This window comes from Cupressus sempervirens, chromosome 3 (genome assembly GCF_028749045.1).
Source record: "Cupressus sempervirens isolate cs-2001-9-10 chromosome 3, ASM2874904v1, whole genome shotgun sequence".
NCBI classification, from domain to species: Eukaryota; Viridiplantae; Streptophyta; class Pinopsida; order Cupressales; family Cupressaceae; genus Cupressus; species Cupressus sempervirens.
Window position 1 is genome coordinate 475,301,886 of NC_143120.1, and position 72,089 is coordinate 475,373,974.

General features: G+C 34.4%; 1 pseudogene; it reads right to left on the reverse strand.

The window, feature by feature from the left end:
- Positions 1-2,190: 2,190 nt before the first annotated feature.
- On the reverse strand, positions 2,191-57,871 carry LOC149567219 (uncharacterized protein At1g76660-like; annotated as a pseudogene).
- Between the last annotated feature and the right edge of the window lie 14,218 nt (positions 57,872-72,089).

A 72,089-nucleotide genomic window follows, 5' to 3' on the forward strand; every position in this document is an offset into this window, starting at 1 on the left:
TGGAATGGAAAATCTTGAACATTCAATAGAGTGGATATTTTTACAAACAATTGGTTCATCTAAATGTAGAGATGAATTTTGGTTATCAACAAAATAATATCATTTCTTATAAACACATTTAATATCATAATGTAAGTAACTCATAGCTTCATTATTCTTATTCAAGAATATAGTAGGGTTTTGAGAAATAGAGATAATACATTTTGAAGCTACTCAGGAAATTTTGCAACAAGGTAAAAATGAGTAGAATATGTGTAAATCACCATAATATCAAGATAATTGTTAATATTAGACACACTGTTATAATGAGATTATAACCATTTAAACAATATTCATTGTTGTAAATTGAGGAAAATGTTTGAAGTATAAGAGGAATTGTTGAAAAGTCTTGTGAATTATAGTAATTAGAGAAAAGAAAGATGCACAGTTATTTTTCTTAGTATGATATATATATATATGGGATGAGTTTTCTATAATCAACATAAAGATTAAAAGATCTACTTCTAATTCTTGAAGTATTCATGTATGTAAATAGATTGTCACATAGGCACTACGATAAACTTAACGATAGAAGTCTAGTGGAAATTATAGCTTTAGTATCTAGTGACCAATGCTATAATTGTGGTTTACTTCACTACCATTCATGTAGTTCTAGAAAGATCATGAAGGTTGCACTGGCACTAAATCCAAATAAACCACACTATTTATGTGATTCTTGTTTTGCCAAATTGAAAAAGCATCAGAATTGGCAATGTTATCTTATAATAACAACCAAAACATGCTTCCTACGCATTTGAATGATATATGAGATAGACCAGAAAAATAAAAAATAAAAGGTTCAAAGACACAATCTACAACTCTGGAAGTAAAGACTCAAGGCGACGTGTGGTATAGAGCTGGAATCTTCATCCCAAGTACCTCCTTTGCTACAACTGAAGGATATTACTATCTCAAACTTACTTGATTCACAAGAAACACTAACAAAAGCAATTATTTCAATTCCATAGTCAACAAACAACTTACAATCAATATCACCACTCTCAAGGAGATCTAGTCCAACACTTTGTTCTGCAACACCAACTACACCAACTCCAACAATGGGAGCCCTTTTTTCTAACAGAGGTCTGGTTGAAAACCTTAAGAAGAAAAATCAAGTCTTGAGTGAAGAAGTCCTCAAGTTGCAAAGGCAGGTACTTCAATTATTCAATAACATTTTCATTATATAAAAAATGTAACTCTATTCCATAACACTTTGTAATTCAATATGGGGCCTGGAGCACTGGCCTCATTTCGTTATCAGTGCCTAGTAAAGCCATGTAGCTTCAAGATCTTAAAAATTAGCATGCAAAGAAGGCACAAGAAGCCCTATCTTTTGCTGCGGCAGAATCTTGTAAATGCAAAGCTGCAAAAGAAGCAATCAAATCCTTGAGTGAACAAGTAGATTCATCTAGAATTCAAGCATATTATGTAAACTTGGTTTTCACACTGATTTTCTTTAAGAAAATGGTTGGGCACTACTGTTATTTGTCACTTAAACTTGTTATACCCCTTTCTTACAAGAACCACTGCAGAGGAAAGAATGTATCTGATAGCATGCTTTTTATTACAATATTTTCTAGATGTTGGACTTGGGATGTTAAAGGCAAGCCCAACTAATTGCAATATGAATATTCTTCATTATAAAAACTACGAGTTTTATGGAAAATTATCTTTTTTGCACTCTGGCCATTCTATTTATAGCAGTTGGCATAGATATTGCTTTTTGTTCCAATTAAGTCTTAATAGTTGAAATATTTCAAGATTTGAATTTTTTGTGCATTCGAAGGGGAAGACTGATTGACAATTATTCCATTGTATGATTCAACACTACAGATTTAAGTTTCCTTGTGTTGATTGAAACGACAATTTAACAATGCAACTCAATGCTTCTTACGAGACCATGACTGGCATCTATAGATCATATATTCATCAGGTCATTGCACAAATGCTCATATATATGCTTGTAGTCTCTGCATATAATATATCTGACCCTGTTCTATGCTAGGATCAAAATGTGATTTTTTTGGTCCCTAAGATTGTTTCCTCAACTAATGTGAGAATTGGTTATGCTTCTTACGACTTTTATGAACAAGTACTATTCTACTCACTACTCATGAAACATGGGTTAATGAGTTTTAATCTTTAGGTGCATTAGAAGTCTAGTGGAAAACTTCTAGGGGATGGTATGTGGTAAAACTTGGATGGTTTATACTTGTATAAGGTGTCTTGACCAGCTAGGGATGCATTCCAATGTCCAGGATACTCAAGCTCAGGAAATGGTGAACCAGAACCAGAAACTCCTGGCTTTGGTGATACTAGTTGACTAGCAGGACTCCCTGGATATAGTTGGTATGCAGCTTGAAGATCACTTGTAGCAACATAACCTGATGTTGTATAAGGAGAGCATGAGAAAGTCACACCATTCTCCTTATTGATAGTTTTTACATCTAATGAAGATGCAAGTAATTGAGCAAAAGGCACATCTGGGGATGATGGAGTTGTGAGATGAGCTAATTCGGGTGGGGGAGTTAATGGAGTAGTTGAAGGTTCAGTAGTAAATGTTGAGAAAATAGGAGGTGATACCAATTGAGTCTCATCTGCATATGGTCCTGTAGCAAACATGGTTGATGTTGGTCCACCAGGTGAACAAACATTGGCAGACAAAGACAAGAAAACATTTGGTGACTGAACGGTATAAGGATTGCCTGAATTTGTAAATGAAGCCCGGGAAGAGGGAGGTGCCAGTAAGGATGGATTTAAACCTGTGGGTTGATTAGCAACACCAACTAGTTGAGATCCATTTCCTCGATTAGCTGATGTATTTCCTTCTAGAATACGTGATGCTGGCACAATTCGACATGCTCATTTCTGTGATCCAAAACATGATAATCCTTTCCAACAACCTATCTTCCATCTTCTATGCTATTACATGCATGCATAACAGGATTCAGAATGACAAACTTGAAAACATGTGACAATGTAATTTGTGGATCAATTAACCATGGAACTTATCAAACAACTATAAATAGAAACTAAGAACCTAAAAGCCTATCCCTGGTAAGGCAAAGAACAACAGTATTGGGATGACCAAGACCTAGTGACCACAAAACTAACATTCTGGGAAGTTCTACTGGAGAAAAAGAGAGAATGTCTCAAAGAATCCATGAAGTTATAAGTACATTTTCAAAAAATGATTTATAAAACGCCCACATACAACCAACAATACATGAGTTTTTCAAAAAACTAAATACAAAAATAGTGTATTAAAGATACCATATTTTTAGAATTCATGATATATTGTTGTTTATGTTTATGATAAGCTAATGTGTGATTTTTAATCATCTATGTTTAGGATAGCTTTCAATGGTCCATGGTCTATTATCACAGTGGAAGTTCAAGAATATAAAAGTATCTATGCACATACATCGTAGAGAAACATAAAAGACCAAATGAAAATATTTTTTTTAAATGATGTTTCAGTTTACTTTTGGATTCAAAAGTTAGAATGTTTTTTCCATGTGGATCTTAAACATTAATTCAAAAAGTAGCACAATTTTATTTTCATAAATGCATATATAAAAAAGTCTTAAATAGTAGGTTGAGTAGAAATATATGCAAAATGATTTTTATTTAATCTTTTAATAAATCTTTAAATAGAGTAGAAATTTCTCAAATAGTGATCAAATGAGATATTTTTAACAATAAGATTTTGCAATAGTTTATAAGGATTTTATGAGTAGTTAGTTCACAAGAATTCATCTCTCATGAATGGAACATATAGCAATCATTGCATCTAAGCAGGGTATACAATATCCGGTGACAAAATCTTGCCCACTTAGTACAATAAATGTATGTATGTATGCGTGGTGTGTGTATGCATGTGTTTGTGTGTATGCAGGCTTCTGTAGACATCATTTAAGCACTGATATGCTACTTCGTTGTTCATCAACTTGTACAAATACATTACAAAATATAGCCAAACAAGGTTTTACCAGTTCTAGTGGGCATAGATGAGGATGTTTGGATGGCCCTTGTTGCCGACAATGCACTAAGCAATAGTGGACCGCCAACCAAAGGAGGAGTTCGCACTTCATCATGAGTTGAAGAATACAATATTGTTAGCAAAGACATTTGCAGTGGGTAAAGATCAAATGGGATACTAGCTAGAAATGTCCACAAAAAAAAATAAGTGTTATAATGTTGATGAAAACAAACAAAGTGCTACTTACATGAAGGTTATGCGCAACGACCATCACCATGTTCACCATGTGATGTCACAAATGGCAAAAATGTCTATACAAGTACACATAAAATTAGAGATCAAGATCCATAAGATAGTATAAAATATTCATATCTATTGAACTTTTATTATTGCTTTAGTCGAATTACTGCTTACCTACAAAGATTGGATTCTACAGGCCAATTCTGTTCTCAGTGCCTCTTTCTCCTCACTTTTGTCACCCTCGATGATAATGTTAACAAGTTCATTAGTGTATCTTTGCTTGATTTGTTGGGTGATGAACACAGGGTCAGTACTAAGGGCGATGTTATGTAGATATGAAGCCCGTATTTCAGATCGCATTTGATCAACGATCATTCTAGCTTTTTCCTATCATTTGTGACATTAAATATCAGTAAAATTTCATCAAAACAACTCCAAAGCCATAAAAAAAAAAAGAACATAATAATACGACATTTGTTTCTATATTAACATTAAAATTTACAATATTTAATGTTTACCTCTATTGAAGGTGTCTGAGATGGTGCATCCATATCGCCCTGTGAAAAAAATTAGTAAGTCTTAGAAATCAGTAGCAAAATTAAAGTAATAGACTTATCAAAAAAAAAAATTAATAATAAAGTAGATTGTATATGTAAATCATTTGTCTTAAGTTAAAAATTTGGTGTGACTAATGTGTATATCTAAAAAAATATTTGGCATGTTCTACTTAATGTTTATATGTGCACATATGGTTTAGAAAGAAAAGTTTGGTCATACAAGAACCCATCATAGTCGACATTGATCCTAGCTGGACATTTCATTGATCATCATGATCTTCATCCATGTCATCATCATCATCATCATCACCATCACCATCATCATACTTGTCACTTTGATGTTCATCGTCACCACCACCATCTTCTTCGCCATCATCACCATCTTCATCGCCATCATCATCATCTTCATCACCATCATCATCATGACCATCATCGCCATGATCATGATCGTCATCAACATCATCATTATCATTATCACCATTATCGTCAGCATGACCAAAATCATCACCATCTTCTTCATCTTCATCACTAGGAAATTGTTGTTCCTGATAATCATTTCCTTCCTCTTCTGCTTCTTCAATTTCTTCTTCTTTGATCACATTATACTTTACCGACCTTCCTCTTGGGTCATGTCTAACAACAAATGACCAACCTGGTTTCTGTGGAACACTAAAATAAAACACTTGCTCGCACTGGCTTGGAAGAACATAGGGCTCATCTTCGACTGGCTCAAATGACCTTGTATTAATCATAGTAAATCCACTATCATATTCAATAACAGTCCTATCAGGATCATTTTGATTCAGTCGTAACCTGAACCATTTGACAACAAATAAAACTATTTTGAATGAATTAAAGTCGCACTCAAGTATATCATCCAAAATGCCATAGTATCGATTTTCAGATCGTTGAGGATATATGTCAGTTCTAGATGAAATATTGGTGACCGCGAAGACAACACTTATCTCGGAATCACACGTTTTCTTCGTTTCATCTAACTTTTTTGTCCGATATTTATAGCCATGGTAGTACATAGCTTTGTGGTGTTTGAATTGCAATTATTCAAACATGTCAAGATTATTTGCATCGATCTGTGAGTTGATATTAAACTTATGTGTAATGATTAGTAATCTTATGTGTACCTTTGTATCTCTTAAGCCATATATTAGATCAAGTACCATTTGTGTAACATTGGGATCTCCATTACGATGAGCTTCTTTAACCAACAATACAACACCATCCCATGTTAATGAGTGACCATTTTTTTGAGACTGTTCAATCCATACCATCATCCAATCAAGATTGTTTGCAATATACAAGTGTAGTGCATCCCACTCACGACCAACTATAAAGAAGACAATTACACTAGTTAGAAACAACTTTTATATATTGATGATGAATAATAATTATTAAACTACAAAAAAAAAAACTTCTAATTACCTCTCACCCTCCTCAATCTACCTTTCGCCGTCAGGTACTCCCCTTCAAATTTGTCATTAGAGTTGGGATCCCAAATGCGATCTACATGGATATTTGTTGCAAACTTTGGAAGATATTCAGTAATGTACACCATGGTCTGGTATATCATATATCCCTTTATCATAGAACCCTCAGGACGTGCTCTTTGTCGAACCAAACCCTTCATAAATTTCAAGTGCCTCTCAACCATCCACATTGATCTAGCTTGTACAGGTCCACACAATTCAATCTCCTCAACTTGATGTATGAGGTAGTGTTCTTGAGCATTGAAAAAGGTTGGAGGTAAACACTTTTGCATTTCACACATAAGCTGTGGAATTTTTCTCTTCCAATATTTTATATCTTTTTTGTCAATTTCTTTAGACGATAACCACCTAAAAGAGATTCAACACACAAAACCACATAAACGAGATTTCAAATAAAATTATACAATAGATTTAAGAGAAAAATCTACAAATCTAAAAAAAACACTTCTAACTTCATGTATTTTCCAAGATCATATATAACTTGTTTAATACTGTTGTCAAACTGTGCTGGAAAGGATAGAGGTAGGACGAACTGCAATCATTAAAAATGATCATTTCAATATATTATTAAATAATGTAATAGGTAGTACATTCAATCTTACAAATATACTGTAAATAGAGAACATGACTTACCTTGATGAAGGTATGCCAATCATGTAATTTCAACCCAGGCCCAAAATCACCTTTCTTTGATAGAAGAGTGCTTATATTTGCAAGAAATCCTATTGAAAATTTTCTTTTTTTATGACTTCTTTTAATACATCACTCTGTTGCTCCGTTAATAACCAAGAAAGGGCACTTGTATTTATGCAGTCTCCATTGCTATTTGATTCAATGGAAGCTTTTAGTGCATGATTGGATTCATGTATGTCGGTACAGATTTTGGCAATTTGTTCTCTATCACGCCTTCCATCCAACATTTTTCATAGTGTCTCTGTTACATTCTTTCCAATATGCATAGCATCAAACAAATGCGCAATTGGGAGATCTTTGTAGTACGGTAACCTACTAAATTGAGTAGGATAACTTTTAATTCCTTTAGAAAGTTGGTCATTGATGCCTTGACGACCTTCACAAGCATCAATTACAACGTTAGTAAATATAAAACAATATCAAAATACAAATTTTAAACTTCGAACAACAAATTGGATATTACCTCGACAATTTAGTCAATCAAATTCCAACTTCCATATATGAGGTGTCATTCTTCGTGGCCCTAATGATGTCTCTTCTTTCCCATTGAAAAGATGTTTTTCGGCAATTCGATACTTATGATTATTGTGGAGAAAGTGTCTAAACTCATCAAACACCTGCTTTCTTAAAGTTCTCATATGACGACATTTCATCTTCGGACCACAAACTGGACATGCAAATTTTCCTTTTGTCTGAAGACCTACAAGATCATGTAGAAGTGGATCATGTACAATTATCATGCCCAACTTAAACATTTGATAGTAATGTGTAAGCACTATAATAGACCAAAAATATGTGATATTAACAATATAACATACCGCAAAAATGAGTTAGCCCAGGGGCATCATGTATTTTCCATACAAGTAGTGCATGGAATTGAAATTGTCGATGTCCTATCGGTCTAGAGATGTCATACATAGTGATGTCATTCCATAACTTCAACAACTCGTCAATTAGGAGCTCAATATACACATTCATATCTTTAACTTGGTATTTACCTAGCAATTGAATGAACATAAACATTACATTATTATTATGACCATTTTCATGCACTATTTATAAATTAATTTAGATAACTATAAAATGAAAAAAAAAAACCTGGCACAATCATTGACAACATTATGTGCTCCCTCTTTATGGACATCCAAGGAGGAATATTATTGTTAATAACAAAAATAGGCCACACTGAGTAAACAGATCTCATATCTCCATATGGATTGACATCGTCCGCTGCCAATGAAAGCTTTAGATTACGAGGTTCTTCTTTAAAGTGTGACCATATTTTTTCTCTCTTTAAATGCAAAACCATCGGCAAGCATTCACATAATGTCATCTTGACTTATATTGCGTGCATGGTAATTTATAAATTGTGCCAAGGTAGCGCACCTGAATAACCGTTGAAGACGTGGAATAATGGGAATGTACCGAAGAACTTTGTGAGACACTTTTTTTGTTATTTGATCTGACCGATATCTACTACTATGACAATTAGGGCATTCTGCTGCAAATTCATATTGTTTATGATATAGAATGTGATCATTGGGACATGCATGTATTGTTTGATACTTCATTCCAATCTGATCCATAATGTTAGATAATTCTCGGTACGAACGAGGCGAAATGTTTGATGGTGGTAGCAAAAACTCACTAATCAACCTACAACAACAAATATGCATTGTTAATATAATGAATAGTAATTGTATGCTAACATTGAAGATGACAAAAATGACAAACCTTAGCATACGTGACATTGCTACATTAGATATACCATTCATAACCTTTAAGTTCACCAACAACACTATAGCCGAGAGTGGAGTTGTTTGGGAACCTTCGTATAAGGGCTCGTGTGCCTTCTCAAGTAAAGGTATATCAAGACCATCTTCATCATCATTATCAGCTTCGCTAGTACCATCATTGTGAGCCTCTTCATCACCTGCACCAATACCATCTTCTTCAATCATGTCCTCTGGCACATTATCATCTTCTTCTATGAGAGTGTTATCCTCAGCTTGGATATTCACACCTCCAAGTTCCTCCAGTAGGAAATCCACATTTAGCAATGGACGAAAATCATGGCCCCCTTCAACATGACCATGTTGCCTACAATGACTCTGGGCTGTTGTGATTAGAATTCTTCGAGTCTTTCAATCTTTACACTTCTTGCAAGGACAATAACATTTATTAGGTTTTCTTCGAAACTGAGCCCATAATGCAGCCATTGTCTCATTTTATTTAGCGTTCATATTGTCAAGCGTGGTCTTTCTTCATAGGAAAATATATCTGCAAATAAATTGGGCATGTTGTGATTAATGCTTATATCTGCACATATGGTTTTTCTTGATTAATGTTTTCAAATGTAACTAAAATGATCCTATGATTTCTAGAAGGCGTAGATGTTTGCAAAATGTGCAGTACCACCCTTCTACCAAAAAAACACACCTAGTATACAATAATGGATAAGATCAAGACAACAATAATACTGGTCCTTCTGTTGATACGCCTTTTGAAGGTTGAATAAGGTCCTAATTTTTCTAACCCACTATGTTTTATCTGCTATACTTTTTGCTTTCAACACAATTGCACTATGTGCTGGAATAGAAAGCCATTAAACAAAGATCAGCAACCATTTGAGCATAGAAGGTGCCAATATAATATACAAATATGTGCACTTGCAGTTTGAAACTTGAACCCCAAAAAGACACACACCTTTTAGTACTATTTTGTATGAAACCTTGTTGTTGATTTTGAATGTAAGACTTATAGCTACAGCATCAGGACCATTTGCCTTTTTTGAGTTTTTAGAACTTGATTTAGCTAGAGCTGGAGAATCAGAAGTACCATCATTAATTCATTAAAAAGTTTTTTGGTGCTTGCTAGATAATCAAGAAAACCAAATACTCCATATAAAATTACACAATGGATAAACAGACATAAACAGTCAATCTCATTTTAGAAGTTTAAAGGTTCTAATCACAAAACAATTTTTGTATCCTTCGGGGAACTTTTGAAAAAGACCAAAAGCCTTTACAATCACAAGAGATCAACTTATAGTATACTTAAATGTTAGTAAAGATCTGCATTGTAAAGTTTCCTGGAAGTGACTGGCGCACATTACAATTACTATGCCACTTAGGCACCACAATATTGCCACATAGGCACTACGATAAACTTAACCATTTCTATTGGTTGGAGAGGCTATGGTGAATTGAAGTATATTGTTGTGAAGGAAGAAGGTATGCTCATCAAAACCTTATTAGAGTAGCTAGAAATATATTAGTAAAGTTCACAATAAATCTTCATGTGAGAATCTTTTCCATGAAGAGTTGGGCTGCTAATAACTTCATAGTCCACATGTTCAGTTGATGGTATAAATAGCTATGTAGTTCATACTTCTAACCATCTTAAGCTAGGCATTACTTTATTATGTCAATCATATTGCCTGAATTGGGCATAGCAAGTCAACAAGAACAAGGCACATCAAAATCCTTTAAGAGCACTCAAAAGTCTTGGCACTAATTGGTGGATACTCGCTGTAACAACTTGGTCATCCATTGCTATCTGGGATCTTGGTCATCCATTACTATTTTAAGAAAGATATTGGCAAATATTGTAGTTTGATGTGCACCAATATGAGGAATTAGAAGATAAGGAATCATATTAAGAACTCAAATGATATGAAGGTATCATGTCGATATTAATGATAAATAAATTCAATCAAATAAAACATATTCATATGGAATTATTGAGTAAGACCACTCTTAAAGAGGAGAGATCCACTTTTAGAGTAGGCCTCCGGTGTTCATCATTTACCTTGACATCCTAGTAGGTGCTTCCAGGTCTACCAAGACACAAACAAATATGTTGCCATGCATCCTCTTTTAAATAGGGCAGCCAAAACCATATGTCTATAAAGGGATTTCACAAGCCCACATCTTTGATATATGGGATATTTAGGACTTCCATTTGGCCTGTAAGTTGGGCATGCTTAATACATAAAGAAGAATGCCTAATCACTTGAAGAAGAACAGATACATATATACTTGAAGGTGCTTTCCCATGATTAGCTTCTCTGAGAATGCTCCCACATGCATGGCTAGCAAATCTCCCCAAAGTGTTGGAAGCATTTAGTTGAACAGAAGCATGTTGTGTATTAACTAATTCAAAGGTCTTTCTTTTCTTTTGATTTTCTCCATAAGTTGATATTACTTGCAAGGATGGAATTGACTGCACAATATCTGAAAGGCAATGCTTTTGACTACTTATTTTTGGAGTTATGTCAGATGTGTTACCATGAAAAGTTAAAGAATCTAATGTTTGACCTATAAGATGTATACCTCATGCATTAGCTAGATGATATTCAGTTAAAAATAGAAGGCATACAACAGACACAATTGACATGCCCAACCCAACATGCTACCATTTTCCATCTCAAAAGTATAGTGAATTAGAAATAGAAACTTGCATGCTGGGGGGATCATGTGAAAGCTAGTTGCAAAGCGTTTGAATACAGTTGATGTTTGACCACCAATTGAAGTCTTAACAAGAGAAGACCTTAACTGTTGAATGGAATTCCTATGCACTAATGATATTCTTGATGTATATGACGAACTAGTTTTCCAATGAGTAGAATGTGATGGGAGCCCCTCCTTTGGAGAATCCATTACTTTTCTTAGATGATTATCCTCCATTGATGGATAACCTAAAGTGTCTCCCAGATGCAATGGAGACTTTGAAGAAGTGAGAACATGGTTAAAATAATACTTTGTAGCTGATGACAGTTTATTAAAAGATTGGATCCTTGCAGGGTTGAGTGTGGATGTATTGACTCCATAATTGTGTCCACCAGCTGGGGGGCTTGAGCCAGTCCGCCATACATTCTTATGATTTGGTTCAAACATCAACCTAGTGTTAAAAGGTGAGCTTCCAATAGAAGTTTTTCCAGTATTATTAATTATGGACAACTGAGAGTTCCTATCCCATGTAGTTGATGGACCATACTTTCCTCCTTGCTGAATACCCTACACAACACTTAGATGATTTGATGGTGAAGATTCAACAAGAAAATTATGTTTTGGTAAATATCAAGATAATTTCATTCCCTTGTCAAACTTAAATACATCATCTACTAGAGATGAAAATCTTGACTGCAAGCACCCTTGGCCCTGAAGATCAGAATCTGTAAATGCATCAAGATTAGACACAAATTCTGACATTAAATTTGAAATTTTTGTTATCTCTTTCTCTAGAGATGATTGCCCATTGTCTAAAAGGCTCAAGTTCACCTCATGATCCACCATTTGCATTCTTCTAATATCAATCTTGTTGAAATGAAACATGTGGATGGAACTGGAAAGAAGACCAGATCTACTTGTTGAGTCTTGCTTGGACTCCAAAAAGGTAAAAAGAGGCTTGAAATCCATATCCAATTGTATTAGGAGGTAATAAGAATTTCCATAGTTTAGAAAACCCATGAGCAGTAAGTTTGAGCCTTTAATTATTGATTTAGGAAGGTTAACTGTAGCCACACCTTTTTCATACACCTGTAATAGGAAATATCAATAAACCAAAGCCATTAAAAATCATATCAAAAGATTTTAGTATGATTCTATTTCAAAAAAACATCTATACACTTTTCATACAGAAATAATGGCAAAAACTGGATAAGAAATAAGTTCATAAATGCTCTGTCTTGCTAAAAAATATTGGCAGGCATACAAAAAATAAAAAGTAAGGTTTCTTAGATAAACTATTAGAAGTACATTTAATGGACTAAATGGAACATTATGTTTCAATAAAAGAATTTTTCACAGGTATTCAACAAGTCTCAGAAACCCAATGCACATCTCTATACCCAATTTGGATCTTGCATCCCTATAGAGCCCATATCCACTCCTCAATATGAACATACATGTATACCATGTTCCTTGAAATCAACCTCGAAGAACATTCTATCTTTAATATGAACATACATGTATACCATGTTCCTTGAAATCAACCTCGAAGAACATTCTATCTTTAAATGGAAGTGTATTATAAGGGTTATTGGTCAACGTATGATCTTTCCAATGAATGAGAACCATGTACTTGTCTATTATCTAGATACTAGAAACAGAAGGACATTACCTTGCTCCCCACAAAGATGGCTTGCTTCAAAGTTACTCTAGACTTCTAGAATTGCATTGTGAGACTAAAGCATCCCTAGGTTAATAATATTTTGCATTGCCCTTGCATCTCTGCCTAGTGCAAGTTCCTTTGAACTGAAGTTACACTAATGAATGAATCACACAATACACTCACTCTTCACAAGATTAGTTAATGTCAATGCTAAGTAGTGGTCATTCTATTCGAGTCAAACACTAAATAGCTTTTCTGATAGCATGCTAAGCTTGAAAGGAAAAAAGAATGTCAGTTCAAATTTGTTGAGGAATTGTTGGATTGTTCTTTGTTAAATTGCACCTCGCTGGCTCAACTAAATAGGGGGGAAAGACTTCTTTTGAAGGCATGGAAGACTGGATAATCATAAGATAACCATAGTAAATTCTGGCCTAAGATATAAGACAGTTCTGATATGCATAAAGGGAGCATAGGGATTAAGGAAAGATTGATGGAAGAAGGGAAGGGAAGATAGTAAGGAAGTACCTTCATTTGGTCAACAATGATGAAGAGTTTGACCTTATTTGAAGGGTGGTAATTGTGAAAGGCTGTGACCAATGCAAGGGGCACATGTGGTGAAGAGAAGTGACTCTTACATTGTAAGATATAAAGAAGAGGTTTCATTTGAGGAGGGCATCCAAAGGAGATAAAGTTGGGGAATAACATATTAATCTAAAGTGGTGATTCAATTTTTACGACAGGTGTTGAACCTTCCACGAATAATATATAAAAGAAGAAATTTTTTTATGATCATTTACCATTCATCACTTCCAAATACATTCAATCAACACACAATCATCACTCCTCAATTTATGAATTACAACATTCATTTAGTCATCATTCACTATCTATCAAATTGTCAAATCAAAGGAAATCATTCTACCATTCATCAAACATCAGTTGGGAATCAAACAAACTTGCAATCAATTCTTCAATTAATTCAATCAGTCTATATTAATCATTCAATTGTCCTGAGTGAATAAAGAAATATAAAAGACAAGAAGACCATATGATTTAGATTATTGGGTATTCTTATTTGGTCTTTAGCTATAAACTCATGTTTCGTTGAAATCTTAACTAGTGCTATGTTTATGCCTATTCTTGGCCTGATTTTGTTGATAAAATTTTACTGATAGTAATAGTAATAGATTTGTAGGTTATTCTAGTAGTTGATTTTATTATTTTGAAGCAAACTTTTTCTAAGCTTCATCTAGATTGATCTAGTAAGATGTATACATGTGTATAGAATGAATGTTGTAAGTATGGATAAGTTTGTAATTATACACGGGGATAGTAGATGCAAATTAGATAGGGATACTCAACTTTTTTATAATAGATATTCTTTTTGACAATTTTGGAATTTGAATTGTCTAGAGTTTAGAAATTATAGGGGTAATACCTTGGATTTAATCTAAGGGTTATTATTGGAGGGCCTTTTTGTGTCCATTGATTAGATCTTGATAGTTTTGTGTTCTATTTTTTGACTCATCAAATTTGTTTGCCTTGCTTTTGGATTATTGGTATTTATGAATATCTTAGGAGGTTGTTATAAGCACTAGTTTGAAAACTCAAGTTAGGGAACAAAGAAAATGAGAAATGTCTAGTCCAAAAAAAGGCAAACATTGTGTAGGGATAGAATCATTAACATATATCAAAACTAAAATTATAAGTTTTTGGCTTATAGGAGCCTACATTATTCATATCAAGTCCTTATATTGTGGCAAGTCACGCCCTGACATTTTAAGATAGGTCTTTGATGATGATGTAGCCATGATATTAGCTTGCATCTCAATGATAGGTGTTCTTGAACCCTTCAAGACTGTATTTTTGTGTCTCTTCAATTTGAGCCATTGAAAGGTGGTAGTCAATGAACATGTGTGCCCTATCAAAATGAGTTATGGTTTGAAAATCTTTTTCCTTACTGAGTAACAATTGATCCTTCAATACTGGCCATGCACTAGGTCCACAATCATAATCAGCATCACACAACAAAATTTGTGATTTTCCTTAGCATAATTTTCATAATCAGCTACCTCTCTATCATTAATTAGATTTGCCAAATTCCTGCATTGAAGTTAGCACAGCTCTATGCTCAATTAAAGAGTCATTAAATACATTCATACCTTCATTAATTCCTAATTTAGCAAAGTCCAATCAGCATATCCTTCTATCTTAGCACTGTTATGAACACCCATGTAATCCTCTCCATTTGCAGATGCACATGAAGGATTAACTTCATCCGCCTTTGTAGAAGCAACAAAGCGTTCAAAACCAAATTTTGTTTTCTGTGCTTCCTTGCAACCATTCTCAAGAGATTGCATGAAAGCATTGAAATTTTACCATGCTCCTCTAATGAAATATCTGCAAGAGCAATAAGACAATCTTCTTGTTCCATATTCTCTATTTCAGCCTCCACTTTAGCAACTTTTGATTCTTTCTTTAACAAATTCACTTCTTTATCCTTGCATTGGTGGATAGGCTTCCAAATTCGTTTGCATGAGAAACAAAGATTTCTTCTTCTGAGTTCATTTCTACTACCTTCATTGTTTTCAATTAAGTTAGCAAGGAGAGAGCCCTAATCCCAATTACAACTGCCTTCATTCTTCCTAAGTTCATTCCTGCTGCCTTTGTTGATCCTTGCAATAGAAGAGTCTTTTCCTTTGTCCCTTCTTTCTTTTCAACTACGAAATAAAGACACAATATCTAGACGTTCTATCAATGTTTTCAGACTCTTCTGGTATTCTAGAAAGACTTGCACCAACTCTGTCATGAGTTCTTGACTAGACTTCATCTTTTTGTTGCTTACTAATCTGAACATTATTGGTTGGAAGGGTATAGGCTATGACAAATAGAGATAATCATGAAATTGGTGTCCCATGTCAAGAAAATATTGCACCAATCCTAAATCAATCATTTCAATTTCTTTCATCATATTTGAGCTTCTTGTATGGATTAGGTCACCAATACACACATACATAAATTGTTTCATTACACACATACAGAAAATTTTGTAGGATAAGCTCTCTAAGGCATTTTCATAGTTGCTTTGCTTGGTTTTGGTTTTATTTTTTCCCTAGGATTGTGGAATTTTTAATTCTGATCGTTTCGAGCCATTGTTGGCCTCTATCGGAGGTGTATTTCATGTGTATTTGAGAAATTAAGCGAACTACAAGTTGAGTTTTTAAGTCCGACTACATATCTTCATTCTTTGATTAAAATCTTGCATAAGTGGGCATTTTGTTGGTCATTCATGACATCTTAGGTGTCATTTACATGTAGTTTGAACTTAAAATTCCATTGTCTATATTTGCAAGGAAATATGTGAATTAATTCGATATTTTAATATGTGCATAATGGAAAACACTCCTTTATGTAGATTCAAACCATACATTTTCCCCATCCAAAATATTGGCTACTAATAGCCCAAAATATTTGGAAGCTAAACAACCATAATCCCTGTTGGCATGCATATAAATATATTCAAAACAAGGCAAGAAAGCAAGCAATCAAAGCGCAAATTACAATGACTAATGATTTTGTAGAAATGGGGTGGATTATTAAGGGTATGATGAGATCAAATGTCAATCTATAAAACAAAACTTCAACTCGCCTTTGTAACGCTGGGAAGGAGACTCTTCAACGTTTCCAGCTGTTATTTAATCCTTTCACACCGCCTTCTTTCTGAAATCTCTTTCAATGGATCAACTTTGAAGCATTCACGAGCTCTCCTCTGCTACAATCAACCACCAAAGAACCCAAGATGTCAAACCATACTGGTGCTGACGCTATAAAACCCTTTTGGCGCGTACTCCTGGCCACAAAATGCAATGATAGAAAATGGTTCAGTGCATGAGCTGTCTTCTGGGTTGCGTAACAATAAGATTAGGGCGGCAAACGACACTTTTTTCAAATTTTACATAGTGTGAGCCCCTGTTGGTCGAAATTTCGACCAACACGGGCTCAAATTTAACAAAAGTCATCACAATTTGACCAAATTGACCCAAATTTATCATATGGTCGAAAGTTTTGGTCGAAAATTCGGCTCAAATGTACTAGTGTCAATCTTTCTTTGGAAATGTAGTAGACTATTTTTCAGTAATTGAATTTCAAAATCATGAAAATGAACATGACCACTTCCTCATATGGGTTCAGATGGAAAGCATAGCAATACAAGAATTATAGAATTTATCAACAAACACATTACATGTGACACAAAAGATTTAGACCCAAATATAGCAATATTGCATATACACCACCATACAAAACGATGCAGAAAATCCACAAATGGACATTGTAGATATAATTTCCCATTTCCACCAATTAGGAATACAAGAATACTTGAACTCTTAGAAGATGCAAATGAAAATTTACATTAAATTGCTAAAAACATCTATACCAAAATTGAAAAATCAACTTACAACAACACATTTACATTCAAAAGTTTTTTAGAGGAAATAGGTGTCAACGAAAATGACTACATAATGGCCTTGAGATCTACAATCAATAAACCTACCCTTTATCTTCAAAGGGTACCTTCGCAAACATGGAACAATAGCTTCTCCAAAAAAATATCAGAGCTTTGGAGAGCGAATACAAATGCACAATACATCTTTAATGCATATGCTGCAGCAATGTATTGCAGCTCCTATACGACAAAAGTCGATGAGTTAATGACAAATGCATTCAAGAGAGTCCGTAAAGACCATCAACAAGACAATATAGATGCCATAAAAATGATATCAAAACTAGGAAATGCTTTACTAAACCTCCACCAAATGTCATCTCAACAAGTAGCACATCTTGCTCTTTCATTACCACTGAATTATAGTTCTGGAAAATGCATCTTCATCAATACAAGACCTAAAAATGATCGAACATTTATATTGAAATCAGTGAAAGCATTAAACGAAGAGGACGATGAATCAAAAAAAGTGATGTGCAAATCAATAATGGACTATTATTTACAGCAGTCACAAATTATTTCAAACATTTGTCTTGCAGAATTTATTTCCAAACATAAAAAAGACGACACTACGCTTCACCATAAAACCAAGCCAAGAGTAATTCATTTCATAAACTTTAACAAGCACATTGACATAGAAAGCTAGTGTAGAGAGCAATTAATACTGTATAAACCATTCGTCATAAGTGAAAATACGCTAAAATAAAATTGTAATATTTGGGAAATGCATATTTGCATAATGAAACAATTATCCAAATCAATCGTGCAAAATTCTGCTACACCACAAATTTTGCCTGTGGTGACATTGACAAAGCTATCACTGAAATCAACGAGAATGATGTCAACATCAAAGACACTAGATTTACAAAAAGAAAACTCACACAAGAAGAAAAATATGACATACAACAAGATATTCAAGCCACACTTCAAAAAAGCACCAATAACCTAGTCCCAAGAGTATTTGAAATTGCAAGACATCCATAGATCATGGACAATAATGAATACTACAAACTAAGAAGAACTTTAAATAGAGAGCAACAAGAAATCATTAAAGACGTTATCATGAAAAAGCTAAAGGAACATAACAGTCAAATACAGTTGTTTCTAACAGGAGGCACAGGAAGAGGAAAAACATTTACCACAACAACTCTTTACCTAGCTCTCATCCGGTTGTACAATAATACAATTCATAGTTACCTTGACAAACCAAAAGGTTTGATGACTGCATATATAGGAAAAAAAACATACAACATTGGCGGAACAACTCTGCATTCAGCCTTCCATATACCTTTCAAGAAATCAGAATTTGTCCCTCTTAGCACAGAGACATTAGATATAATGTCAAAGATCTATAGCCAGCTGCATATGCTTCTCATAGACGACATCTCTTTGGTAGGGTCAACATTTTTGTGATACCTTAATAAACAATTACGTGATATTATGCAACTGCCTACTAAATACTTTGGCAACATTAACACAATTTTTTGTGGGTATCTCTACCAAGCTCTCCCAGTATTAGACTCAGATGTATTTAATAATGAACCATCTCCAAAAGAATTAATGCCTTACAATTTTTGGAGAGACAAACTAAAGTGTTATTCGCTAAATACAACAATGTGGCAAAATGATACCCAATTCATTGCCACACATAATAGGATATGTTTGGGATCAAATACAAATGACGATATACAATACCTCAATCATACTTGCCTACGCCCATCGCCACTTGACCCAACATTCCCGTACCTCTTTTTCAGAAGACAAGATGTTGACACACATAACAGGAATATGCTATCCGTACTTCTTGATAACAACATCATATTAGGTGCAATTGACCTTGTAGACCAAAACTACACTGCAACATGAATCTACAACCATTCAACAATTCTACCAAGTCAAATAATCTTAAAACCAAATATCCTTGTCGAAATTATTGGAGGAAACTATAACACAGAAGATGGGCTTGTCAATGGATCAGATGGAATATTCAAAACATACACAAGTGAACAAGACATTGACATAATTTGGATTCAATTTAACGATCCAAAAATAGGCCATCACCAACAAAATAAATTAGCTTGATACTATACAATAGAAATTCAAAGAGATTGAGTTCCCATAGATAGAATAACAAGGCCAATTCCAAAAATGCTTAACAGTGGACAAGTAAAGATTAGAAAACAATTCTGAATACAAGTAGCATGTGCTCGAACAATACACCGATCTCAAGGGCTCACACTGCAAGGCCTTGCTTTTGACCCAATTGGCATTACACATCATGGCCTAACATACGCATCACTTTCAAGAACAAAAACAATTCAAGCATTATTTTTACTTAAACTTCTACAACCAAAGCATTTGAAGATCAAACAAAATATTCATTTTGAAATGTCTCGCCTTCAAACAAATGCGAACTGGCAACTTGAAAATCAGCTGACTTGTTCAATGCCAAATTCACGTATACTTTTATGCACGCTAAACACCTGTAGTTTAAGAGTACATACACATGATATTGTCAATGACTATGACATCATGGACTCCAACATTTTATTCCTCCAAGAGGTCCACTTGCCTCCATCCCATACAAATCTACTCCACAAATACAACAGCCATACAATAAATCATATACATGGCATAACAACTTTTACAACAGACAATCTGTTAGTGTTGAATACAAGAGAACATAAAACACAAAATACTAAAGCCATAACGCTAACAGTGCGTCATGATGTCATTGAATTCATTGTTTCAAACGTTTACATACGACCCAATACTCCTATACATGAAATCCTAACCACAATGACTAGCATCTTTAGCTACCCAATTCAACAAATTGCTCTTTTCATTGTAGGAGATTTCAATCTAGACATGTCTAAGGACAATAAAATCACAAGAAAATTCATACAACATATGAAATGATACAAGATAGAATTTGTTCTCAACAAAACACATATTGCACATAGACCACTAATTGACCACATATGGACTAATTCAATTAAAAATATATGTTCCACCTATAAAACATAAGCATATTGGACAGATCACCTTTCAACTTTTATAAAAATTCATTCTATAACATGATATTACAAAAACCAAAAGTTATATTTTTCCAACAAGGCTCAATCTTCTCATTCTAAACACATTCAATTTGATTCTATTTTCACCAGTAATTATTTACAGAACCAAAGTAGCAAATGAAGCATATACAAATGAAAGAAGAGAATAAAAAAGGTAATAGCATCAATTGCTTCAATATACTGCATTATCTACAAAATGACTAGGCTTAACATTGTATTCTTTCCTTTATAATAGACCAATCATAATAGAGACAACAAACCCAGAAACTGAGGCAGAGACACACAAGCAAAAAAAACCAAAAAGGTATTACCATGAATTGTTCTTTGCATCTTTTGTAGTCCTCCAAATCATGCAACTTAACGTCATCTTTTTGGTTTTCTAATAGGCCAAAATTAACTCTTGAAAAAACCAGTAACAATTGAAGATCTAAATGCTAGAAAAGTTGGCAACACTTTTGAAAGCATTGTACTTGTCACCTACAAAGTTATCCTTGACAAAAGCATTGGAATGCATGAAATCTTACGAGCTGATTTGATAGAACAAAATGACAATAACACTAACTGTTGGTAGCCATCTACTACATAAGTTTGAGAATAAGATAATACCAGGAACTGCAATAGCAACAAAAGAATTTCAAGTTGCAACAAAAACATATTTTGACTGCGGAGATTCTGATTACATCTTACTTTTAAAAGATTCCAGCCAAATTGAAACTATTCCACCACTTCAAAATGAATATAACTTCATCCTAGGTACAACCATAAAACAACTTACATCTAGTACAAAAGAATATGCTTATGGAACAATAGGTGCCCTTGCTGTGGCTACAAACACAAAAGGAACACAAAACATTCTTGATATCAAAGATGGCCATACAGATATGGATAAAGCACCAGTAAGCTTTCTCATTCTACATCCATATTCTTTTTTACTTTTTTTAAACAATTTTACTTTATTTCACATAATAATCACTATTACTCTTCCAATACAGCTGTACATGCATCCATCTTTCTCTCAACTCTTCTATCAAATAGAACAACAGTTACAAAATGGTGAAATTCCAATCTTCCATTTTAAAAACATTACAAAAAAGCAAGATCAGAAGCACACTCTCCATACAACTCCATCAACATATATTTGCAGCTTAAATGACAAAAGAACATTGGAAAGACTCCATGCACTCTTGCACACCACATTTGAGGTAACCATTTCGAATACCTTGCACTTATCATTTCCTACAATGAGATTCAAAATTTTGCTAATATTCTTGAACCTCTTTACAGGTTGTTGGGCTCTTGACACCTGCAAATGCATATTCAAATCCATTTCATGCATTCTGTCCTAAGTGCAAGTACAGATTTGACAGCTACACCAGACTAAATGACAACAAAGCATATTGTGCCAAATGTAAAGAGGAAGTCAACTACATATATTCCTTGCATGTTAAAGCAGTCATCACTAACAACAACAATCAAACTATCCACTGCTTTGTAGAGAAGAATATTGCTCAGCAAATCTAGCCTTCCTTACAAAACATGACATATGAAGCATATGTTGCTGACAAACCAACCACTATATTTATGTTCCGAGACTTCCAGCTAATAGGAAAGTTCAGTCTAAATCAAAGCAGCGAGATAACTCATGTTGTCGCACTTGATGATTAGGCCACACAATGTCTTTATCGAGGTATACACATTAACAATGGGTTTCATTTCTTCTAATTTCACATTAAATCATTTTTTCTATGTAATACTAGCTTGACTCATACAATCACATCATTGTACAGGGCTTCGACTACATCAAATATTTTTCTCATATTGTAGTTGTTACAAAGTTTTGGTTTCAAATACCAATCATGGTACCTGATCAAATCTGCTATAAAGCATATATGTTGTCTTTGCTATTTTGAACAATCAATAGTACATATATGTTGTCTATGTTATTTTGAACAGTCACTAGCAACATTCAAGCAAAAGAGGGCATATTAAATGTTTTTGATAGATACTTCTTAAGTTATATGTAAAAATTATACCATGCATAATATAAATGTTAATTTCAGTATGGCACGTTTCACTTGAGCTAAGTTCTTTGCTTGATCTCCACTACCAATTATTTTAACTGCGGAAATGTTAATTATTCTAGCTTGATTTTTAAGTGACATGTAACTTAATTGTTGTTGCTTTATTGAATTGGGAAATGTAAATCTGCATATTCATTTCCTGGCTTACTCATATTCATCACTAAAAAAATAACTTCTTCCTTTCTATAAGTTTTCAACAGCAGTAAGCCTCATGAATATTCTTCCTATATACCTGAATACATGGAACAACATTCAATTTTTATGCTAATTGATGCTCCACTTGGGTATGTACTGTGCAATACATTTATTTATGATTCAAGCTACTTTAATTATAATTTCTTATTTATATATTCAATGCAAACAAGCAATATTTTTAGCTGACACAGTTCACTTGAGCTCAACTGTTTAGTTGATTTCCATGTTAAGTTTGTAGTTTCTAATAACTTTTATGCTGATTTGAACTACAACAATGTTAATTATTTTAGCTTGATTTTTAAGTTCCATGTAAGTTAACTATTGTTGTTTTCTTGAATTCAGAAATGTAAATCTACATATTGATTGCTTCCCTAAGTCATATTCATCACTGAAAAAATAACTTTTGTCTTCCTATAATTTTTTTAACAACAATAATCCTCTTGACTTTGCATTTAATGATTTGATTCTTCACATGTTTCAATGCTTCTTGGCTAAAATCGAGGACTATCATCTACACAATATGAAGACTTGCATGCATACTATTATGTCCTTAATCCTTGAAGAAAACAATGACATATGCAAAAAGTTACAATTTGATTTGTTGGCCATTTGGGAGAAGAAACATATTGTATCTTCAACTGCATACGAATCCTCGAAAAGATAGATTGAGCATAGAATTGAAATATTCACATAGTTTATGACTGAACAAGAGCTTGTATCAACAAGTAAACTAGTTACAGGGTCTTAAAAAATATAATTTCTTATTTATGTATTTGATGCAAACAAGCAATATTTTACTTGACTCTTAATCTATTATTGCAAATATGTTCAAATAGTTAACTGCTCCAACAAAATCATCATCATGTCATCCAATCTTGAAACAAAGTACCTACTTACAGAACCCTTTCAATGCACATTTCTTGCCTCCCACAATCCATTTATTAGTCTACTACAACATGAATAAGGGAACTCATATCCCAATGCCACTAGTGGAGTTTTTCAGGTTATCGACTATAAACATGAGTACCATTTGCAGTATATACTTGAATAGTAATTTCTTCTAAAATCTTTGTTTAGCACATTTCTTTGAAATATCAAAAATAGTTATACTTTTTTAGGTGCTAATGTCCGCATGTTTTCAACAGATCATAAAGAAGCAAGACCATGTTTTTTGCACTGGCCAACAAATTGTTCTTGGAATCACCAGCAAGAGTGGGCTTTTCTTATACTAATACTTCATCAGATCTGCATACTTCACGAGATAACAAAACAGGTATATTTCAACACTTGAACCCAAGGCCTCCAAGATAAGAGGCTTACAATTTACCTTTATGTTAGGCTCTTGGTTAAGACTGTTACTGCTTATGTTTCTTAAAAAATTTATGAGAGGAAAAAGAACTCTTTATTGAATTGTGCTTTTGGTTTTTGTAATTGCAGCTAAAGATGCATATGTTTTCTTGATTAATTGGCTAGAAAGATTTCCTCAGTACAAATACAGGACCTTCTACATAGCTTGGGAGAGCTATGTAGGTCTGTCACTTTGAAACCCACAGAATTATTTGGTTGAATTAACGAGTCCAAAATTAAAAAGTCTTTATTATCATGTGCATCTTGCAGTCCATGTGATCTATCTTAGATCTTGCACTATTGTTCTTCCAGCCAAGAATTGCTAGTAGCAATGGAACAAGAGAAGAATATAAGATTAAGCCGATCTTCAAATTCTCATATGTTTGCTCAGAATTCTCTTGCTAAAATAGAATTTCACCATGGTAGTGTTCTTTCTCCCTAATCTTAGGCCATCAACTTTGTTATGGATGAATTGCAAATTATATTTCTCATTCATTTTGAGATTAGAGGATTGTAATTAAGCACTAATGTTCAGAACTGGTTATGGCTGTAGGTTCTTATATAAACATATGTATTGATCAGCAACACCTCAACAACATAACAACAATACCCCTACTATTCACAAACACCAATCTTAAGTGTTAAGATAAATTATAATATTCAGTTATGAGTTCTCCATATGAACTTAATGTTATTTAGTTGAAAAGAAAGTGTTTTCTATAGGTTGGAACATGAACTTAATGTTATTCAGTTGTAGTTCTTATCAAGAATACCAGATGTAAAACAAATGTTTATGTAAATCATGAATAAGTTCAACATACATATTCTTACATATATACAAGTTTATTCATACCTACATTTTTAAATTAAATGTATCATTTTAAAAGAAAAGCTTATTGTATACTTTTCAAGGAGTATCTTGCATTTGAAAAATTGTCACCTTGTAATTATATGCATTTTAAAATATCTTTATTCATTAAATAGCTTAATTGTTTTGAATGTTTCTTTTCAGAAATTATATAATATTTTTCACAACTGTATTTATAATTGTCACGTTGACTTTTTGCCTTTCTGTGCAAACGTTGTAGCATTTAAGGGAAAAAAAAGCAATTAAACCTCTACCACACCCACCCAAATTGCAACAAATTCATAATCAATGCACAGGATTCGATGTTCATAGAATAATTAAATAGTCAATTAAATCAAAAACATTTTGTCAAATTTGTTTCTAAATATATAATGAAGTCATGTAAGAGCTCACAACATTGTAAATATAATATAAATGAATCATATTTAATATTTTGAATTCATTATAAAAATAATTAATGAAAAATTCAAAAAATGTATTATATATTATAATATGTATAAAAAAACTTGTATTATTAAATAAATAATATATTAAATATTTGTATAAGATTGTCTTTATAATATCCACTTAATTTTTATATTTTAAAATTATAAAATAATAAAATCATATAAATTATAAAATAGTAAAATCATATACTGAAGCATAGATGTTTAAATTTTTTATGTAACAACTATAATTTATTATACGTTAAGATTTTACATATATTAAAACAAATGAAGTTGAAAAATAATATATCATAGAACTGTAAATATTTTTTTGTTATTTGATTTTAATTGTTTACTTTGTATTTCTTATGGAATATATTTTTTAAATAAAAATAAAAATTTATTAAATATATTAAATTTTTGTAAGATAAAATAATTTCTATTATAATTTCAATTGAATAAGGAAAAAATATAATATAAATGAATCATATTTAATATGTTGAATTCATTATAAAAACAATTAATTACAAATTAATGATCAGCAATTGAAACATTATTTTTTCAAAAATATATAAAAGACCTTTTTCGAAAAGATATTACAATCATTCTGCCACTTTATTTGAATAGGATAGATAACTATTTGAAAAGATTTGAAAATAAGATTGCCCAAAATTAACAGGAATTTGATATCACATTTAAAAAAAAATTTATTTGAATGATGTGGAATAAAAAAATACACCATCCTTTCTTACTAATTATACTCAATCATTTCAAGTTTAAATAAATATCTTATAATTAAACATCAACAAAATCAAGTGTCAAATTTAAACATACCTCCACCAATAGTTAACATTTTTCTGAATCCTAGAGACCATAAAAAGATTGGAAACACAACATCCGAACTCAACAATTACTAGTGGTATATTTTGCAAGGTACCGTGGAAATGGAAAATAATTCAAGCTTCTATAAGATTTCGAGATGGTTGTGGATTGGCAGGCTACAGTTGTATACGAATTGAAAATTTAGCTAGGGGTTAGATATTTGCAACGACAAGAATATGAAAATGGACATGTTCATGCACAACTACCATCCTTGCAAAAGGGGAAAAAAATGAAAGCCAGTGACCCACTTTCTCTGCACGGGATTTTTTGCGCACTGCTCAGATAGGGAAGAAAACCTGTCGTCAAATTCAAATCCCTAAAATTTTATAGCAGTTCATCTCAAATTCAAGTTTATATTCTTTAAAAATGAGGTCACATTTTAAGTTTATATTGTCATTAAATATGATGTTATAACATAGAATACGTAGTGTTGAAAAAATTATTTTAAAACAAGAAGGAATAGAAAAGAGGAGCCATAGAATAAGAATCCAATTTAAAACCAGATTATATGATGGAGAAAAGAGAAAAAAGAGAAAAGATGGCGACATCAATGGCCTTTTGAGGGTGCAAATCCTGAATGCGTAGGCATATAGACAAATCCTATTATTAAATTGCAGGAGGGGTTTCTTGTTCCACAACAAACCTTGAAAATTTAAACTAGAAAATCTTGCTGCCGAGGACAATCCAGCCTAGCATTCAATTACCCAGTAAAATAGAAATAAAATGTACTGCATGCCATTTTTCTCAAGAGTCTTTATTGGGGACATGAAAATCAAGAGAGGAAATCATTCCAATCAGCGAATATTCACCCGAAATGAGAAATTTGGAAAAGAAATAACTGATGGTGAGTGAAATGACACTATAAAAAATACAAAAACATGGACTGAGAGAGGCACACTGAATTGACACCCTTCGTGGGACCCTGAATATTGTTTGCACTGTAGTGCTGGTGGAGTCTCCAATGAAGGCACTTTTGGGGGCTTTTATATGGGTTTTTCCCTCTTTCTTTTACCTTTGGCCCTACATTTCTCTCGCAACCTAAATGCATGATCCGTCACCCCCTTCAACATCATTAGCACAGATTTGGCCCCTAATATCTTTTATAGCATAGAGCAATTACGATATTTTATATGATACCTTATAAATGGAAAATATTTTAAAATTTCGAGACACTCTCGGCTCTAGAATATGAAAATTTGCAGACTTTACTCTGAACAAATCATGAAATATCAGATTTGGCGACTTTTGCACCGTTTCATTGTTCCAGGCAAAAACTTAGAAACGATTTGACAAAGTTTTTACCAGCTCTCTAAATTTAAGACATCCCAAATGCCCTAAAAACCCAGAAGACCAAAGCTCCATATGAAGAGAATGTTCGTGATTCAAAACGTAGAGAAAATTAGTTCAGGAAACAATTTTACTAACCTTTAAAATGAGACCACAATTGAAGTACTGCCTTATCTCCTCCTCTTGCAACACCTGTAGTATCTTTGCTGTAGAATAAAAGCACAGAAACAAACAAATAAAATACGTAAAATGTAATTTTTTTGTATAAACCTGAACTTCTCAATAAAAAGTAAAAAACCTCAGTGCTAACCAATCTGCTATAACTAACCTTAATAACAGTAGGAAATACAAGCTTAGTTACTCTGCTGAACTACTTCTACCTATATCACTCATAAATAGAAGAATGCACAATCTAAGATTAAACCGCCTCAATAAAAAAAACCCCGACAGATAGAGACAGTGAGAACGATTAAAGGACAGAAGGCTTATTTTATAACAATGGTAGAAGATAAAACTGGAATTAATGCACTCATTAATAAGGTGTCAGAAAAAGGATTTTTTTAAAATAATTACCTCTGCTTGTAACAAATGTGGAAAAGATAATATTGGAAAATGATTATTATTTTTAGAGAGTTTATACCCCTGTCACAAGTGTGAAAAAGATAAAATTGCAATCAATGCAGCTGCTTGGAGAATTATTTGAATTTTTGTTGAAAAAAATTGAAAATTTTCATTGCATTTTTCATCATTAGCCAATAGAATTTTTTTAAAAATGTATTTTTCAATTTCAAAAAAACATGCAAATCAATAAACCTTTTGCAAACATTAGTATATGAATGAAATTTTTAGATTTTATAACTAATATGGTACTTAGTGATTCCATTAGTTTTTTGCCAAAAGCAGGAACTAATAATTGATCTCTTTATTGTATTAGTCAGCTTCTATACAATTCTATATGTGAAGAAGACATTTTGAATAAATGTAACGCCCTGCCAAGGGATCCAAAAGAATTAACCTAAAGTTTGCTGAACAATTTTGTTTTTTTTTTTAAACATGAAAGATAATATGATATGCCTCAAACACATATTAGCAGAAGTAATGACATGTAATCATCTAAAGAATACATAACAGGTTACATTCTTTAAGGATCCCAAGTCATTGAGTCACATTTAATCTAACTATACTAAGTCTAACAACTACCACATCGACATGAAAGAATAATCAAAAGTCCAAAGTTCATAATATACATTTGTTTCAATACCTCTTGGCAACTGAAATTTTGGAATGCTCAATCATCCACTGTACATGTCACAGAGTATGAAAGGCTTAAAAGAATAAACACATGTGAAAATAAAGATATTTCATCCTCATTGAATCCATGATACAAGTCCAATAAAGTAAATGAAACCATTAACATACATGATACATCCATCCATCAATAAGGATATAACAATCATTGTAAAAGATAACCACCCATCATACAACACAATTAATCTAAGTGCGCGGTTCCTCCCAACCGTCAATAGCATCATTAGACCATCATGGGCCCTAGCCATCCCTCCACGTGTAACATCCCAAGTCATCGAAGAGATCATCGGTATTATAGTAAATAGGGATGTCACTCCTAAAACATACTACATCATATGCAGAAAGAAATCTAACATGCTACAACATATACATAAGAAATCTAATCAAGCAAAATAAAGCATAAGATGATTCTATAAGTAAATAGCATCATCTATCACTTGCTACTCATCAATATAAAGAATCATGTTAGCAAATAACATCCAACATAAAATATAACATCCATCATAATGATCCAAGAATAGAAAGAGGGTAAAAATCAACAAAGAATGCGCCGGAGGAGATAGGCTCAAGTCAAAATCCACATGTCAAGAGTACATCAACCAAAAATCACCAATCACCACTAATGAAAGTAAATAAACACATTCAACAATAAGTACACCACCAAAGGTACACTCAAACTCTACAGAGGAGACTTAGGCTACATACTAGGGAGTGTCATCACATGGCTACTTGAGTTACCCTGGACTGGTTACTCTGAACCCCAGACCCTCAACATGGCACACGCGGAACTAGAAAACATATCTTTAACTTATCTTTTTAATGTGTTTCCCCAAAATTATTAATTACTAGATTATCATTTATTACATAACTTGCAATAGGTTACCCTGGTATTGACCACTTTGGGCCTCGGACCCCTACTACAAGCCACTCCCAAAGACATGTACCTAGACAACCTCTCTTAAGAACATAATACACAATTGTATCCCATACCACAACATTCATAATCAAAATCGGTTCCTTAACAAGCAACTTGGCAGTAAGGTGGTACTTCCATCCAAATGCACATAAATGCTTCGCAAAGTAACCCTCATAAGCATAATTTTCAATTTGAATTACAGGATGTATCATGACATCCAGCCACATGAATAGTATGAAATAAATATCACAAAACCTTTGGCGTATGCTTATGAAATTACAAATCAAGAATCATATAAATCACCTCAATCTTAAACAAATGACCAGTAAGCATCAAAAGATAATCCACAATAAGAACATCAAACACTAGTACATTTGAGACCATTTTTTGACAATTATTGGTCGAAATTTCGACCCAATTTTTGACCAAACTTCGACCAACTTCGTCCAACCCATTGGTCGAAATTTTGTTGGTTGAAATTTCGACCAACCTTCTGTTGGTTGAAATTTCGACCAACCTTCTGTTGGTTGAAATTTTGACCAATATGTTGGTCGAAAAACCTCAATTGCCATGTGCAAGTTCTAGCAGGAATTGGTCGAAATTTTGACCAATAAAGGTAGAAATTTCGACCAATGAAAGAAAAAATTTCAACCGAAAGGTAAAAATTTTGACCAATGAAGGTCAAAAATTTCGACCAAGCAAGGTAGAAATTTTGACCAACGAGGGTTAAAAATTTTCGTGGATTAAGGTAGAAATTTCAACCACTGAAGGTCAAAAATTTCGACCAATGAAGGTAGAAATTTCGACCAACGAAGGTCAAAAAATTTGACCAAATAAGGTAGAAATTTCGACCAATGAAGGTCGAAAAATTCGACCAACGAAGGTAGAAATTTCTACCAACAGATAGGTGTAAATTTTTTTCAGGCATTCTATAAAACAGTCACATGTCTTGCGTATGATATGACATTTTGCATGCATCCTGCACCCTCTCATCCGGCTGATGATGGATTACGGAGAGTGATCTGAAACCATGATGCTAAAAAACACACATAATCAAATCCAAAACGAACTTGCATTACAAATGGATTGTGAAAATCTGATATTGTTAATTTTGCATGCATGTCTACCAAGACAAATATATGTTTAAGTTGTGATTGTCCTGGTAGACATGCATGCAATTTTACCAATATCAAATTTCCACAATCCATTTGTAGTGCAAGTTCATTTTGGATTTGATTGTGTTTTTTTTAGCATCATGGTTTCAGATCACTCTACGTAATCCATCATTAGCTGGATGAGAGAGAGTGCAGGATACATGCAAAATGTCATATCATACGCAAGGCATGTGAACTATTTTATAGAATGCCTGAAAAACACTGACAATAACTAATATGAAAAATATATAATTAGTTGTATGATTGAGACAAATCATTTACCAGTGAGTTGGTCAAAATTTTGACCAGATAAATTTTGACCAATGGGTTGGTCAAATTTGGTCAAAAATTTGATCAATGAAGGTCAAAAAATGAACCCAAATGCTCTAGTATGCTCGCCAAGTTGACTCTTTGAGTTCGGTCATCAAGTCACCCCACCAAAGTGCCTCAACAAGGTCAATCTTTAGGTCCGCTCATTGAGCTTTCTCACCAAGTCAGCTCGCAATGTCACGTCTCTAAGTGGCCTCGCTAAGTCGGCTCGCCAACTTGCCCCACCAAGTTGCCACTTTAAGCCCACTCACCATGTTAGATCGCCAGGCCGACTTCCGGCCAAGTCAGCTCGCCAAGCTGACAATTGAAGTACACTCACCAAGTCGACTCTCTAAGTTCGCTCACCAAGTCCACCCCCTAGGCCAACTCTCCAGGTCAGCTCACCAAGTCACCCCTACCCAGTCACCTCAACGAGTTGACTCATTAAGTCAGCTCACGAAGTCGATTCACCCAATGGTTTTACCACCTTGCCCCAGCAAGTGGGCTCACTCAGTGTGCTTACGAAGTTTCCCCATACAGTTGCTTCTCTAAGCTCGCTCACCATGTAAACTCACTTGGTCGGCACACCAAGTTGACACTTTAAGTTTTGTCATCAAGTCACCCCACCAAAGCGCCTCATCAAGGTTAGTCTTTAAGTACACTTAGTAGGTCAGCTCACCAAGTCACTTCGCGAAGTCGCCTCACCAAGTGGCCTTGATAAGTTAGCTCACCAACTTGCACCACCAAGTTGCCACTTTAAGTCGACTCGCCATATCAGCTTGCCAAGCCGACTCCCATAGTCAGCTCGCCAAGCTGACAATTCAAGTACGCTCGCCAAGTCAACTCTTTAAGTTCGCTCACCAAGTCTGCCCCTTAGGTCAACTCTCCAGGTCAGCCCACCAAGTCACCCCCACCGAGTCACCTCAACGAGTTGACTCTTTAAGTCAGCTCACCAAGTCTATTGTTCAAGTATGCATGCCAGGTCGGCTCGCCAAGCCCACCAAGTCATGTCACCAAGTTGATTGTTGAAGTACACTCACAAAGTTGACTCTTTAAGGTCGGCTCACCAAGCCAGCCTACCAATTCATGTCACCAAGTCGGCTCGCCCACATGTCCCACCAAGTCCCCAAGTCTGCTCGCCAAGCCGACAGTTCAAGTGCACTCACCAAGTTGACTCTTTAAGTTTTCTCACCAAGCCCATCCCCTAGGTCAACTCTCTAGGTCAGCTCGCCAAGTCACTCCCACCCAGTCACCTCAATGAGTTGACTCTTTCAGTCAACTCACCAAGTCTACTATTCAAGTACTCGAAGCACGCTCTGCCTCAACAATACTCGAATTTAGGACAGTACTCTTTGGTCGATTGCTATTCTTATTATGCTTATATTAATGCTTTTAATATAAGGTGTACAACCCCTCCCCACTACAGATTTGAACATTTGACCTCTTACAAGAGCATAAGTTCTCTACCATCCATAATTGGCAAAGTATCAATTCATTTTTCACTTTCTATATCATTCAAAGAATATGATATTAACATTATTTCATCATCCAAGGGCAAACAATTTGGATTATTGTCATCCTTCATCTTTGCTCCAGGCCTTTAAATCTATTCATCTCAAGGTTTGATGAATGGAGAAACTAACCTTGCCTAGTTTTTGTGTGTGCGTGTCATCATTTACAATTTGATGAAGCAAATTATGTCATGCCCGTACACATCAACAACAATGATTTTAAGTGATTGTCACTGTTTTTGCACCAATAGACTCAACAAGACTTTGCATAAAAGTATGCAAATCAAAAGCCAACTAATGTTGTCAATCTTCAAATGTATAGCTATGGAAATAGCATGCAAATAAGCTCAAAATGTAAAATCATAAAGTTCACCCCACATGCAATATTTTGATGTGTGCAATTCTCTACCACTGAGTGGAACTTCACTTCTTTGTGTAATGTGGAATACTATTGGTTATTGTCGTGACAGGCACTCATTGTATTCTCTAATAGCCACGGTGAATTGTAACTCCTTGCATGTGTGCCATACAGTGCCCATTGCTTATTTTATTGAACTTGAACTCCAAGTTTAACATTAATCTAAATTGCAAAAAGTATAAAACATATAGTTACAATGAAAATTGACACCAATTGATTTAAACTTGAAAAGGATGCCATCCATGCAGTCCAATGTGGTCTTCAGCTGCCAAAGAACTACATATTTAACTTTGATCTACATTACACATTATATAAAACCATAAGGTTAAAATGCCAAAAATAATACAACGATTGATTTCAGCATAAAAGGTGCCACACATGCAGTAACATACAACCATTCAATTTATCACCAACTCCTGATTATGGTTTCGTGAGTTATATGTTACAACACATTGCATTTTTATGTTGTGAAATCCATTCTTTAATTTTTTGTGACATTAATGTAATTTTGTACTACCAACCTCATGTGTCAGTCACCTTGTTTGACAATTTGATGACATAATTCTTTATGATACAAGTAAAGATTGAGCACATTTTCTGTATTACAGAAAAGTTAAATATGAGAAATGCCAAAATACATAATGTTCAGTAGAATCCAACTCCACTAAATAGATATTAGGTGCACATCACTCACAAATAATCCCAATTTTATAACAGGGAATCGGGAACTGCAATTAAGGCACTTGACATGCACTGATAGGCCATACAATTCACCTTCTATGTAAAATTATTTTGCGAGGCCCATTTAGATATAGCCTAAAATTTGATAAAATCTGGCGAATTTGCATGGCACTTGATGTAGATTCAGGTTTCTCAAAATTGACCTCAAGAAGGCAACTTCTAGAGGTGTATTAAAAAGATTAAATCATTAAGAAATTTTTTTCATATCTACTGCAAAATTACATTGGCTTTACAACAAATAAAAGAATGCATAGATTGAGAGGACAAAATTAGAAAATTCTCTCTGCACTACGTCTCATGCCAAGCCAACTTCCTAAAAATACATTTGATATATTCTCGAATAAAATATTTTGGTCAGCCACAGTTAGGGGTCAGAACGATCTTGGTGCTTGAAACTTGAAATGTGGCAGACGACCTTAGACATAAAGAAAACATTGACAAATCAGGAGAATGTGTTGCTATAAAGGATTTCCCAAAACAAGCACCAAGTTCTCCTATACACTAACGTACATACCAGGCATATACCAAGTTCTCCTATGCTCAAATCATTGCTATTATCCTGAGTCTTAGTTATTCTAAATCAAAACTACACAATAGAATTGATAATTTAAATAAAAACATCTTATTCCAGTCTCAAAATTATTATAAAAGCATTGATCAATACTTGCAGTTGCAGCTCATTACTCTATATTTAAAAGTTGCACCTATATTAGGCAGAAAACAAGAAATATAGAGGTAGATTAAAATTATGATTTCACACAGAAGGGATGCCCCATTAGATGAATTTGTAGCTTTTTCATTGGCTTATATTTGGATTTTAAGATTTAGCAATTGCAAGGGCGTTTGAAATCAAATATTTACATGTTTGAAATGTTAAGGAATCTAAGTAAGTCAGCTCTACTTATTTCTATTGAATAATTTTGAAGTAATTTATAGAAGGATCTGACAAGAGTGTCCATACAATTTCTCGTCCAATGTTTAATGAAATTTAAAACACATCCTAGCTGAGCCTCCATACCTCATATTCTTTAAACTCGTGCCCTTCAATCATGACAATGCTAGGTATAGCTTTTGGAGCAGGATGAAGCAAATCCTGAGCTTCTTCTCATGCCAACTTCAATTCAAATGCATCACCATTCTCCATGCAAAGTCTCTTATTCTTGGAACAAAGATTGCAACTTTTTTCTTTTTTGGTGTCAACAAGGATAGACTTGAACTATCTTTGGATTTGCCTCCAGCTTTGTCACTTTTATACCAACTTAAGCTTGTGCTTGTAGTATTGACTTGACCTGTCAAAGGCTCTACAAATGATTCTTCTTTTACATTGACTGAAGGAAGTGTATAGCCTGAAAAAAAAATTGTACTTGCAGAGTTAAGGGCGCTACTGAAAAATGGCCCAATTCTTGATGTTGATGGTTGAACTTCCTAAAATAAGAAAAGAGGACATCAATGCATCAAGAAAATTGTTATGTGCTCTACTTTTCTAACATAAATATTGGAAAAGCACCCAAATGCTATTGTAATAATCAATAAAGCACACAAGATAATAATATGAAAGATTAAATTGTATAATGAACATATAACCCAGTCAAACTTAAGACAAGAAATATGACATAACTTCACATTTCATTACTTTGTAAGTCCAATAAGCAAGAAATCCAACCTGGTTTAATATATTATCAGAAGCCTTTCGATAACCCATGACAAGCTTTCCTTCTAGATCAATCCGGCTAAATGTTACTAGTAGAAAACAGAAAAAACATGTCATTTATCTAGACCAAAGCATAAAATCAAAGAAAAAAAGAGCATTGGAATCCATATTGTCACATATATGAGCTCTAAGTAATGACATCTGAACTCTAGCATATTCCTCCCTATTATTTTGAGAACAAGCTGCCTATTAGATCAACTAGTATCTATTGGAGGTTTATTGAGAGAACTTGTGATGACAACTTAGCACTCTGCAATTGATAGATAGTCAGCAAATAAGACAATAAGTTATACTACAATCTATTGATAGATAGTCAGCAAATAAGACAATAAGTTATACTAAAATCTGTCATAATAGCATCAACATATTAACGACAGTATTTGAAATTTGAGCTTCTAATATATTCTGATCTATCGTTCACCAAGTGGTAAAAACAAGGTCACTAGGAGATGGGGAGACTTGGAGGTCTCTGGTACTGGTACCGGTACGATAATTTTTCAAAAATGGGAGATGGGGGTATTTGGAGACTGCAATTTGTTTTTTTGATAGTTTGCTGAGTCTAATACTAAATACAAAATAGTAATATTGTAAAACTAAAAGACTAAAGTAAATAATAATAGTAATGTCACATTAATATAGAGTCAAATATTTCAAAACTCAAATAATCACATTACTGTATCTCATAATCATACTTGTTTTCCGAATATTGCATATGATCATCATCATATGAGATTGATAATTGCTGACATTATCATTACATATTCAAATTTTAAATGCAACAAAGTACAATTTGATGTTGAATTGCCAATATGAAAACGAAAATGAACAAATTTAGTATAGTAAACAAAAACCAAAAATCCATCTAGTACTAGGATGTTGATGGTACTATCATCTACTCCACAAGGTTGTGATCATCAATCTCAAGATCTTCAACTGTCATTCTCTCCAAAAAATCATTTAAATTGTCATTGGTCTTTACTTTTGCATTTAAAAATATTAAAATGAGGGCTAAAATACATAAAATAATTTAATATTATATTTTAAATTTATTTTTATCAGCAGACTTCAGAGATACCTCAATTTTTGGATTAGAATACTAGGAGATTTCAATCATCAATAAAACCTCCCCAATCCAAATTTGTATAACCAATGACTTGAGCATCTTGACTTCTGCCATACAGAATGCCAAAATCAGGAGTGCCCTTCACATCTCACAGCATATGCTTCACAAAAACCCAATGTTCATCCTTTGGGGCTGTTATGAAGCAAGAAAGGTAACTAACAGCACGTCTGGTCTCAAGTCTAGTAGTGGTTGGATAGATAAGGTTGCCCACTAGTTGCCTAAATGTATACTCATTCTCTACTAGTGAATCTAATTTATGGTCAAGCCTAGTTGTCTTTTATAGTCATTCTAGAACAGTCCTCAAGCTATGTCACCATCTTCTTACAACTTTCTCCTTCAAAGGCCTTATGGATATACTTTACTCTGTCTATCCATCTTGATAATTCTTAGGAGAGAATTTATCTCTTCCCAATTCTTATGGGAGAGTCTGTGATCAGAATCTTAATCCCTGTGGGAGGATTTCTTGGGGCTCTACTTGTCTCACAATTAACTTGGAGCAGCCTCCAACTATGATATTGTCTCCTCACAACTCCTCTCTCCTTAAAGCCTTAAGTATATCCAACACTTCTTTAGAAGATTGTTCTACCTCTCCTAGGCCTTGAGAGATGAGATATTTGCCTTGTAGTGGGGTGCCCTCGCAGTTCTCCTTTACTCACTATGTAGTAGGGTTCCTAAAAGCATTTCTCCCCTAACTACCACAACAATAGGGTGCCCTTGGTGGTTCTCCCTCATCTGCCTCTGCAAAAGAATCCCCTCGCAATTCTCCCTTAATCATAGAGCAGTAGAGTTCCCTTGTAGACTTTCTCCTTTAGCTACTAGTACTACAGTAGGGTGACCTAGCGATTCTACCTTTATTGTAGCCTTGGGAACATGCTACTAAGAGTGTGTTGTTAGTCATTCTCCCTAAATTATTGCAATAACGAGCTCTTACAATAGTGCTCCCTTATTTCTACTGCAAAAGGATGCCCTTTGAAATTCTCCCTTCATTGCAACCCTTTTTTCCCTCATTTATATTATCTCTTTGAATATTTATTAATTATAATCCATATCAAATTATAAATATATTAATTAGTATTTTTACATTGTTGGATCCTTATATTATTGTTGCAGCTATGGTTGGACCTCTCCGAAGCTCCATATTCTTTCCACTCCATGAAAATATATGCATGTCTTCTCAATAAGGTTGTCAATAAGGGTAAGAAAACTCAGAAATTTTATTCAATTCTTGGTTGTCCATACAATTTCTATACTATTCTGTACATACCAATATAGACACTAGTCATATTAAAAGTAATTTACTTCGAGATTGAAGATGTTTGGTGATCAAATGTGTATCAGGGGATCAGTTATGAAGTGTTTATGCAATTATTTTGTTCTGGTGATATGGTTAGAGGTCCTGTTGAACAGGCCCTAGATTAGTGACCCCAAAACCAAGGGTTTGGTGGCAAATGTGTTGTATAAAGGGTAGAACCTTAAAATCTTGAAAATATATTATTTCTCAACCCCTAGAAGGACTATTTCACCCTTTGGAATTGTAGGGTTCAGTGGAGTTGTGGGTTGCTGTGTAAAATTGGAGAATTAGGCCTAGTGTGGATAGGCTAGGGGTATCGGATATTGGGTATGGTCCAAAAGAGTTGATATTGAAACTTAGGGAGCATGTATAGATCCCAAAAGGGTATCTTAATCAGGTTTTAGTTTCCATCATTGTTTGGGAACTATTGGAGAGAAATCCAAATTAGTGACTGGTGAGGGCTACTAGCTTTAAGGCTAGATATGAATGTTGGGTAAGAGATTAGTTGTCCAAAATCAATGGATGGATGGAACATGGTGGAAAGGACATGAGGAGATGATTCACAAAGGAAGAATGAAGGTTGAAGCCTTGGAAGAAGTTATGGTGTTTGGGAAACTCTAAGTGCACTTGGGGTAGCCTGGAAGGTAAGTCCTTGAGGGGACATATGAGTAAAGAGTTGTTGCTAAATGAATGGATTTGCTATCTCATATGAAGAAGATGGATACCACACACCACCTCTGCATCATAGACTAAGAGTGCATTGCGCTTGTTATGACACTTGGGAATGTAGTTTCTTCATGTGATGCATTGGTCTTGGGGATCAATCTCGATTGGGTGTCAATGTTGGGATTTCTCAACAAGAAGTAACAGAACTGGTTTGGATTCACTGGAGTGACCTTGGAAGATATAAAGATGAAAGTTTCAGACATTTAGGTGTTATTCACCATTTGACTAGTCACTTTGTGTCCCTGTTTCATCTAGGGATTGATTGGGACACGATTCTCAATAAGGATTGGAGCATTGATCAAATTGGTACACTTGAGATCGTTGCTTGGAAATCCTTGGTGAAGGAAGGCTCATTCCTTTAATTGTGAACTTATTGGTTGGTTGTAGACTAGCCACACCACTCTGTAGTTTTCCATAATAGTAGAGAGTTGGCAAGTTCTTCTTGGCCAAGGCGGGGAGAGTTCATAGTCTCAGATTCGTGCAGGCTTCTTCCAGCCACTTTTGAGGCAATCTGGACTGAGGCATTACTCAAAATTCATGCTAAGACTATAGGCCACTCCTAGGCTTCGAATAGAGTGTTGAAATTGGTGATATCAAAATGTATTTCACAAATTCATGTTATGGGCAGCAATAGTCGTGGATCATTTTAGACCTACCACATGCGAAGTGTCCATTTTATGTTAGTTTGAGCTTCACTTGGTTTCAAGAATACTATAATATTCTCTACTTAACAAGGCCAACCACGTGAAGGTGGAAGATCATCTAGCCTCACCCCCCTCCCCCTAACATCAATCTAAAGTACCCATTATCATCTAATTAAATACTTCATTGATTCATTCATCCATTTATGAACCATAACATTCAATCAATACAATCACATAACATTCATTAATATGATATAAAATTCATTAATACACAATACTAATCAAGACTTCATTAAGACATAACAATATTCATTAGCATAAGATAAAAATTAGTATTAATACGCATAATTCATACATAATTACTTTAAAAAAAGTTCTTTCATTATCCAACAAGGTTTATCAAAGAATATTTTTAAAACATCATTTCTTCTTTTTGTTTTTACGAGCTCTTTTAAGAAAAACGCTTATAGGAGCATCCATATCTGCATCATTCTCCTCCTCTTCTAGTACGTGTAATGTCAAATTACGATGGCTTCTTCTCTTTGCAGGAGCAGGAGGTTGCTGCACTAAAGGGGGCTCTGTTGCAAGAACAAGTGAATGGGATAAATTGGCATACTCTTTTTCTTTTTTTTTAAACTATTACCAGTCTATAATTAAGTACTAGTACAACATAACATGCATTTTTCTTACCTGACAATGCCACATCATGTACATTAACATTTTGATCCGCCGCCACGTCAACATGTTGAACACTTGGAACATGTTCCACTCCTTCGACATGATGTTCAACATGCTCTGAAATATTCAAAAAAATATTATCACGAGTGATGGATTCATTTTGAGCACTGCACATGAAATATGAGTTAACAAATTTGACTCAAATACAACACAGTTAAATCATGATAGCAATATCACAATATTTACTCTATGAGATTTGTTAGAACAAATGATTTATCAAAGTACAGAGTTGGAAATCATAATCAACTACTGATCAAAAGCTTAAAGATCCCTATTTTAAAATAATGAATATGTTTCAGCAACCAGAGATAATCTTTAAAGTAGTGTTAGAGAAATAAGAACAAAACTATGTGAATGTTCCAAATCATATAATAGATTGCCTTGCCAATCTATAAACCTGGTTGTCATTGCTCAAGAATACCCTAAATACATAATACAAGAAATGCAAACTACTATGATTTAATAAACAACAAATAGCGAAGAATATATGAGCATAGAATATATGTTTGGATAAGACCATGCTTGGACAATAAATGGAAGGAGAACATTTCATATTTCTGATTGCATAATTAATTTCCAATAGCAAATTAATACGTCCACCACTATAATGCACATTATGGCCTTCATCACGAGCAGGTTCTGTGGTAGGATATGAAGGCTGCAATAAAATGTTATGCACATTGTTATGTAGTCAATTTACGTTTAAAACTAATACCAAAAAAGAAAAGGATCAACTATTCAATTTCATTTACTTTTCATCTAACCAATTTACCTGTGAGATATCATTTGGTGAACTGAATTCTTGGGCAAGGCTTATAGATTCTTCGCGTAGGCATGCAGCCACGACTTTATAGCCTTCCTTCAAGGAGGGTTTTCTATCTTCATCTATGACCTCCACATTGAATTCTGTGCCCTGTATTTTTTTGCTTAATATAATCAGTTTTGTATGTATGGTTTCACTAAACAAAATTGTTTGGAACATTATATTAAAAAAATTTATTTCATATCATTGCTCCTACTTACAACTCGAGACTGGAGATTCATATACCCACCAGAGCCAAGTTTGTGTTGGCCAAACTTTTCTAGTCTCGCTTTTGTAGCCACAGATGTGTCCTGCAATCTATGAACAATTTCAAACATCTTAGATTATATATTTACAAATATGAATAATTAGTGCATGATTACAATGTACTTAATACTATCATGACATACCTCTTTTTTCCCTATGCTGCTTCATTACCTCTATCTTCACATAGCCTTTTCTCCTTTGCATCTTCTACTATTTCATTCCACTTCATTGGTGGAATCATAGCTGGACGATCGTACTTTGGGTTATCCTTAAGAGCCCTTCTATATTGATCCCTCACAGTCTTTAAATGCTTTGTTGCTCTTTTGAGAAGTAGGCCATTGTCAAACATGTCTTTTCCAAATTTCTCGTCAAAAGATGCAATGAGCTGATTTTTTAATTCCACGGTTTGTAAATTCCACCTTTTTAAAAAAAATAGATTTTTAGATCAATAGCTTTAATATATTACAGTAAATGAAAGAAAAGAAAAATTATGTAGAAATGATATGAAACTACGTACCTTTTACGTATGTTGGGTCCGAATAGTCTCAATGCCATATGAAAAAGATGATCAAAGAAAACACTATTACCTACAAAAACATAAAGGATTTATCAGTCCAAAATGAGTAATATAAAAATAAATTAAATTTACACTTTAAATAAAAACAATTTTAAAGCACCTGGAAGCTTTCGTTCTTTTAACGGAAACATAGTTTTCTTATTCAGCAATAATGTCCCTTCATATGAACCAGTACTAATCACACGAACTACTCCAGGAAATGGATCAACTTCAGCAGTACTGCTCTCTGCTAGTCTGTCAACTGAAACATCGTGACAATTAAAGTAGACACCAAATGAATTAAAGCATACTTATGGATATAATCAAATTGAAGAAATTGACTAGCAAAAAATTTTTTTCATTAGGTAGTCAGATTTGCAAAAATGCATAAAGTTGCATATAAAAGTTGCTGACAACTTTTAAAAATGTTGCTCGGTATTGTTTAAAAGTTGTTATTGTTTGTTTTAAGTTGGGGAATGGCTACTTGGTTGTTCCAACGGTCCTATAGGCCTTTATATATATCATGTGTGATCTCAGAGGGCGAAGGAGATCAGCTTGTAGTCGATGCTTGGACAAAACGAATAAAAAACCTTTGATTTACTGGTAATTTTGCTATTACAGTGCGTTGTACGGTTTCGTACGGTACTGTTATGATTGCTAAGTGTGTGGCTTAGTTGCAGGGGTGTGTTCATAAGTTTTTTGGCTTTGATTTGACATTAATTCAAAAAGTAGCACAAAATCTTGCCTACGTAGTACAATATATGTATGTATGTATGTATGCGTGGTGTGTGTATGCATGTGTTTGTGTGTATGCAGGCTTTTGTAGACATCATTTAAGCACTGATATGCTACTTCGTTGTTCATCAACTTGTACAAATACATTACAAAATATAACAAAACAAGGTTTTACCAGTTCTAGTGGGTATAGATGAGGATGTTTGCGTGGCCCTTATTGCCGACAATGCAGTAGGCAATAGTGGACCGACAACCGAAGGAGGAGTCCGCACGTCATCATGAGCTGAGGAATACAATATTGTTAGCAAAGACATTTGCAATGGATAAAGATCAAATGGGATACTAGCTAGAAATGTCCACAAAAAAAAAGTAACTATTATAATGTTGATGAAAACAAACAAAGTGCTACTGACACAAAGGTTGTGCGCAACGACCATCACCATGTTCACCATGTGATGTCATAAATGGCACAAATGTCTATACAAGTACACATAAAATTAGAGATCAAGATCCATAAGATAGTATAAAATATTCATATCTGTTGAACTTCTATTATTTCTTTAGTCGAATTACTGCTTACCTGCAAAGATTGGATTCTACGGCCCAATTCTGTTCTCAGTGCCTCTTTCTCCTCACTTTTGTCACCCTCGATGATAATTTTAACAAGTTCATCAGTGTATCTTTGCTTGATTTGTTGGGTGATGAACACAAGTTCAGTACTAAGGGTGATGTTATGTAGATATGAAGCCCGTATTTCAGATCGCATTTGATCAGCAGTCATTCTAGCTTTTTCCTATTATTTGTGACATTAAATATCAGTAAAATTTCATCAAAACAACTCCAAAGCCACAAAGAAAAGAACATAATAATATGACATTTGTTTCTATATTAACATTAAAATTTACAATATTTAATGTTTACCTCTACTGAAGGTGTCTGAGATGGTGCATCCATATCGCCCTGTGAAAAAAATTAGTAAGTCTTAGAAATCAGCAGTGAAATTAAAGTAATAGACTTACCAAAAAAAAATATTAATAATAAAGTAGATTGTAAATATAAATCATTTGTCTTAAGTTAAAAATTTAGTGTAACTAATGTGTATATCTAAAAAAAAAATTGACATGTTCTACTTAATGTTTATATGTGCACATATGGTTTAGAAAGAAAAGTTTGGTCGTACAAGACCCCATCATAGTTGACATTGATCCTAGCTGGACATTTCATTGATCATCATGATCTTCATCCATGTCATCATCATCATCATCATCACCATCATCGTACTTGTCACTTTGATCATCGTCGTCACCACCACCATCTTCTTCGCCATCATCACCATCTTCATCGCCATCATCACCATCTTCATCGCCATCATCATCATCTTCATCACCATCATCATGATCATCGTCGTCACCACCACCATCTTCTTCACCATCATCACCATCTTCATCGCCATCATCACCATCTTCATCACCATCATCATCATGACCATCATCGCCATGATCATGATCGTCATCAACATCATCATCATCATTATCACCATTATCATTAGCATGACCAAAATCATCACCATCTTCTTCATCTTCACCACTGGGTAACTGTTGTTCCTGATAATCATTTACTTCCTCTTCTGCTTCTTTAATTTCTTCTTCTTCGATCACATTGTACTTTACCGGCCTTCCTCTTGGGTCATGTCTAACAAAAAATGACCAACCTGATTTCTGTGGAACACCAAAATAAAACACTTTCTCGCACTGGCTTGGAAGAACATAGGGCTCATCTTCGACTGGCTCAAATGACCTTGTATTAATCATAGTAAATCCACTATTATGTTCAATAATAGTCCTATCAGGATCATTTCGATTAAGTCATAACCTGAACCATTTGACGACAAATAGAACTATTTTGAATAAATTAAAGTCGCACTCAAGTATATCATCCAAAATTCCATAGTATCGATTTTCAGATCGTTGAGGATGTATGTCAGTTCTAGATGAAATATTGGTGACCGCGAAGACAACACTTATCCCGGAATCACATGTTTTCTTCGTTTCATATGACTTTTTTGTGCGGAATTTATAGCCATGGTAGTACATAGCTTTGTGGTGTTTGACCTGCAATTATTCAAACATGTCAAGATTATTTGCATGGATCTGTGAGTTGATATTAAACATATGTGTGATGATTAGTAATCTTATGCATACCTTTGTATCTCTTAAGCCATATATTAGATCAAGTACCATTTGTGTAACATTGGGATCTCCATTACGATGAGCTTCTTTAACGAATGATACAACACCATCCCATGTTAATGAGCGACCATTTTCTTGAGACTGGTCAATCCATACCGTCGTCCAATCAAGATTGTTTGCAATATACAAGTGTAGTGCATCCCACTCACGACCAACTATAAAGAAGACAATTACACTAGTTAGAAACAACTTATATATATTGATGATGAATAATATTTAGTAAACTACAAAAAAAAAACTTATAATTACCTCTCACCCTCCTCAATCTACCTTTCCCCCTCAGGTACTCCCCTTCGAATTTGTCATTAGAGTTGGGATCCCAAATGCGATCTACATGGATATCTGTTGCAAACTTTGGAAGATATTCAGTAATGTACACCATGGTCTGGTATATCATATATCCCTCTATCATAGAACCCTCAGGACGTGCTCTTTGTCGAACCAAGCCCTTCATAAATTTCAAGTGCCTCTCAACCATCCACATTGATCTAGCTTGTACAGGTCCACACAATTCAATCTTCTCAACTTGATGTATGAGGTAGTGTTCTTGAGCATTGAAAAAGGTTGGAGGTAAACACTTTTGCATTTCACACATAAGCTGTGGAATTTTTCTCTTCCAATATTTTATATCTTTTTTGTCAATTTCTTTAGATGATAACCACCTAAAAGAGATTCAACACACAAAACCACATAAACGAGATTTCAAATAAAATTATACAATAGATTTAAGAGAAAGCTACAAATCTAAGAAAAAATACTTCCAACCTCGTGTATTTTCTAAGATCATATATAACTTGTTTAATACTGTTGTCAAATTGTTGTGGAAGGGATAGAGGTAGGATGAACTGCAATCATTAAAAATGATCATTTCAATATATTATTAAATAATGCAATAGGTAGTACATTCAATCTTACAAATATACTGTAAATAGAGAACATGACTTACCTTAACGAAGGTATGCCAATCATGTGTTTTCAACCCAAGCCCAAAATCACCTTTCTTTGATAGAAGAGTGCTTATATTTGCAGCAAATCCTGTTGGAAATTTTGTTTTTTTTATGACTTCTTTTAATGCATCACTCTGTTGCTCCGTTAATAACCAAGGAAGGGCGCTTGTATTTATGCAGTCTCCATTGCTATTTGATTCAATGGAAGCTTTTAGTGCATGATTGGATTCATGAATGTCGGTACAAATTTTGGCAATTTGTTCTCTATCACACCTTCCATCCAACATTTTCCATAGTGTCTCTGTTACATTCTTTCCAATATGCATAGCATCAAACAAATGTGCAATTGGGAGATCGTTGTAGTACGATAACCTACTAAATTGAGTAGGATAACTTTTCATTCCTCTAGGAAGTTGGTCATTGATGCTTTGACGACCTTCACAAGCATCAATTACAACTTTAGTAAATATAAGACAATATCAAAATACAAATTTTAAACTTTGGACAACAAATTGGATATTACCTCGACAATTTAGTCGATCATATTCCAACTTCCATAAATGAGGTGTCATTCTTCGTGGCCTTCATGATGTCTCTTCTTTCCCATTGAAAAGATGTTTTTTGACAATTCGATACCTATGATTATTGTGGAGAAAGTTTCTAAACTCATCAAACACCTGCTTTCTTAAAGTTCTCGAATGACGAGATTTCATCTTCGGACCACAAACTGGACATGCAAATTTTCCCTTTGTCTGAAGACCTACAAGATCATGTAGAAGTGGATCATGTACAATTATCATGCACAACTTAAACATTTGATAGTAATGTGTAAGCACTATAATAGACCAAAAATATGTGATATTAACAATATAACATACCACACAAATGAGTTAACCCAGGGGCATCATGTATTATCCATACAAGCATTACATGGAATTGAAATTGTCGATGTCCTATCGGTCTAGAGATGTCATACATAGTGATGTCATTCCATAACTTCAACAACTCGTCAATTAGGGGCTCAATATACACGTTCATATCTTTCACTTGGTATTTACCTAGCAATTGAATGAACATAAACATTACATTATTATTATGACCATTTTCATGCACTATTTATAAATTAATTTAGATAACTATAAAATGATAAAAATACCTGGCACAATCATTGACAACATTATGTGCTCCCTCTTTATGGACATCCAAGGAGGAATGTTATTATTAATAACAAAAATATGCCACACTGAGTAAACAGATCTCATATCTCCATATGGATTGACACCGTCTGCTGCCAATGAAAGCTTCAAATTACAAGGTTCTTCTTTAAAGTGTGACCATGTTTCTTCTATCTCTTTAAATGCAAAACCATCGGCAGGCATTCACATAATGTCGTCCTGACTTCTATTGTGTGCATGGTAATCCATAAGTTGTGCCAAGGTAGCGCACCTAAATAATTGTTGAAGACGTGGAATAATGGGAATGTACCGAAGAACCTTGTGAGGCACTTTTTTTGTTATTTGATCTGACCGATATCTACTACTATGACAATCAGGGCATTCTGCTGCAAATTCATATTGTTTATGATATAGAATGTGATCGTTGGGACATGCATGTATTGTTTGATACTTCACTCCAATCTGATCCATAATGTTAGATAATTCTCGATACGAACGAGGCAAAATGTTTGATGGTGGTAACAAAAACTCACTAATCAACCTACAACAACAAATATGTATTGTTAATATAATGAATAGTAATTGTATGCTAACATTGAAGATGACAAAAATGACATACCTAAGCATACGTGACATTGCTACATTGGATATACCATTCATAACCTTTAAGTTCACCAACAAAACTATAGCCGAGAGTAGAGTTGTTTGGGAGCCTTCATATAAGGGCTTGTGTGCCTTCTCAAGTAAAGGTATATCAAGACCATCTTCATCATCATTATCAGATTCGCTAGTACCATCATTGTGAGCCTCTTCATCACCTGCCCCAATACCATCTTCTTCAATCATGTCCTCTGGCACATTATCATCTTCTTCCATGAGAGTGTTATCCTCAGCTTGGATATTCACACCTCCATGTTCCTCCAGTAGGAAATCCACATCTAGCAATGGACGAAAATCGTGGCCCCCTTCAACATGACCATGTTGCCTACAATGACTCTGGGCTGTTGTGAGTAGAATTCTTCGAGTCTTTAAGCCTTTGCACTTCTTGCAAGGATAATAATATTTATTAGGTTTTCTTCAAAATTGAGCCCACAATGCAGCCATTGTCTCATTTTTTTCAGCGTTCATATTGTCAAGCGTGGTCTTTCTTCACAAGAAAATATATCTGCAAATAAATTGGACATGTTGTGATTAATGTTTATATCTGCACATATGGTTTTTCTTGATTAATGTTTTCAAATGTAACTAAAATGATCCTATAATTTCTAGAAGGCGTAGATGTTTGGTATGTATAATTTCCACATGTTCAGTTGATGGTATAAATAGCTATGTAGTTTGTACTTCTAGCCATCTTAAGCTAGGCATTACTTTCTTATGTCAATCATATTGCCTGAATTGGGCATAGAAAGTCAGCAAGAACAAGGCACATCAAAATCCTTTAAGAGCACTCAAAAGTCTTGGCACTAATTGGTGGATACTCGCTGTAACAACTTGCTCATCCATTGCTATCTGGTATCTTAGTCATCCATTACTATATTAAGAAAGATATTGGCAAATATTGTAGTTTGATGTGCACCAATATGAGGAATTAGAAGATAAGGAATCACATTAAGAAGTCAAATGATATGAAGGTATCATGTCGATACTAATGATAAATTAATTCAATCAAATAAAACATTTTCATATGGAATTATTGACTAAGACCACTCTTAAAGAGGAGAGATCCACTTTTAGAGTAGGCCTCCGGTGTTCATCATTTACCTTGACATCCTAGTAGGTGCTTCTAGGTCTACCAAGACACAAACAAATATGTTGCCATGCATCCTCTTTTGAATCTAGAAATTTTGTATGAACCTAAGATCCACGATTGTTATTATGAAAAAAATGATGGAACGATGTGGAAGCATTGAGAAAACATTTTAACATAGCTTCTTCCCCAAAAATCTCACATTGAACCTCAAATGAAGTTTGAAAAATGTCCTCTAAATAAAATATTTGTACAAAAATAAATAAAAGAATGAAAATTTTGTCATTTAAGTGAAATGATATCACTATAACATAAATGCCTCATAAAGTCCATTTACCACTTTGTTAGGGTATTGAGTGCAAAGATGGCTTCAAAGGAAGAACTTGATGATTCGAGGTTCATCCAAAATATTAAGAAGAAGAAAATCTTCTTGGATAACATTTCAAGTTAAGAGAATGAGGGGAGTGGCAAAGGCTTAAGCAAGTCTCCATACAACAAAGGCAAGGCAATGGCTGCACCAAATGAAGGTGACTTTGGATCAACTAAACCATATGCCAATTGGCTTACCCTTGAAGAAGGCTCATACATTGAAGATGGAACCAGTAAGCATACATATTTCATAGATGAGGCCAATGCTATAGAAAATAGAGGGGAGGCTTCATCAAGCAGTGATGATGGATCAAACAAAAGAGTAGAAGGAAGGGAAGAATTTTTTTTTCCATGTCATATTCCAGAGGAAATCTTGACCTTGATATTTTTCAAACTTCCACTCCACATTGTTCCAAATGCAAATAGTTTCTACTTCATAGCAACGTACTATTTTTGGATCTGCTTACTTTCACAATCTATGGGAGTAGGGCAATGCACAAAGGTGGTTGGTGATGGAACTTTATGACGAAACCATTGGATCTTCCAAAGGTCTTGTTTTCTATGATGTCAATAGAAGATGAAGGTACAAGCAAATATTTAATGAAGACTGGAGATGTAGTGACTTGCAGTGGTGTCTAAGAGCTGGAGATGGAGATGTGGCTGTTCATCTCAACTGTGATCCCAAGAAAAAAACCTATCAGGTAACCCTTATAATTTTTAATCTTTACCTTGTCAGAAGTAAGAAATTTGTTGTTCTAATTTATAAATCTGTGAATAAGAGAAGGGAAATAAGAGATGCTCCCTTCAAGAAAAGAAGGTCTTATGACTATATGCCAATTGGCTTTTTACAAGTATTTTCATGCAGAACTAGAAAATCTATTGGGTTTTTTAAGATGGGACATATGTCTTTTTTTGTGATTTGAATAGAGATGGCAATATTAAGTATCTCTGGGTTCTACCGAGGACGCAAGCTAAACTGCATCAGATCTTGGAAATTTTAATGTACAACGACAGAATTATAATGGTTTGTAGTGGTGAGACACGATATCCAAATACTCTTATTTTTAATGAGCTTGATGAGCTTGGGGAGATTTGGAGATTTAAATATGAACTAACTGTAGCTTCCAAAATTTTGTGTTCTGGAATAACTGTTGTAAATCTGTTAGCACTATCAACTTAATCTGTGGCTAATACTTCTTTAGAACTCTCATTCTACTCTAACATTAGTGAAGCAACATAAATCCCTCTAAGCTTGGCCTTCGGCGCTGCTTAAATAATAGAAGATGATGGTTCATATTATTATATGCAAAATTGGTCTTTGGTCAAGCTCCACACATTATTATTGCACCCTCATCATAGTCACCACATCAACAACACCTTTGATTTCTGAAAATACTTCTCAAATAGAGGAGTAACTGTATTGCAGATTTTGTATAGTATCACAAAAAAGTTCTAAATGCACTTATGTAGGGCCAACTTTCATGCAACATAAAATGAAGTAATGTGTAATTCGTTGTCTTAGATTCTATCATCAAGATACAGAGTTAGAATAGAAGAATTTTTTTACATCAACATTTCAAATCCCATTTTGTCATTAGTATAATATAGAGTTAGAGATAAACATTTCTAGATTGACATTTTAAATCACATTTTATCGTCAGTATAACAGAGAGTTAAGGGAGAAGAATTTTTTTGCATTGACATTTCAAATCAGATGCTTGTATTGCACTGGCATAAGTTGAGAATCCATCATCAGAATAATAGAGAGCTTGAAAAGAAGATATGTTTTTTAATAACTATCTAAAGCCCTATTATATAACTAGGATATTACAGGGGTTGCGAATGAGAACTTTTTGCATCAATGTTTCAATTGTATTCTATTTTCTATGTCAATACTTTGAATCATCCTCTAATTTTTCATCCAAATAATAAAATCCTAAATAAAATAATAAATCACTTTCTTCCTCTAGTCCATCATTTCATCCTTCCAAAACTATCTAATAGAATATAATCCTCTTCAAATAATGTTCCAAATTTGTCACAATCATATTAATAGTCTAATGTCTTGTTATTAAGAGATAGGAAAATATATGCTTGAACATATTGTACATTCTATTAGATAAACATCACAGAATGTTTAAAATGTAATTAGTTTTATGTATAAAAAGTAAATTAAAAGGAAGCACATAAGTAGTTGCACTACTTACAAATATTAAAAAAATACATTGCTTTTATTTGTGTAATCTTATAATCAAATTATAGGGGCCAAAGTATTTGATTTGTGTATTCATTTGCATTTCCTTATGGCTCAAAATATTTTTTGCTTTTGATTTCCTAAAACCATTAAGATGTTATCAAAGATTGTACATTTTTTCTTTCCCCTATCCAACTTATTTCTGATGGTTTGCAATGCTTGGTGGTGTGATGATTTTCTACTCTATAAAGTAACTCATAACTGATCTCAATGCTTTCTGGTCAAAAAAGTTACTGTGCTTATCATGTAATTTTTAATTGCTTTTTGCAAGATAAGTCTGCTCTATCTTTCTTTCTGTAATGAATGCTTGAATGCCAAACAAGAATATAACGTTTTTGATACGGACCTGTGAATGATTGATAAGTGCACCTGTTGTATTGCCATGTTCCAACTGGGAAAAATGTGGTTGGCACACTACATTTTACATTGATTAATGGACCAGCTGAATGCGAGTACTTTTTAAAAATTTCTTGTCTAGGCACCAATCTAATAGGTATCTCACGGATAATTAAGTATTATTCTCAGTACTTGAGATTAATGGAGAGTTCAATCTGGTCTGTTTCTGAGAAGGGAAAAGATTTGTTTTTTCTTTAAGGCACACCTTGATTTCCATGTCCAATACAATGGTAGATAGAGCACCTGACACAGAGTACCTATTGAAAACATGCAAGGACTCTCCCTTTCTCTAATTATATAGTGTTAATCATTTTCTTGCAAAAGAAGTCTGGTCCATCTTCGACTCGATGTCAAATGCTTGGATTCCAAGTAAGTGTCAGTGCATTTTTTCTATTATTGTGGATTTTCATAAAACTTACAAATAATCTTGATATTTACAAATGGGTGGGAGAAAAGGGAGAGACTTTCACTTCGCCTCCATGTCAGCAGGAGAAAGACAAGCAATGTTAGGTCAAGGACACCCAAGTGACTCCTGAAGGTGAAAACCAGAAACAAGAAGAGAACTATCTCACCCTAGAGAAGCTTTAAGAAACTACAGGAGAGACAAGAGATTATTGAACAAAGATTTGATGATGTGGCCAAGTTTTTGGTAGGGTTATGCACTCGATAACTGGGAATCTTCACCTGCTTCATGCTAAAAAATAAGGCCTCACTACTACAGTGGGGGTGGACATCACTAGTTCTATATATATGTTCTTAGCTGATGATTGGTTGTAGCTATTGTTAGACAAGCAGGAGGGAAAGGAGACAAATCAGAAGAAATATCTCTTCTCTTCATTTGGGATTTTGTTATATGTTTTTTACTGCAGCACTTGGTACAAGTGGGCTATGTTTGTGGTACTATATATCTCAAATGAAAATCTACACATCAAACAATATAAAATATTGACTAAAATCTTTATGAACTTAAGAAATTTTAAAAATTTAAATGCATGATGTGTCACTTTAATGTTTTATGGTATTTTTGCCCCCGCAAATTTCATCATATCCCTAGCTAAAATAGTTTAGTAGATGATCACTATAAAACTCCCTCACCACTTTGTTAGGGTATTGAGCATAAAGATCACTTGAAGGAAGAACTCCATGATTCAAGGTTCAAGCAAATGAGAAATGTCTAGTACAAAAAAAGGCAAACATTGTATAGAGTGCATATAAATATATTCAAAACAAGGTAAGAAATGTCAATCTATAAAACAAAACTTCAACTCACCTTTGTAACGCTGGGAAGGAGACTCTTCAAAGTTTCCAGCTGTTATTTGATCCTTTCACGCCGCCTTCTTTTTGAAATCTCTTTCAATGTGACACTATTAAACCCTTTTGCCGCGTACTCCTGGCCACAAATCACAGTGGTAGAAAATGGTTCAGTGAAACACACAAGAAACATTTAATTGGAGATCCATGAGACATTCAAATCCATGCCATAATCTATGACATCAAACAATTATCACCCCGCTACATTGGAGTCATTTCACACATTTACATCTAAGAGCCAAGTTCCCTGGTCAACCATTGTATACATTGCTCTGAGTCAGGACTCATTGATACAATCTGAGCTAACTGTCACATGAACACATTGGCATTGTAGTCTGAGTATTGTGATCTACTCTTAATCAAACATTGGATTGCCAATTTTTGGCATGCACTTTAAAGTCTGACAAAATCACTTTCAAGCTTAAGAAAACTGGTGACATAAATCTCGATACTTCTTTGAAAATATTTTACTATTGCTAACTTTGTGAATCCAGTAAATTGTAGATCTCTCTCAAATCTACCAAGGTATTATCGCCAATGCATTTACTTCTGGCATAAGCCTTGTCCTTCTATCAACCTTTGCATTTGCATCCAGAAAGTAATGTGCTTGAAAGATAGGTGGGCTGAAGTCCGCTCTTATAGATCCAGGAAGAGAAGATTAAATTTCCTTAGTGGGAAAAGGAATAATCCCCCAACTAGGTTTCTTATGTGCAATGGAGGCAGGCGATCAAGGAAATGATCTAACTCCTTCGACCCACTCTAGAATGTAGAAATATTGGATAATAAATCTCAACTAAACCCATCTTCCCAGAACTGCAAAAAGAAGGAGTCCCAAATGCACGAGTCTTCTAGGTCGCACGGTAACAATAAGATTAGGGCGGAAAACATAACGTTTTTTCAATTTTTGCTTAGTGTGAACCCGTGTTGGTTGAAATTTTGACCAAAACGGGCTCATCTTTAACTAAAGCCATCACAATTCAACCAAAATTACCCCAAACTATCAGATGGTCGAAAGTTTTGGTTAAAAATTCGAGTCAAATGTACTAGTGAGACAATGTATGTTAATTATTTCCATCTGAAAGAGTATGTTAATTAGAGAAGGATAACTTATCAACAAAATCAAAATGTTGAATACAAAATATCTACACAAAAAATATCCAGCAGTGTATCTACAAAAATTAGAATTGCTATAATCTGACACATTTAAACCTAGAATATATTGACTACAATTGCATTCAAAATAGTGAAATATTTCAATGCATCCTTGGTCTTTTGGTGAAGTTGAAAGTTGAAATCATCCATAACGTAAAAAAGAAAATAATACGTGATTTTCGTCTTATGATAAGTTTGAAGTACTCACATTTAGTTTAGTTATCTCTAAAATCATTTATTTTCTGGAGATCTCCTTATGTTCAAATGATTTCATATGGAATGTGGGGATGCCGACTGGTGGCCCTAAAATTCTATGGCATTAGATATTAAAGGGCTCATATGATCAGCATTAAACATTAAACAATTAAGCAATAAACGATTGAGCAAAGCCATTGGATTAAACTAAAATGTTTGTGTTTGTAATGAAGAAAAGAAACATGCACCCACATGCTTTGACTAATTATGTACCAACAAATGCTTTGGTAACTTAGCACTACCACATGTAATACAAATGTGACATTATTTGTGATATGCTTGCTTTGTTCAAGGGATTTCAAATAGAGATGAAATATATGCATACAATACCTAGGTTAGTTGTGGAGAAGTATATAGATATAAATTGCTTTATGGTTGAAACTAATTTGGCATGGATGGAGGTTATTGATCCTAGAGATATATTTATTCACCATTCTTGGTTATGAGGTTAGCCAAGAATTTCTTGAAAAACATGCTGAGGTTATGTTGGTCTCACCTAGAGATAAGGAAGCATAAAAATGGGGGACTTATAACAAGAAATTTAGACAAGGGAATAAGTATACAAATGATCTAGAAAAATTAAGGTAGAGAAATTTGTGGAAAATATTAGAAAAAAGGAGGGCATTATCAAAGAATAATGGGAAGTGATGAAGAAGGGAAGCAAAGTTTCAATAAAAGTTCAATTGGGAAGCACAAGCATAAAACCAATCAAGGACAACATTATGAAGAGTGTAGAGGTGGTAGACACACCTGATATTTTGGCAATAAAAGCTGAGGTTACTCCTCAACCTCACAAGGTTACAAGGAGATCGGACTCCTCCTACTGCTAAGCTAGAAAAACTAGCTAAATAGGGACCTACAAGAGCTACAAGGAAGAAGGCAAAGGCATAATGATACAGGGGCATCCAGAGATTCCAATTATTTTCAAGATCTGGGATTCTAATGCACTTTAAATGATTATTTTAATAATGTTGGGATGAGTCTTAGTTTTATATAGTTAATTTAATGATGTAATTGGGGGTTATAAGTTAAGAGTTTTGAATAAACTCCAAGATACTTTACTAGTATCTTTAATATATTTAGAATTATAATGAGTTGGGTGTGGGAAGTTAAAAGTCAGTTTTAAGAATTAGTTATTGGGTTACCTTCTTTTGAATATCTTTAAATATATGTAATTAAAGAAACCTGAGAGGAATATATATAATTTTTCTGAATAGTAGTAGTATGAGAAGATTTGAGAATCAAGGAAAGTGGAGAAACAATGTAATCGGGAATGGAATAATGGTATAATTTAATTTTGTTCAGATCTTTTTTTTCTTCATTGTTCTTATGCACATTTCTATGTTCTTAAATTTTTGAATCATCATAGATGGAGTAAACAAATTTTATGGAACTATATTGTATTCAAAACCTACGCTAATTGCTATTTGGTTTGAAGATACTAAAGCTATCTATAATTTCTCTGTTCTTACCTTGGTGGCTGGTCACGATGAGTATGAAATGGTTTAACAATAGTTTAAAAGAGAGTTGTGATTGAAGTCATCACCAATTACAATACAATTTCAAAGATCTCAATTTTTTTTTGCTCCAAGTCAATTCTTGGAATCGGTTATTGGTTTCAAGAAGTTAAATGTTTGAATATGAAATTGGGGTATGCTTTATGATACCGGTTTCTTTTTCAAGATTTGGTTTTAGTTCTACATCGGATTTAAATAGTCCCAATTTGGGAACAACAGCAGTCTAGGTTGATCTGAGCTCATAAGAGTGTTGTTATCTAATGAAAGAGGATTCTCTACACATATTAAAAGAGACAAAACCCATGACTAAACTGGCAAGGGTCTGTAACTTTATCAGCATTAAGTGATCTGGCATGAATGCCACCAGCATCAATGTGAAGAGGTTCAAACTTGTGAGCACATTGGATAAACAAGGGTACAATTGATGTAGATAAGTTTTATTTGTGAATAGAATCTGTATTGAAGAAAATGGGGTACATAATTTTTGTATCAGTTTACACAAACTCTAGCATAGTTTTAATTGTGTGAATTATTTTGAACTGTCTCTTTTCTATAATTTTTCCATTCTTTCACCCATTGGCTAAATGGTTTCTTGAAGACTCTACAAGCTTAATTTTTATGAAAACAATTAAAAGCGAAACATAGGGAAAAGAGGCACTGAATAATTGAGGAGCTATAGTCAAAAGAGAAGCCAATATAGTGGGGCCACCAGTATCACAATTGCTTGAAGGCTTGTTCAAACTAGCAGATTCTCATTTTATGGATAAGTGTTGAATAGAAATTATTATGTAATTGTGAGAAGCAAAGAATCCATTATCAGTTATCTCAATAGCTTTTTGCATTATGATGTAGGTGATGGATGCTTAAACAGGGGAATAGAAATTGAACAAATGTTAGATGAACTAGCAAACTCTCCGGAAAACATTAAAGCCAGTGGTTGATCACCTTTGTAGGGGGTCAGCTGAATCAAAATTGGAAATGGCAAAAGCTCTTGCAAAATTTGATCTTGATGACAGCCGTAGAGAGTCATTAATTGATGCACATGTAATAGAGGCTTTAGTTGACATCTTGAAATCGAGGCAACTTGAATCAAAGCTTGCATCTCTTAAAGCTTTGGAAAACCTTTCATGCCAATCCAAAGCATCAAACCTGTAGTTGGGGAATCCACCATGAAGCTAGCCAATGGCTAGAAGATCACAGCTTAAAATAGAGGTGTCCAGCAGTGAAAAGAAAACTCCCAAACCAATAAACAGAACATCCACGCAAGGCATGTAAGGTGGGAGCCGCTGAGGAAAATTATATGTTACGAATTCCAATCACATTGAAGATGATGTGCTGAACAACGAAAAAGAGGAGATATAACAGAGATAGAACCTTACTATTCCGACAGAGGTTGCACTGAAGCTGCCAAACGTGGCACGTAATCTTCAAACCCTTCCTCTGCATGTAATGGCACCACAAAATGCAGTATCCGACCAACATTAACCGCACAGCCTTTCTTCCAGTCACGCAAGACTGAAATTAGGGTACGGCAAAGACTTGTTTTTAATTTTGGGAAAGTGTAAGTTCGTGTTGGTCAAAATTTTGACCAACACAGGCTTCTAGTTAAAAAATTTATATACATTAGCGTGGCAAAGATCTTGTTTTTAATTTTGGGAAAGTGTAAGTTTGTGTTGGTCAAAATTTCGGCCAACACGGGCTTCTAGTTAAAAAAATTATATACATTGCCTGCATAAAACGACCAATTTGACCCCATTTTTTTAGATGGTCAAAAATTTTGGTCTAAAAATGGGGTCAAATGTACTAGTGAAATCTCCATGAGTGACTGAAAAGCATCCATTGATAATCATGACAACAATAGTTCTCTATTGACAACTGAAGGTATCAATGATAATCACAATATCTATATCAATGATAAATCACAACATCCATCGGTTCTCAACAAGCAACTGAAAGGAATCTCAAAATAAATCACAATATCCATTAGTTCTCAACAAACAACCAAAAAGTATCTCAACGTAATACTGATCGAAGACTCCAAAATGGTTGAGTCAAAACATGTCACAACATGACATTATCAAGAACAAATCAAACACTTCAGTCCCATCAAGATGACTGGAAAGTAACCCAAGTATAATTGATCAATGACTCAAAAATGGTTAAGTTAAGTGTCTCAAATACATACACCTCAGCTTCACACAAGAAGACTGGAAAGAAATAACAATCAGTAATACAAACATCTCATAGAGCATACCATCACATTACCATGGTTAGATTTAGAAAGATCGAGATCAGATAAGATCAACATGCCATCACATCTCATAACCCCCGAGCCTTTGGTAGATATCCTATAAATGGCCAACAATCTAGTCAACCCCAAAATCCCAAAACATAAACAGCATACATACAAAAATGCAAGTTCCATGTTTGGGTTTAGCTCTAAAAACACAATGTCAGTTCACCACAAAGTTCCAATTTCCATTTTAGTGTGAGTTTTCAAATTTAAAGAGGTACATCTTGCTCGACATGGTTTAACTCATTTAATTGCTCAAATAGAATACAAAATTACCCCATTCAATTTCCAAAGATAATCAAGATGCAAATACATGGTTATGCCAAGTAAGAGGTTTCAATTTTCATTTCAAAGTATATCCTAGGTAAAAGTATTCTTCGTTCACCCCAATAATTAAACCCATCTGGATATTCAAATAACTAACATCATAGAGGAACAAGATACAAACACATGTTTTAGTTTTCTTTTGCAATCACATGGTTAAACCAAACATGAGGTTTTCAGATTTTGTTTCAAGTATATTTCAAGAGTACACGATTCTTCATTTAATCTCCAAGTCAACATAGAATTATCCTTCCATTATTCTAAAATAATCATAAGATAATTATATACTTGTATAAATCATTGCACTAGCACCCATTGACTTTTAGCTAAAATCACTCATGCTATTCAAAACATTAGAATAATACTTATCAACTTTCAAATAATTAGTTTACAATTTCCTTTAAACACTTCAAGGACAATAATCCTTATTGATTATAAGTAAAATCACTCTCATTAATAATTCAATTATCTAATTCCACTTATTAATATCTCTTTTCTTTTAATTTTCCCTCATTAAAAAATCCATTTACGTAAAATGACTAATAATTAATTACACTTCTTCCACTATTAACTAGTCTTAATTAAATTTAATTAAATTAGATTAGTTAATAAATCATATAAAACTAATGCATAAAAATAAGATTCTATCTTAATTCGAACCCAACCCTACTGCAGTGGCAAAATCGGAAAGCTTATGTGACAGTAAGATAGCATATAGAACTATAAATCCAGAATTGCATTACGACAGGAAGTCTAGTGGCAACAGGAAGATAGCATACAGAACTATAAATCCAGAATTGCATCGCGACAAGAACTCTAGTGGCGACAGGAAGATAGCAAACAGAACTATAAATCCAAAATTGCATTGCGATAGAAAGTCTAGTGGCGACGGGAAGATAGCATACAGAATTATAAATCCAAAATTGCATCGCGATAGGAAGTCTAGTGGCAAAAAGAAGATAGAATACATAACTATAAATCCATAATTGCATCACGACAGGAAGTCTAGTGGCAACAGGAAGATAGCATACATAACTATAAATCTAGGATTACATCATGACAGGAAGTCTAGTGGCGACAAGAAGATAGCATACAGAACTATAAATTCAGAATTGCATTGTGACAGGAAGTCTAGTGGCGACAAGAAAATAGCATACAAAATTATAAATTCAGAATTGCATCAAAACAGGAAGTCTAGTGGCAACAAAAAGATAGCATACAAAACTATAAATCCAGAATTGCATTGCGATATAAAGTCTAGTGGTGACAGGAAGATAGCATACAAAATTATAAATCCAGAATTGCATCGCGACAGGAAGTCTAGTGGGGACAGGAAGATAGCATACAGAACTATAAATCCAGAATTGCATCGCAATAGGAAGTTTAGTGGCAACAGGAAGATAGCATATAGAACTATAAATCCAGGATTGCATCATGACAGGAAGTCTAGTGGCGACAGGAAGATAGCATATAGAACTATAAATCCAAAATTGCATTATGACAAGAAAATAGCATACAGAATTATAAATCTAGAATTGCATCATGACAGGAAGTCTAGTGGTGACAGGAAGATAGCATACAGAACTATAAATCTAGAATTGCACCGCGACAGGAAGTCTAGTGGTAATAGGAAGATAGCATACAGAACTATAAATCTAGGATTACATCACGATGGAAGTCTAGTGGCGATAGGAAGATAGCATACAAAATTATAAATCCAAAATTGCATTGCGATAGGAAGTCTAGTGGCGACAGGAAAATAGCATACAGAATTATAAATCCAGAATTGTGTTGCGACAAGAAGTCTAGTGGCGACAGGAAAATAACATACAGAATAATAAATCCAAAATTGCATTGCGACAGGAAAAATAAAGAGTGCAAATGAAATATGTGAAAATCATGAGTGCACCTAAATACTGATGCTAATTCATTATGCCTCAAAAAATCATAGAGAAGCTCCTCCCTTCAAAACCTTCCCCTTTCCAAAAATTCCTCCTTTCTCCAACATTCGCAATTTCTCCAAGAACCAAAACCCCCCCCTCCCTCAAGTGACCAAGAGTGCTTGTAGAAGCATATGAGGATGTCCATACACACTAGAAGAGCCTCTATATAAAGGCCTCTAAGATGCATCTAGAATGTGTCTAGAAAGAACTAAGAGATAAACATGACAACTAAGCCCATAACTTCCATGATAAGAAGATAAACATGATGAGGTGTCTAGAATGTTGTAGACACCATGTGCTCAAATAATATGCCAACTCCTAAGTGTAGACAACATATGCATAATTAGAGTGCAAACGCCTGTGTTGTCAACATGACAACTCACGAGAGTTCGTATACTCCTATGTGAATAAATATTAAAATAATGCACATTACTTTATTTAATTAAATTTCTTTATTTAATATTCACTTGACTCCTTTTAAAATTAATTTATTAATTTTAAATCTCATGCACTCACTTTATTAAATCAACTTGTTTAATCTTAATATATTTTAATCACATGCACGCATCATGTGATCTAGAATCTTTTAATAATTTTAATATCTTTTCCTCTTTTAAATTTATTTTTGAAACTTAATTGATAAAATATTTATAATATTATTATTTAGCATTTATTTAAAAATGAACTATAAATAGATTATTATTAAATTAAATAAATATTATCACGTTCCAACTTTTATCTTTTATTTAATTAATTTACAAATTAATTAAATAAAATAAAATATTAAAATATCATCTTAATTTTCCATTTAATTAAGTCATTAATTAAATATTTCAATTAGACTTAATTAATAGAAAATACACCAAGGACGCACACAGTAAAATACGAAAAATATATATTAGCAAACTACAAACTAGGGTAGGCACTACAATAAACCTTAAAGACATTGACTACACAACCATTGAAGCATAAAAAAATCTTTTTGAAAACTGAGGCAGTTGAAGTCAATGTGTGCAAAACTTGCTTGATTTCTTAATTACATATTATAGAGCAACAACACACTAGACATAGATGTACAATAATAGTACTCAAAATCTACCAATACATTAGCTTCTAAGGATACACTTTGGCGCAAGCATTCTATTAAATTTTTTTCACTATAGTCATTCCATTGTGGACAAAACACAAGGCAAGGACAAATTCAACTAGCAATATGTATTTGCAAATACATTAGGGTCTATTTGGCAGTGAGAATACAATTGGAATAGGCACATGTAAATTCTTAAAATTTTGAATTCTCTCTTTGGATGCATCAAATCGAAATTGGAATAGGAATAAAATAGGAATATGTATTCCAATTTTGGCCCAAAATGAGCATTTGCAATTCCACCTAAATAGGTGGGATTGGAATATGTATTACTATTCCAGTTCTATTTATTTTTAAAAACATAAATTTTTGGGTCGGTGAATTCCCCATCAAATTCTTGTTGAACCAAACAGAGAATAGGAATATGTACCCTCATTGTCTATTCCAGAATAAGTATTCCAGAATAACTATTCCTATTCCTAATTTTATATTCATGCAACCAAACAGAGAGCATTATAAACCTCCATGATTTTATTGGAAATATCTTGAACTATGTGGGCATGAGCATGCAACAAATGTAACAATAAAAGATCTCATCAAATACATAGTGCTAAGTTCATTGCACTATAAACGCAAGACAATACCTCACATTGACTAAGTGCTAGAAGATAAAATAATCCACCAACAAGAGTTCCACCTTTTTGTGAAACATATACATCAATATATTCCTTATATCCGTCTAGGGGTTTGAAGTCATCTTGTACATATGCATTGACCAAATCGTTCACAACTTCAGAATTTTCAAACAAGTCCATGACATTCGATAGAAAGTGAGAAACAATGTCTAGATAATAAATTATTCCCCGTTCATTTGCCAAAAAAGTTTCACCTAGTATGCAATGCAAGGAGTGTTCAATACTTGTGCATTGAATTCTAAATATGTGTCCCATTGTGGTAGAGTCAATACCACCTATAATTACACAATCCCAATTAGGACTTGGAATGCTCGTTCATTCATTCATTCATTGTAGCGTGCCAAAATATGGCATTTAGTCGACATTTGGATTTTCAAATTAAGTTTTCAAGAGGTTTGCAACTAAATATGACTACAATTGTCTATAAAATATACTTTCATGTTTTTGTTTCTAACCAATATACAAATTTAGTATTTTATTATTGAGAAAAATGAAACTCTAAATTGAAGATGTGTAAGTTGCTAATTTCAAAGTAAAATTGTTAAAGTTCACAAATTAATTTATTTGAAGGAGATGTCATTGTAATTTATTTAACTACAAATTGTATACGTGTTTCATAAAATTACTTGTCAAGAGATAGTTACTTCATTAATTTTAAAATTTTAATTATAATTAATAAGTTTGTTCAATGCATGCATGAACATTTACGAGTCACAATGTTTGATTATTCAAGAGAAAAAAGAATTAATGACCCAATCAAACTAGTATTTACACACATTATTAGATGTTTCTAAGATTGTTTTATAATAATTCAAACTTTTTATTTTATTGCATAAATGAAGTATTACAACAATTAAACATGACAACCTATTCGATTATCTACCACAATTTAGCTCTATATATTTCAACTAATTTAAATTGCTATACTAGATTGTGTACATCCTTTATGAAGTGACCATTTTCCTATAGAGAGTAAAACTTACCATTAATGGTAAAAAAAGGAATTGTCAAATTACACACAATCAATAGTGTGAAGAATATAAATGAATCTCAATACATTGTTTATTCATGGTAGGTGCTTGTAGGCTAGTTGTTAGTTTCAAATGCCTTTTTGGATATAGCAATACACTTTTTGTGTTTGTGGAGCGATCTTAGGCTAAATTTACATCATCTAGAGAAATCAATAACTAAGAACAATAATCTAGAGAAAGTTGAGCACTACTATTTTTTGGACACTATTCAAGATGACTCAATCAATATTCTGCTTATTTTGTAGAATATTGTAGTGTTGATTAAAAATATATGAGTTGAACATCAATTTAGATTTTTCAAGAAATTGTAGAGTTCATTACAAATATGGAGTTGAACAAGAATTTAACATTTGATGTTTTGAGTGGTTAACAGTAGGATAGTAGAGATCTTTATATGTGGTTTGGGAAAATATGCAAACATATTCTATTATTCAGTCATTCCTTTGAGTCTTAACTATATTTGGGCATAGTAAATGGGTAAGTGCACCAAGTTGTGGTGCCAAAAGGGGGGTATAAGTGGACACCTTTTTTTTGAAATTAGCAATTTTTAAACTTCGACAAGAATTTGAAGACAGTTATGCTTAAACTTTTAAGATATGACAAAAAAAAAAGTAGTAGTCCTTTGAATCTAGTTTTTAAACTACTATTTTTTTTTCAAAATGGTTTAGTTTTAGGTCTTTAGTAAAGGGGACCACAGAAAGTGGTACTATTTATTCAAAAAAAAAAAGCATAATACAAAGTCTGGCCCCCCTAAAATTGTAACATTTTTTTTGAAATTATTTAATCGCTCTCGTCAAAATTTACCTAACACTACATAGTTTATCCTAGACTTTTCAAGTAATTTTATACTTTGTAATTTTTTTAATGAATTTTTTTAATTGGACACATCCCAAAAACATGAAATATCTGTGTGCTTCCCCTAGAAATGATTGAAAACTAATCTAAAATCAAAACTTCTTTTTTTTCAAAGTGTATAGAATGGAGTCTAGTTTCTAAAAAACTAAGTTGTTGCAAAATTTAATGAACGAGCTAAAATCTACATCCCAATTAGTACATGTTGGTTTTTGACAGAAAATGGACATACATTCAAAAGAAATTATAGTTGAAAGGCTTGAAATAGTTCAAATAAAAAATAAATTATAGTTTAAAGGCTTGAAATAGTTCAAATAAAAAATAAATTATATGATTATATAGCTAACATAGAGACCTACAATGTCATGTAACCTGATTTTATCGATGCTCAACCATGAGGAAACTTAAAGGATAGCACACAAGAAAAATCAATCATTTTTTGTATGTTTTCAACAAAACACGTCTCAGACCAGTTTAGAGACTCCAAACATTTGGATTCGATCCCCAAGGCAAAACCAAGCCTTAGGCTTGATAGAATCTAAAGCTTTAAATAGCGTGTGTGCACTATAGCGTGTGGACACTATTTTAATCTTTTTTAAATTTAGGCCTTAATAGCACATATGTGCTTTAGTGCACACACACTCTTGAAGCCTAAATTTCAATAGAGAGGGAAGGAGAAAGGTAGAGAGGGTAGAGAATGAGAGAGATTAGAAGATGGGGAGAGAGTAGGAGGTGGGATAGGGAGGGAGGGAGGGAGGGAGAAATAAAGAAAGAGAGAGAGAGAGAGTAGGGGCTCAGAGAAGGCAAGATAGGGAGGGAGGCAGGGAGGGAGGGAGGGAGAAATAAAGAGAGAGAGAGAGAGAGAGAGAGAGAGAGAGAGAGAGAGAGAGAGAGAGAGAGAGTAGGGGATCAGAAGGTGGGATAGGGAGAGAGGGACAAAGAGAGAGAAAGTGAGAGTAGGGGATGGGGGATGGGGGAGGGAGAGAGAGAGAGAGAGAGAGAGAGAAAGGGATGGCTATGTGTGTGTGTGAGAGAGAGAGTAGGGGATGGAGAGAGAGAGAGAGAGAGAGAGCAGGGGGATGGGAGTGTGTGTATGAGAGAGAGAGTAGGGGGTGGGAGAGAGAGTGAGAAAGAGAGTAGGAGGTGGGTTAATGAGAGAGAGTGGGGGATGGGAGATAGAGAGAGTGAGAGAAAGAGTAGGGGATGGGTGGGAGAGAGAGAGAGAGAGAGAGAGAGAGAGAGAGAGAGAGAGTAGGCAGTGGGAGAGGGAGTGGGAGAGGGAGAGGGAGAGAGAGAGAGGGGAGCAGATGGGAGTGTGTGTGTGTGAGAGAGAGTAGGGGATGGGAAAGGAGAGAGAGAGTGAGAAAGTAGCTCAAGAGAGAGAGAGAGAGAGAGAGTAGGGGATGGGAGAGAGAGAGTGAGAGAAAGAGTAGGGGATGGGTGGGAGAGAGAGAGAGAGAGAGAGAGAGAGAGAGAGAGAGAGAGAGAGAGAGAAAGAGAGAGTAGGCAGTGGGAGAGGGAGTGGGAGAGGGAGAGGGAGAGAGAGAGAGGGGAGCAGATGGGAGTGTGTGTGTGTGAGAGAGAGTAGGGGATGGGAAAGGAGAGAGAGTGAGAAAGTAGCGAGAGAGAGAGAGAGAGAGAGAGAGAGAGAGAGTAGGGGATGGGAGAGAGAGAGTGAGAGAGGGAGAGAGTAGGCAGTGGGAGAGGGAGTGGAAGAGGGAGAGAGGGAGAGAGAGGGGGGGGGATGGGAGTGTGTGTAAGATAGAGAGTAGGTGATGGGAAATGAGAGAGTAGGGGATTAGAATGAGATAGAGAGTAGGAGGTGGGAGAATGAGAGAGAGAGAGAGAGAAAGTAGGGGATGGGAGAGAAAGATAGTGAGAGAGAGAGAGAGGGTAGGTGGTGGGAGAGGGAGAGCAAGAGGGATAGGAGGGGGGATGGGAGTGTGTGTGTGTGAGAGAGAGAGAGAGAGGGAGAGAGAGTAGGGGATGGAAGAGGAGAGTGAGAGAGAGAGAGAGGATGGGAGTGTGTGTGTGTGAAAGAGAGAGAGTAGGGGATGGGAGAGGACAAAGAGTAGCCTAAGAGAGAGAGAGTAGGGGATGGGAGAGAGTGAGAGAAAGAGTAGGCGGTGGGAGAGGGAGAGAGGGAGGGAGAGAGAGAGGGGGAGGGAGAGGGAGAGAGAGAGAGAGAGGGATGAGAGTGTGTGTAAGAGAGAGAGAGAGGAGGGGATGGGAGAGAGAGAGATAGTAGGAGGTGGCAGAGAGAGTAGGGTATGGGAGAGAGATTAGAGAGTAGGGGGTGGGAGAGAGAGAGTAGGGGATGAGAGAGAGAGAGTGAGAGAGAGAGTAGGCAGTGGGAGAGGGAGTGGTAGAGGGAGAGCGAGAGAGAGAGAGGGGGGATGGGAGAGTGAGAGTAGGATGTGGGAGAGAGAGTAATGGATGGGAGAGAGAGAGAGAGTAGGGGGTGGGAGAGAGATAGAGATAGAGAGAGTAGGGGATGAGAGGGAGAGAGAGAGTATGAGAGAGAGAGAGAGAGAGTAGGCAGTAGGAGAGGGAGTGGGAGAGGGAGAGTGAGAGAAAGGGTTGGGAGAGAGAGAGAGTAGGGGATGGGAGAGGGGGTAGAGAGAGAGAGGGGGGGGATGGGAGTGTGTGTGTGAAAGAGAGAGAGAGTAGGGGATGGGAGAGGGAGAGAGTGAGAGAGAGAGTAGGGGGTGGGAGAATGAGAGAGAGTAGGGGATGGGAGAGAGTGAGTGAGAGAGAGTAGGTGGTGGGAGAGGGAGAGAGAGGGATGGGAGTGTGTGTGAGAGAGAGAGTAGGGGATGGGAGAGAGAGAGAGAGGGGTGGGAGTGTGTGTGTGAAAGACAGATTAGGGGATGGGAGAGGAGAGAGATAATGAGTAGAGAGATAGAGAGAGTAGGGGATGGGAGAGTGAGAGAGTAGGTAATGGGAGAGGGAGTGGAAGAGGGAGAGAGGGGGAGAGAGGGGAGATGAGAGTGTGTGTAAGAGAGAGAGAGAGAGTAGGTGGTGGGAGAGGGAGAGAGAGAGCGAGAGAGAGAGAGTAGGGAATGGAAGAGGAGAGAAAGAGTGATAGAAAGTAGGGAGAGAGAGAGAGAGTAGGGGATCGGGGATGGTGGGATAGGGAGAGATTATTTTTCACATAGTGCATATGCACTATAGTGCGCACACCCTTTATAGTGTTTATGTGCTATAATGCGTACGCACTGTATGAAAACACCAAAAAAATGGTCATAATGAAAGTTTGGGTCCCTACTGATCCATATTCTATTTTTTGTATGTTGTGTGTTCTATTGTTCTGATAGTTGGGTTTCATGCTGTTGGAAGTTAGCAAACACTATATTCAATCATTGGATACACTACTTGAAGGCTTTTTGAACATTCTTCCATTCTATTCAAAGCTAGCAAACACCAAATTCAATCATTGGATACACTATTTGAAGGCTTTTTTAATATTCTTTCTATAGAAAAGGTTAGTGCAATCCTTTTTAAATATTATTTGTTATTATATAGAGACAAATTTGATTATAATTTGAAAAGTTGTTTAATATATAGTGAATTTATTGAAATTTGTATGTTTGAATGAATTTTTATTTGGAAATGGTTAGACATTTGACAAGTTGTTTAATATATATTGTGTATTCATTGAAATAATTGTAATTTGTATTTGAATGATTTGTAATTTGCAAATTGTAAGTAATTCAGATTTTTGAATGATTTGACATATAGAAATCATCATCATGCCAAGGAAGAAACCAAAAAATCATACAACAAAAGAGAGGGATAGAGATTTGGCAATTAAAAGAGATAAAATGAAATTACTATGTGAACAAAGAAAATTGCAAAACAATAATGAAGAGTTGTCTTTCGAAGAGGAACAAGAACCACCGATACAAAGAAACAAAGAGGAATAATTGGAAAGACAAAGAGAACGAATGAGACTATTATGCTTAAGAAGACAATTGAATTGTGAAGCTACACCATCTTCCAATATTGGATTCATATCATCATCTCATTTTGAAGAGAGGATAATTTGTACATCTGACAATGTACACACTCCATCATTTCATGTTGAAGACACAACATCAACATATCAAGTAGGTGATATTTCATCTTTTGCATCTTATTGCCAAGGCACATCATCTTCAGTTCAAGGTACGCAAAACACTCAACCTTATGTTGATGTTCAAAATTTTGAGAGAATGAAAGAGATTATAAAACTTAGAATATTTTTTAGAAGACCAAAATATTTGGTTGATATTGATACTAACATTTTAAAATCAATGCTTGACAAGATTAACAAGCGTATTTTTCAAAGAAAAGTTAATCATATGTGGAGATTATTCTTTGAAAAATTAAATATTACAGGTTAATGCCAATTATTGTTGAAATGATGAGGAATTTGAAATTTAGGCCTATCATGAAGATTCTTGGGCTAAGAATGATGGACAATTCAAATGAAAAAAGCATTGTAAAGAATCTAATAAGTTCCTATGACAAAGTGGGTACTAAATCATGCACCAAAGATAGTAATATCACAAAATGAGTACTTACATCGACAATAGTAAGTACCCAAATGAAAAAATCTTGACTCATGAGAAAGACAAAAGAAACATTGAAAATTAGTAGAGGTACTCTAAGGAGAACTATGCTAAGGCATGAGAGATTGGACGATCCAACAAAAAATGAGTTATGGACATTTAGCGGCAAACTACTGTGAAAGGATAAAGAAATTAGTGAAGCTTTGAAATCATTGATCGAAAATTTTTGAACAAATAACATAGGTGTTTCCCCTAGTCAAAGAGATGTTGTAAGAAGGAGGATAGGTAGCCAAAATCATGACCCACATGCAAAATATTTTTTGGACTCAACTCAGACACAATTTTTTGCAAAATTTATTGGTATGTATCCTCAAATTCGAATAAGTCAAAGATTTTTTGAGATGGGTAAACCTTTTTATGTGAAGATAAATCACACATGCACAACTTCTTGTTGTAGGATACCTATTGATTTTTCTAACCATTTTGATGTTTTCTAGGCATATATGTGTATTTTTGCATTCTAAGTTTGTTTTACAGAATTGTGGCATGAATGAGCCACCTAGATCTTCAAGGGAATTCATATCTAACATTTTATATGAAATAGGGGATGGCCAACAATTTTACAAGACATCATGCTTTGATGGTACATGCTTATTTTGTGGTTCTTTGTAACTTCTATCAACTTGTGAAGATATGGATAATACATATGCAATTAGAAATAAAATAGTAGATTATGAAAAATATAAGATAGTGACATATGCTCTAAAATATGGGAAATAGGGTAAAAGATGTGATTTAGTAATTGAAAATATTCCAGTGTACGAGTTCATGAAAATTTTTCATGAAAAGATTATTTACGAGTATGCAAGGCATACACATAGAGTTCGATGGTTGGATTTGCAATTCAAGTTGTGCAAGGATATGTTTCCACTAGATACAATTGTTTTGGTTTTAGACTTCATAGAGAACTACACACTACAACCACAAAATGAGGTGCAAGCAAAGTATTATACTTCTCAATAGGTTTCCATATTTGTTCACATAACATTCATGCATTCACCTACAAGTACAGAGGATGATAGGAAGATTTTGAGGGAGTACCATTTTTACATCAGCGATGATTGATCACATTATATAGAGATTGTACATTCTAGTTTTCAATTATTCTATAGAGATTTGGCTAACAGGGGCATACCATATCATCGACACATTATTTGGTCAAACAATTGTGCACCTCAATTAGGGAATGCACGAATGTTCTATTAGTTGAGCAGGATGCATAGGTTCTCTAGAATTCAATATATGTGGAATTTCATAGAGGCTGGTCACAGAAAGGGAGAGCACGATGGTGTAGGCGCATGCATCAAAAGAGCCTTAGCTCGTGAAGAACTAAAGTACAAAGATGAAGTAATATTGACAGATGCAAAATCCATCATCCAGTGGTTTAACACTACAATGTGTCTAGTTAAGGAAGGTGAGTCTACGGTTCATAGATTTTTTTGGTTGATAGATAATACTAACATTGCACCATATTAAGATTGTTGTACACTAACAGGATCAAGTGAGTTGCACTCTTTTAGAAGCTCTGATGCAAGTTCATGGAGTATCCACACACAAAAATGGCATGCTATTTTCCATCATGTGTAGAGGAAAATTGAGATGAGTGTGAGTCAACTGAATTGGTGGACAAATGGGATATACAGGTTTTTGACCCAATTGACACCTATCATCCCCCACAAGCACTAGAAATGGTAGAGATGGATTCATCCATTGACTTTGACTGCTTGTTTGATCTAGTGCAACTTGGTGTATATATATATATCTTTGTAATTTCAATGTGTAACTTTATAACTATGACCTAAGTTTTTTTTGAATTAATGACCATATTTTGTATGTTGTAGGCTATGTTTTTGTTATTATTGCACCTAAAGACAATGAAAAAGAGATGAATTATTATTTGTGTTGTTGTGTCCAAGCCAAACAAAAATTGGATCACTCAATTATAGATGGTGAAGGTTTGGAGTACCATATCGGTGCGGTGGTTGGAACCGACACATGGCTTAGATGATGTTTTATGAAGAACCCTAACTTGTGGTTATTCGAGGATTGACAAACAGAGAGGAAGATTCTTTATTGTTCAAACTTTTTTGTTGCATCAAATGTCCACTTGATAAAATATGGTGGAAAACCACATAATAAGACTCTTTGAAAAGTTTGTGAGTCAGGCCACGAGGCAATACTTGATACATTAAAATGTAGATCAGATCCAATTGGTTCATTAGATTGAATAGGGGGAGAGAGAGAGAGAGAGAGAGAGAGAGAGAGAGAGAGAGAGAGAGAGAGAGAGAGTGGTGCAAGGGCACCTTGAATCATAGGGCCCTCACCTTTTATTTTTTGTTGTGTTATGCTCCAAGTGAGCATTGTAAATAGAATAAGGGTCATTGGACCTAGGTGTGGTAGTTAGGGTATTGGATGTCATTTAATGTCCTTAGAAGAGTCACTTTTTGGCCTAAAAATCAAGGCATACCTTGCCATAAGGAAATGAGTAACCTAAGGGATGAGTCATTAGCTTAGGGAAGGGTCCCTAGCATGGAATTGCTAAGAGATAGCCTAAATAAAAAGTTAGAAGTGTTAAGAAGAGCAAGCAAGAAAAATTGCAAAAGTTGCTATATTGCAATTTTTGCAAAATGTTGATTTTGCAAGAAATTGTGGATTTTCATTTTAAAAATTGAAGGAGGCCAATGCAAACCATAAGGATGAAGGGGAAATACCTAGGAGGAGATATAAAGACTTTCCAAACCCTAAAATGAGATAAGTTAATATCATTGGTACGGTCAGCATGATATTTGAAGGAAAAATTACTGTTTTGAGTTTTAAGGTGTTTTTGACATTTTTTTTGTAGACTATACTAGCTTCCATGATAGATTGGGTTGTTTAGAATAATTTTGTTTGAGGAAGTTTGGTTTGATTGTCTTTCTTTTCTTAGTTTTAAAAATCTTGCTCTTTTCACCAATCTATTGTCTTGTTTTCAGTAGCTTGTATTAATAATAGTGTAACTCACTATCCCACTGTTGGATTTGTACAGCCTCTTGGGGATAGTGAGTATACACAATGTAATATATTGTGGCAAAAATAGGGCCCTTCAAAAAGTTGGCAAGCAATTTTAACCTCTTGCCCTAGGAGAGCTATAACATGT